This window comes from Oncorhynchus tshawytscha, linkage group LG18 (genome assembly GCF_018296145.1).
Source record: "Oncorhynchus tshawytscha isolate Ot180627B linkage group LG18, Otsh_v2.0, whole genome shotgun sequence".
In the NCBI taxonomy this organism is placed as follows: domain Eukaryota; kingdom Metazoa; phylum Chordata; class Actinopteri; order Salmoniformes; family Salmonidae; genus Oncorhynchus; species Oncorhynchus tshawytscha.
Genome location: NC_056446.1, coordinates 43,445,894 through 43,517,982, shown reverse-complemented (window position 1 = coordinate 43,517,982; position 72,089 = coordinate 43,445,894). Strand labels below are relative to the sequence as shown.

The 72,089-nt window shown below is 46.7% G+C and overlaps 1 protein-coding gene and 1 long non-coding RNA gene across 4 annotated transcripts; both read left to right on the top strand.

Annotated features, from left to right (window-relative positions):
• The first annotated feature begins 14,439 nt into the window (after nucleotides 1-14,439).
• On the top strand, nucleotides 14,440-36,489 carry tbpl1 (TBP-like 1). The gene is given in 9 exon segments (XM_042301118.1): nucleotides 14,440-14,873; nucleotides 15,214-15,393; nucleotides 18,602-18,845; nucleotides 19,372-19,454; nucleotides 22,775-22,838; nucleotides 27,385-27,488; nucleotides 34,547-34,572; nucleotides 34,575-34,640; nucleotides 35,182-36,489. Coding segments are annotated over 7 exon segments (561 nt in total). The 5' UTR covers nucleotides 14,440-14,873; nucleotides 15,214-15,393; nucleotides 18,602-18,710; the 3' UTR covers nucleotides 35,265-36,489.
• LOC121840006 lies at nucleotides 30,917-33,484 on the top strand. Of its 3 annotated transcripts, XR_006079310.1 has the most exons (4): nucleotides 31,177-31,240; nucleotides 31,288-32,626; nucleotides 32,756-32,802; nucleotides 32,959-33,478. It is a non-coding gene; the product is annotated as an uncharacterized LOC121840006 (long non-coding RNA). The 3 variants fall into 3 exon arrangements; XR_006079308.1 differs by having other exon boundaries at nucleotides 31,158-32,626; nucleotides 32,959-33,484; XR_006079309.1 differs by lacking the exon at nucleotides 32,959-33,478 and having other exon boundaries at nucleotides 30,917-32,626; nucleotides 32,712-32,795.
• Nucleotides 36,490-72,089: the final 35,600 nt, after the last annotated feature.

Sequence of the window (72,089 nt, the reverse complement as noted above, 5' to 3'; positions counted from 1 at the left end):
GGGGTCTGATCCCTACAGGCTCTGGGGTCTGATCCCTAAAGGCTCTGGGGCCTGATCCTAACACAGACTCTGGGGCCTTATCACTACAGGCTCTGGGGTCTGATCCCTACAGGCTCTGGGGTCTGATCCCTACAGGCTCTGGGGTCTGATCCCTACAGGCTCTGGGGTCTGATCCCTACAGGCTCTGGGGTCTGATCCCTACAGGCTCTGGGGCCTGATCCCCTACAGCTCTGGGGCCTGATCCCCACAAGCTCTGGGGCCTGATCCCCACAAGCTCTGGGGCCTGATCCCCACAAGCTCTGGGGCCTGATACAGACCCCTGACACAGACTCTGGGGCCTGATTCCTACAGACTCTGGGGCCTGATTCCTACAGACTCTGGGGCCTGATCCCTACAGACTCTGGGGCCTGATTCCTACAGACTCTGGGGCCTGATTCCTACAGACTCTGGGGCCTGATTCCTACAGACTCTGGGGCCTGATTCCTACAGACTCTGGGGGCCTACAGACTCTGGGGCCTGATCCCTACAGACTCTGGGGCCTGATTCCCTACAGACTCTGGGGCCTGATCCCTACAGACTCTGGGGCCTGATTCCTACAGACTCTGGGGCCTGATTCCTACAGACTCTGGGGCCTGATTCCTACAGACTCTGGGGCCTGATTCCTACAGACTCTGGGGCCTGATTCCGACAGACTCTGGGGCCTGATTCCTACAGACTCTGGGGCCTGATTCCTACAGACTCTGGGGCCTGATCCCGACAGACTCTGGGGCCTGATTCCCAGACTCTGGGGCCTGATCCCGACAGACTCTGGGGCCTGAGAGGGGGAAGCATCTTCAGACAATATTCCCAGCATTGTTTCAGCTGTGAAATCCTGGAGATCCAATAACCTTTTTTTTTTTTTTTTGCTTTCACAATGATTTCCAGTTTCTTCTATTGTTTTCTAGTTCATTCATGTGCACTAAATGCAACAAAACCAACCTTGTTCACAATTAGTGTTTCAGGAAGTCTCAACTGACTGACATCCACAGACTGCTGGGCATCCACTACCATAGCTTCATCATCTCTTCTCGCTGCTTTGATCGAGTTTCACCGCCTCTGTATAGGAGACCTTCTCAGCAGCCCTGATCCTCCCTGTTTTGACCTCCTTCAGCCTAACAGGGCACCAAGGAAACTCGGGAACGTGATTCCCATCACAATTGCAACACTGTCTCAGACTCTTCAACAATGATGTTCCGTTTGCAAACACTTGACACGTGGCCAAACGTTTTACATTGATGCCATTGAAGTGGCTTTTTGTGCATACGCTCCAACCAATCATACACTGTGTGACCCACAGGATATGGACACTTGCTCGTCGAACATCTCATTCCAAAATCATGGGCATTAATATAAAGTTGGTCCCTCCATTTGCTGTTATATAACAGCCTCCACTCTTTTGGGAAGGATTTCCACTAGATGTAGGAACATTGCTGCTATAACAGCCTCCTCTCTTCTGGGAAGGCTTTCCACTAGATGTAGGAACATTTCTGCTATAACAGCCTCCTCTCTTCTGGGAAGGCTTTCCACTAGATGTAGGAACATTGCTGCTATAACAGCCTCCACTCTTCTGGGAAGGCTTTCCACTAGATGTTGGAACATTGCTGCTATAACAGCCTCCACTCTTCTGGGAAGGCTTTCCACTAGATGTTAGGAACATTGCTGCTATAACAGCCTCTCTCTTCTGGGAAGGCTTTCCACTAGATGTAGGAACATTGCTGCTATAACAGCCTCCACTCTTCTGGGAAGGCTTTCCACTAGATGTAGGAACATTGCTGCTATAACAGCCTCCACTCTTCTGGGAAGGCTTTCCACTAGATGTTGGAACATTGCTGCTATAACAGCCTCACTCTTCTGGGAAGGCTTTCCACTAGATGTTGGAACATTGCTGCTATAACAGCCTCCACTCTTCTGGGAAGGCTTTCCACTAGATGTAGGAACATTGCTGCTATAACAGCCTCCACTCTTCTGGGAAGGCTTTCCACTAGATGTTGGAACATTGCTGCTATAACAGCCTCCACTCTTCTGGGAAGGCTTTCCACTAGATGTTGGAAACATTTCTGCGGGGACTAAGCAAAGTTTACTTCTGCTTTCTTTAAACTACTGACCATATCTCTAGTTACATTCCTGGAACTCTTGTTAACAATGTTTATTTGACAAGAATTCTTGCAGGAGCTTTTCTATGATGGCTTGGGCATAGACTGCCCTGCCATTCAGACTGTGCCGGAGATTATTCAGCTCCAAAATAGCAATATGTCTGTCGAACATAGTCCTTCAGATGCACATCTTGTTGTCTGAGTCTTTGGGGTCGAGGCTGTATTTGAATGGCCTCGTCAGGTACTAGCACTTGTCTAGGTGGTGTGTCAGGCTCTGTCCAGTCAGTGTCTCTGTCACTTGTCTAGGTGGTGTGTCAGGCTCTGTCCAGTCAGTGTCTCTGTCACTTGTCTAGGTGGTGTGTCAGGATCTGTCCAGTCAGTGTCTCTGTCACTTGTCTAGGTGGTGTGTCAGGATCTGCCTGGTCAGTGTCTCTGTCACTTGTCTAGGTGGTGTGTCAGGATCTGTCCAGTCAGTGTCTCTGTCACTTGTCTAGGTGGTGTGTCAGGCTCTGCCCGGTCAGTGTCTCTGTCACTTGTCTAGGTGGTGTGTCAGGATCTGCCCGGTCAGTGTCTCTGTCACTTGTAGTAAATTGTCCTGACTCTGTGGTTGTATCCACAGTTTCACAAAAGAAACATGTTGCATGTCCCTCTAGATATTCCATTCCAGGACAACAGAGTTCCCCCTTCCTGTCTACGACGGTGTATGGCTCTGGTTCGAAGTTACTTGACAACTTGTTCTGCTTTGGTTTCTATAGCAGGATCATGTGACCTTGTTGGATTGGTGCTTTCAGTTGCTTCGCTAGATCTGGCGGAGTCAGACAACACCCTACCGCTACCCCCTACTCTCACCTAGCCCCTGACTACACCCTACCGCTACCCCCTACTCTCACCTAGCCCCTGACAACACCCTACCGCTACCCCCTACTCTCACCTAGCCCCTGACAACATCCTACCGCTACCCCTACTCTCACCTAGCCCCTGACAACACCCTACCGCTACCCCCTACTCTCACCTAGTACCTGACAACACCCTACCGCTACCCCCTACTCTCACCTGACCACACCCCCCTGACAACACCCTACCGCTACCACCTACCGCTACCCCCTACTCTCACCTAGCCCCTGACAACACCCTACCGCTACCCCCCCTACTCTCACCTAGCCCCTGACCACACCCTACCGACTACCCCTATCACCCCCTACTCTCACCTCAGCCCCTGACCACACCCTACCGCTACCCCCTACTCTCACCTAGCCCCTGACCACACCCTACCGCTACCCCCTACTCTCACCTAGCCCCTGACCACACCCTACCGCTACCCCCCTACTCTCACCCTAGCCCCTGACCCCACACCCTACCGCTACCCCTACTCTCACCTAGCCCCTGACCACACCCTACCGCTACCCCCTACTCTCACCTAGCCCCTGACTACACCCTACCGCTACCCCCTACTCTCACCTAGCCCCTGACCACACCCTACCGCTACCCCCTACTCTCACCTAGCCCCTGACAACACCCTACCCCCTACTCTCCCCTGACAACACACTCTCACACCTAGCCCCTGACAACACCCTACCGTTACCCCCTAGCCCTGACTCACCCTACTACCCCCCCCTGCCCCTGACACACACCCTACCGCTACCCCCTGCCCCAACACCCTACCGCTACTCTCACCCCCTGACAACACCCTACCGCTACCCCCCTGACAACACCCTACCGCTACCCCTACTCTCACCTAGCCCCTGACCACACCCACCTAGCCCCTACCACACCCTAGCCCCTGACTACCCCCTACCCCCTCAACCTAGCCCCTGACAACACCCTACCACTACCCCTACTCTCACCTAGCCCCTGACAACACCCTACCGCTACCCCCCTACTCTCACCTAGCCCCTGACTACACCCTACCGCTACCCCCTACTCTCACCTAGCCCCTGACAACACCCTACCGCTACCCCCTACTCTCACCTAGCCCCTGACTACACCCTACCACTACCCCCTACTCTCACCTAGCCCCTGACTACACCCTACCGCGACCCCCTACTCTCACCTAGTACCTGACAGCCCTTCTCCTTCCTTTCAGCATCAGCAAAGCCAAACAGTGTTGTTGGTTCAGGCTCCTGGCTGCATGGCGGCTAACAGCTCTGGCAGTTTGGTCCTGATTTTGGCGGTTGAATAATAGTTCAGCTGGCCTGTGACTGAGTGTGGCGTACTGTAGGACATGACAAACGTTTGTAGTTCTCTGCGCCAATCCTTCCCTTCTGATTGAGCGGCGCGAATTGCTTTGACAAGCGTTCTGTTCTGAGGCCAGTATGGATGGTGTCGGATCCCATGTACCTCCATTTGCGGTGAGAGAAACATCGTTATCTGGCTCAAAAGACTCAGGACACCCACGGTGCGGACGTCACCTTTAGGCCTTTGATTATATTTGCGGTGGTGATGCGGTTTAGGATCAATCCCCTCTCTTGAGTAGTAGTCTGTTGTTACAAAGAGGTGTTCTCCTGTTGGAAACGGCACACGCATGTCGATGGCTAGGATCTGCCGGGGTTTAGCTGGTAGCTCTGTTCTGATTGTGGGGACCTGCTTTGATGGTGTGCCATTGATTTGACATGCTGAAAAGGACTGTATTTTGGTTACACAGTAGATGTAGCCTTTCATCTATATTAGTGTAGAGATGGCGTAGTAGATGTAGTTAGAGATCTGTTTCTCTAGCTAGTAGATGTAGTAGATGCTGTTACAAAGAGGTGTTCTCCTGTTAGTGTAAAGATGCTGATTGGCTAGCTCTGTCAGTGGGGATGCTTTGATGGTGTGCCATTGAGATGCTGTTTTTCTAGCTAGTAGATGTAGTCGTCTCCGTAGTGTAGAGATGCTGATTGGCTATGTAGTAGATGTAGTGTAGAGATGCTGTTTCTCTACCTAGTAGATGTAGTGTAGAGATGCTGTTTCTCTACCTAGTAGATGTAGTCGTCTCCGTAGTGTAAAGATGCTGATTGGCTATGTAGTAGATGTATTGTGTATTGTACATCATAGAACATCCACATACACCATAGAATTGACTACTGACGCCACTGTGGGATTCTGGGAAAAAAAATAAAAAAGCCTAAAAATATCAAACACAGGTCCATAACAGTAGATGGAGATTCCGTCTCTCTTCTGGTGCTGACGGTACTCCCACCAAGATATCAACTGTTCAATTCATTTGTATATCAATTGAACAAATTTAACAGCGGTTCATGCCCAAAAAATATACACAACTTCAGCCAATATTATCTCACTAATAATATATGTTAAATCTTTGAAGTGTATTTGTTATAGGTGAGTGTATGATCTGACACGTTCTTCGTTGGGAGAAAGAGAGGAGGACCAAGGTGCAGCGTGGTGAGTATTCATATTCTCCTTTTAATGAAAACGAAGACTCGAACAAAACACGAGAACGAAACGAAAACAGTCCTGAACGGTGAATTACAAACACAGAACAGAAAATAAACACCTACGAAACACAGGTGGGAAAAGGCTACCTAAATATGGTTCTCAATCAGAGACAACGAACGACACCTGCCGCTGATTAAGAACCATACCAGGCCAAACACATAAACACAACATAGAAAACGGAACATAGACAAACCCACCCCAACTCACACCCTGACCAACCTAAAACAAAGACATAACAACGGAACTAAGGTCAGAACGTGACAAATCAGCTGTTCTCATCAACAAAAATCTAAATCTCATATTCACTTTTGAAATACCCAATTATTTTTTCCAGTGTCCTACTCCACTAGCCAGCACCTCAACCTGAACAGGCGTTCCTTCCGCCTCCAGAAATACCAAATTCTAACATTTAATCCAATCCGATTGTTGAAATCCGAAAAACGTGGTCCTGTTGATTACTATCATTCACGCCTGTCTTACTCTTAGATAACTGATGCCTGACTCCAGACATACACTGAAGAAGGTGGACACACAAATGTTTCTGTTTGTTTTTCCTGTTGACCCCCACCCCCAAAATAAAAAAGAGGAAGTTGGGAAGTTTGGTATATATTTGTCCGGCCTTTAATTTTCTGGACTTATATATCGATTTAACACACCGACATTTAGAGTTTGAGGTTGAGCGCGGTGGAACTTGCTTTCTTAAAAACGTGCTTCTCTCATGCGCTGCTTATTCGTCTAGTGTAGCATCACTGGTTATGAACTAAGTAAAGAATATTTGCGTTAATCTGCCTCCATCCTTTGGCACTTTATTGGGTGTATTATTCCCTTATAGAGAGACATATGATGTTGTTTGTTAAAAGCTACGTTCTCATTGCGATATGACAGTACGTTGCACTGAGTGTACAAAAACATGAATCTTCCTAATATTGAGGATGCACTTGCAAACCCAACGCTGGCCCCGTGTTGAGTCCAATGCTTCTCACAGTGTCAAGTTGGCTGGATGTCCCAGGCACAAAGTCTTCCATTCAGAAATATGGGTCTGTGTCCACAAAGCATCTCACAGTAGGAGAGCTGATCTAGCATCAGTTTGGGACTTTTACTTTATAATAAATATTATTATTCTCTGTTTATCATATATGTATAGTCACTTTAACTATACATTCATGTACATACTACCTCAGTTGGGCCGACCAACCAGTGCTCTCGCACATTGGCTAACCGGGCTATCTGCATTGTGTCCCACCACCCCCTCTTTTTACGCTACTACTACTCTCTGTTCATCATATATGCATAGTCACTTTAACGATACCTACATGTACATACTACCTCAATAAGCCTGACTAAACGGTGTCTGTATATAGCCTCTCTACTGTATATAGCCTCGCTACTTTTATAGCCTCTCTACTGTATATAGCCTGTCATTTTACTGTTGTTTTATTTCTTTACATACTTACCTATTGTTCACCTAATACCATTTTTACTCTATTGGTTAGAGCCTGTAAGTAAGCATTTCACTGTGAGATCTACCTACACCTGTTGTATTCGGCGCACGTGACAAATAAACTTTGATTTGTATGGACAGATCCTAGGCCAGCACTCCTGCTCTGAGACACTGTGGATATGGACCCAGATCATACAGGCATATCATTCATTTAATAATATAACTTTATTCTTACAAATGTATGGGTCAATCCCATCAAAGCCAAAGCAGAGTAGCAGTTACTGAAATGATCCCACTGCAGGATAAAGTTATAATAACATAAATAAACGTACAAGATATTAAATACATTTTATTCACACCGACTGACAGAACTGTAACTCTTGTAATTGTCATATCAACAGAGTTAATTAGAATGTGTTTCATAAAAACAAAAACAGTAGACAGTAAAAAAAAAAAAAACAGAATCACAAAAACATCCATAAAATAATTCTAGATTGGATGATCTCAACTGCGAGTGTTGTCCTCAATAAAAAAGGACCTGAACCCCCCGAGGGGCGACGGGGAGGCTTTGATCGAGATGTAGGCCATCATGGCGGAGAGCTCCAGGGTGATGCTGCAGGTGTGAGACATGCTCCGTCTGCATATCATTAATCTAATACACACAGCAGGCATGACGGAAACTTAGGGCTCAGTGGTTTAACAGTGAAGGGCTGGGTGAGTAGGGGGTAGCGGTAGGGTGTAGTCAGGGGCTAGGTGAGTAGGGGGTAGCGGTAGGGTGTAGTCAGTGGCTAGGTGAGTAGGGGGCAGTGGTAGGGTGTAGTCAGGGGCTAGGTGAGTAGGGGGTAGTGGTAGGGTGTTGTCAGGGGCTAGGTGAGAGTAGGGGGTAACGGTAGGGTGTTGTCAGGGGCTAGGTGAGTGCAGGGGGTAGTGGTAGGGTGTGGTCAGGGGCTAGGTGAGTGCAGGGGGTAGTGTTAGGGTATAGTCAGGGGCTAGGTGAGTAGGGGGTAGTGGTAGGGTGTAGTCAGGGGCTAGGTGGGGTAGAGAGTAGGGGTAGTGGTAGGGTGTAGTCAGGGCGAGGTGGGAGTAGGGGGTAGTGGTAGGGTGTAGTCAGGGGCTAGGTGAGGGTAGGGGGTAGCGGTAGGGTGTAGTCAGGGGCTAGGTGAGGTAGGGGGTAGCGGTAGGGTGTTGTCAGGGGCTAGGTGAGAGTAGGGGGTAGCGGTAGGGTGTTGTCAGGGGCTAGGTGAGAGTAGGGGTAGCGGTAGGGTGTTGTCAGGGGCTAGGTGAGAGTAGGGGGTAGCGGTAGGGTGTGTCAGGGGCTAGGTGAGTAGGGGTAGCGGTAGGGTGTAGTCAGGGGCTAGGTGAGAGTAGGGGTAGCGGTAGGGTGTTGTCAGGGGCTAGGTGAGAGTAGGTGGTAGCGGTAGGGTGTTGTCAGGGGCTAGGTGAGAGTAGGGGTAGCGGTAGGGTGTTGTCAGGGGCTAGGTGAGAGTAGAGAGTAGGGGTAGTGGTTGGGTGTAGTCACGGGCTAGGTGAGAGTAGGGGGTAGTGGTAGGGTGTTGTCAGGGGCTAGGCGAGAGTAGAGAGTAGGGGGTAGTTGTTGGATATAGTCAGGGGCTAGGTGAGAGCAGGGGGTAGTGGTAGGGTGTAGTCAGGGGCTAGGTGAGAGCATGGGGTAGTGGTAGGGTGTTGTCAGGGGCTAGGTGAGATTAGGGGTAGTGGTAGGGAGTGGTCAGGGGCTAGGTGAGTAGGGGGCAGTGGTAGGGTGTAGTCAGGGGCTAGGTGAGAGTAGGGGGTAACGGTAGGGTGTTGTCAGGGGCTAGGTGAGAGTAGGGGTAACGGTAGGGTGTTGTCAGGGGCTAGGTGAGTGCAGGGGGTAGTGGTAGGGTGTGGTCAGGGGCTAGGTGAGAGCAGGGGGTAGTGTTAGGGTATAGTCAGGGGCTAGGTGAGTAGGGGGTAGTGGTAGGGTGTAGTCAGGGGCTAGGTGGGAGTAGAGAGTAGGGTGTAGTGGTTGGGTGTAGTCAGGGGCGAGGTGAGTAGGGGGTAGTGGTAGGGTGTAGTCAGGGGCTAGGTGAGGGCAGGGGGGTAGCGGTAGGGTGTAGTCAGGGGCTAGGTGAGTAGGGGGTAGCGGTAGGGTGTTGTCAGGGGCTAGGTGAGAGTAGGGGGTAGCGGTAGGGTGTTGTCAGGGGCTAGGTGAGAGTAGGGGGTAGCGGTAGGGTGTAGTCAGGGGCTAGGTGAGGGGAGCGGTAGTGTAGGTCAGGGGTAGCGGTAGGGTGTAGTCAGGGGCTAGGTGAGAGTAGGGGGTAGCGGTAGGGTGTAGTCAGGGGCTAGGTGAGAGTAGGTGGTAGTGGTAGGGTGTTTTCAGGGGCTAGGTGAGAGTAGGGGTAGCGGTAGGGTGTTGTCAGGGGCTAGGTGAGAGTAGAGAGTAGGGGTAGTGGTTGGGTGTAGTCAGGGGCTATGTGAGAGTAGGGGGGTAGCGGTAGGGTGTTGTCAGGGGCTAGGTGAGAGTAGAGAGTAGTGGTTGTTGTTGTCAGGGGCTAGGTGAGAGTAGAGAGTAGGGGGTAGTGGTAGGGTGTAGTCAGGGGCTAGGTGAGAGCAGGAGGTAGTGGTATGGTGTTGTCAGGGGCTAGGTGAGATTAGGGGGTAGTGGTAGGGGTGGTCAGGGGCTAGGTGAGTAGGGGGCAGTGGTAGGGTGTAGTCAGGGGCTAGGTGGGAGTAGAGAGTAGGGGGTAGTGGTTGGGTGTAGTCAGGGGCGAGGTGAGGGCAGGGGGTAGTGGTAGGGTATAGTCAGGGGCTAGGTGAGTAGGGGGTAGTGGCAGGGTGTAGTCAGGGGCTAGGTGATTAGAGGGTAACGGTAGGGTGTGGTCATGGGCTTGGTGACTAGGGGGTAACAGTAGGGTGTGGTCAGGGGCTAGGTGAGAGCAGGGGGTAGTGGTAGGGTGTAGTCAGGGGCTAGGTGAGAGCAGGGGGTAGTGGTAGGGTATAGTCAGGGGCTAGGTGAGGGCTAGGTGAGAGTAGGGGGTAGTGGTAGGGTGTAGTCAGAGGCTAGGTGAGTAGAGCGTAGTGGTAGGGTGTAGTCAGGGGCTAGGTGAGAGTAGGGGTAGTGGTAGGGTATAGTCAGGGGCTAGGTGAGAGCAGGGGGTAGTGGTAGGGTGTTGTCAGGGGCTAGGTAAGAGCAGGGGGTAGTGGTAGGGTGTAGTCAGGCGCTAGGTGAGAGTAGGGGTAGGGGGTAGTGGTAGGGTGTTGTCAGGGGCTAGGTGAGAGTAGGGGGTAGAGGTAGGGTGTGGTCAGGGGCTAGGTGAGATAAGGGGGTAGCGGTAGGGTGTAGTCAGGGGCTAGGTGAGATAAGGGGGTAGTGGTAGGGTGTAGTCAGGGGCTAGGTGAGAGTAGGGGTAGCGGTAGGGTGTTGTCAGGGGCTAGGTGAGAGTAGGGGGTAGCGGTAGGGTGTTGTCAGGGGCTAGGTGAGAGTAGGGGGTAGCGGTAGGGTGTAGTCAGGTACTAGGTGAGAGTAGAGAGTAGTGGTAGGGTGTTGTCAGGGGCTAGGTGAGAGTAGGGGTAGCGGTAGGGTGTTGTCAGGGGCTAGGTGAGAGTAGGGGGTAGCGGTAGAGTGTTGTCAGGGGCTAGGCGAGAGTAGAGAGTAGGGGTAGTGGTTGGATATAGTCAGGGGCTAGGTGAGAGTAGGGCGTAACGGTAGGGTGTAGTCAGGGGCTAGGTAATAGCAGGGGTAGCGGTAGGGTGTAGTCATGGGCTAGGTGAGTAGGGGTTGGTGGTAGGGTGTTGTCAGGGGCTAGGTGAGTAGGGGGTAACGGTAGGGCGTGGTCAGGGGCTAGGTGAGTAGGGGGTAGAAGTAGGGTGTGGTCAGGGGCTAGGTGAGAGCAGGGGGTAGTGGTAGGGTGTGGTCAGGGGCTAGGTGAGAGCAGGGGGTAGTGGTAGGGTGTAGTCAGGGGCTAGGTGAGAGCAGGGGTAGTGGTAGGGTGTGGTCAGGGGCTAGGTGAGAGCAGAGGGTAGTGGTAGGGTATAGTCAGGGGCTAGGTGAGTAGGGGGTCGTGGCAGGGTGTAATCAGGGGCTAGGTGAGTAGGGGGTAGTGGTAGGGTGTAGTCAGGGGCTAGGTGAGAGCAGGGGTCAGTGGTAGGGTGTGGTCAAGTGCTAGGTGAGAGCAGGGGGTAGTGGTAGGGTATAGTCAGGGGCTAGGTGAGTAGGGGTAGTGGTAGGGTGTGGTCTGGGGCTAGGTGAGAGTAGGGGTAGTGGTAGGGTGTGATCAGGGGCTAGGTGAGTAGGGTGTAGTCAGGGACTAGGTGAGAGTAGGGAGTATGGGGTAGTGGTAGGGTGTAGTCAGTAGCTAGGTGAGTAGGGGTAGTGGTAGGGTGTGGTCAGGGGCTAGGTGAGTAGGGGGTAGTGGTAGGGTGTAGTCAGGGCCTAGGTGAGAGTAGGGGGTAGCGGTAGGGTGTGTGTGTATTTGGGGCGGGAGCAACAGGAGCCTCATGTTGTCGGGAGAGCCCACCTGCACTCGGCTGACCAGCTGCCTAAACAAAAACAGGATATGACATCACACAGGGAACAAGAGACGGCAGGAGCAGTGGTGCCCTGTATGTCCAGGGGTTCTACTTCCTACCCGCCAGGTAGGAATTAGCTGTGATAGGACTGCCAAGCAGCTGGCCCTGCCAAGTAGCTGGCCCTGCCAAGTAGATGGCACTGCCAAGTAGATGGCCCTGCCAAGTAGATAGCACTGCCAAGCTGCTGGCACTGCCAAGTAGCTGACACTGCCTCGTGGCTGGGATGTCCTCCACCGAGTCCACCCGTCCTCTCCACCCCAAACACCTCCACTCCCTCCCTCTGACCTCTGATAGACCACGCATTAACCACCCAACATGGTCAACAAACGGTCAAATCAAACATAACCTCGTCGCCAGGCAATTGCACACAGCAAATATAAACCTTCTGATATCAACCACTCAAAGTTGACCTTAGTGGGAGCGACCATAGAATGATATGGGACCTACTGAGTAAAGTATCTGGTATCATTTAATTTTACCGTGACACACGACTGCGAGGCGATATGCTAGCGTACAAGAGAGGGTTAGGGTGAAGGTGTTGTGAGAGATGATTGGTTGGTAGTTTATAGATTAAGCCAATGCCCATGCGTTGTAACATTCTCCCAGTCTTTCTGTATTGGCTAACACAGGCCCAGTTTTGAGTCGTTGGCCACACCAGACTCTTAAGTGTTTTTTAGCCAAAGTGTCTTGGAACGAGACTGAATCAAACACCACTGAGAACACATCAACTTCATAGACCAGTGAACAGACTGTCATCTCTCACAAAACACACACTACTATGAGTAGGGCAGACTCCGATGACTGACGCACACGGACACCAGGGTTGAATTCAAATTCCATTTGAATTCCAGTCAATTCAGAAAATAAATCTAATTCCAATTCAACATTTTCCCTCATTGAAAAGCATTGAAGACAATTGTAATTTCAGTGTACTTCCTGAATTGACTGGAATTCAAATGGAATTGAACCCAACCCTGACGGACACACTCACATACAGTTGTGGCCAAAAATATTGGCAACCTTGCACTTTTTTGAGTAACTCACAAATCCCCCCCCCCAAACAAAATAAGTTGAAATTTAACAAAGTATTTGGTCTCCACAATTCTTTATTTCACTTAATATTACAGAACCTAGGATTTGAATCAGAACTGTGTAGTGACCTCTGTCATTGCCAACAAAGGGTATATAACTAAGTATTGAGATAAACTTTTGTTATTGAGCAAATACTTATTTTCCACCATAATTTGCAAATAAATTCATTAAAAATCCTACAATGTTATTTTCTGGATTTTTTTTCCTCATTTTGTCTGTCATAGTTGAAGTGTACCTATGATGAAAATTACAGTCCTTCACAATTTTATTTGAGACGACTGTACAACCATCCTGAAACACTGTCAGATTCAACAGCAGATCTCTTTGTTTCTTGGGACCGAGAACTAGAATCTCTGAGTCGATGATGGCTCTGAAAGCCATTTGGACTGGGTCTGGGGACTTTTCCATGTGAATATTAAAGTCACCAAAACTTTGAATATTATCTGCCATGACTACAAGGTCCGATAGGAATTCAGGGAACTCAATGAGGAAAGCTGTATATGGCCCAGGAGGACTGATTTCATGACTAGAAGCTCAAAAGATGAAAACACAGTCATTTATTTTTTTGTAAATTGAAATTTGCTAACAAAAATGTTAGCAACAACTCCTCCTTTGCGAGCTGCACGGGGGATATGGTCACTAGTGTAAACAGGAGAAGAGGCTTCATTTAACACAGTAAATTCATCAGTCTTAAGCCATGTTTCAGTCAGGCCAATCACATCAAGATTATGATCAGTGATTAGTTCATTGACTATAATTACCTTTGAAGTGAGGGATCTAACATTAAGTAGCCCTATTTTGAGATGTGAGGTATCACAATCTCTTTCAATAATGTCAGGAATGGAGGTCTTTATTCCAGTGAGATTGCAAAGGCGAACACCGCCATGTTTAGTTTTGCCCAACCTAGGTCGAGGCACAGACACGGTCTCAATGGGGAAAGCTGAGCTGACTACACTGACTGTGCTACTAATGGTAGACTGCACTAAGCTGGCAGGCTGGCTAACAGCCTGTTGCCTGGCCTGCACCCGATCTCATTGTGTATCATTCTCCACATTTAGCCTCATGTCAGTTTCAGTGAGGACTTTTCACCACAAGAGGGAGTTCCATAACTTCCATTTCACATTTCCACTTGGGCATCTTTTTTCAAAGTTGCCCAATTGCAAAAAAAACTGCGACATTGGCAACACTGTGAGCGGAAACTCACGGTCTTGGAACTAAACCGGATACTAATTCCCTCATTGGTTGCTCTGATAAAAGTCAATTTGATCAAATGTCGATTTTTTTTTTGCGAATTTACGGTGTAGAGGCAGAGTTTATGATTAACAGAGATCGCTCATCCTACCTGTGTGACCGTGCTCTCCTCAGTTGAAAAGCTCTGAAGAATTAAATAGGCGCACTATAACATGGAAACGCGTTCGCAGACTAGAAGACACATATCTCGAATGGGACATGAGCTTTCATATAACCATTGGTGTTGCTCAATTACAAGCATTGCGACGTTGACATTCGACGTGTGTTTTTATATATATGCCATTTGTAATTCAACACAATCCATTACTTGCACGACATTTTCATTATATACGATGTGTCAATTCTATAATTGAATTTTTTTAATTATTATTATTTTTGATTTTATTCATACTCTCTCCAACAATTGGATTTAATTAATTAACCATCATTGAAATATCAATTGGAGACATCTTTGTCCACAAGAGGGTGATATAACCACAGAGATTCCTATGTCGGAAAAACTGCAGCCCTGCCCCCTCCTCTCCCTTTTTTAAAACCAGACTCTAAACAGGAAGCAGTTAGCCAGAAGGTTATCGGCTGAACACAGAAGCGAGAGCAAATAACGTTACATTTCGCCCGTGATAATGGCGTTTGTTTTTTATTTTGGCAACAGTTCAGTGAGGTATATCTCCACTTAAGAAGAAAATACAGTCTTGGAGAATTCCATCAAACTAGCTAACTAATGTAAAATTAAAAATTAAAAAAAAAATAATAATAATAAAAAGCAAGTTACCCCTGAAGAGCTAACAACGTTAGCCATTTTCTTTGTTAATTGGCTGGCTAGCGAGCTGATAACGTGTACCGGGCTACATGTCAATGTCCTCTCTTTGTTTGCAAGCCTGTGTGTCTAACTAACTATTGATGTAACTAGGTAACAAGCGAACTAACGTTAACGACCAATGAGTTACGAGGTGATTGTGCAGGTCAGGCGTACACAGGTACGTTACTACGCAACGCCGGGTAGCAACTAAACTGACCTAGCTAAGCTAAACTCAACTCCTATTCAATATCTTTTTATTTTTGTTGTTGTTGTTGTTGTTGATTTTAATGATGCAGAAACCTGACAACCAACTTATTTTGTAATAATATAAAAGAGCGGTGTGTCTAGACGCCGTGGTAAGTTAGCTAGTGCTACTCTGGTGATGCTAGCTAGCTAGTTCACTTGACTTACTAATTAGCTTAACGTTATTCCCCCCTTTTATCTTACTTAGATAATGTCTCTCTGTACCATTCTGATGTTAATTGTGAAACTTGAATGTAATGTTTTAATATTTGCAGTATATCGTTTTTTCTGACCGGGGTCGTATGAACATCCCTGGTCTGTGTGCTGCAAGGAGCAGCTGTTGAGGAGTTCCCGGATAAATCCTCATTATCACGTCCATCTGTGGAGCTAATTGTCTCTATTTTCCACCTGAGACGAGTCTGATAGAAGAACAAGAACATCTACAGACAAACCCGGTATGTTATGGTACACGAAACAACAACAAAGCTGAAGTGGATAGTTAATATACATGGTCAGGTATACAGTACCAGTCAAATGTTTGGACACCTACTCGTTCCAGTTTTTTTTTTTTTTAAACTATTTTCTACATTGTAGACTAATAGTGAAGACATCAAAACTATGAAATAACACATATGGAATCATGTAGTAACCAAAAAAAAGTGTTAAACAAATTACAATATATTTTATATTTGAGATTATTCAAAGAAGCCACCCTTTGCCTTGATGACCGCTTTGCACACTCTTGGCATACTCTCAACCAGCTCCACGAGGTGGTCACCAGGAATGCATTTCAATTAACAGGTGTGCCTGTGGAATTTCTTTCCTTCTCAATGCGTTCCAGCCAATCAGTTGTGTTGTGACAAGGTAGGGGTGGTTTACAGAAGCTGGCCCAATTTGGTAAAAGACCAAGTCCATATTATGACAAGAACAGCTCAAATAAGCAAAGAGAAACGACAGTCCATCACTACTTTAAAACATGGCCAGTCAATCCTGAAAATGTATTTGAAAGTTTCTTCAAGTGCAGTGGCAAAAACCATCAAATGCTGTGATGAAACTGGCTCTCATGAGGATGAGTACCGCCATAGGAAAGGAAGACCCAGAGTTACATCTGCTGCAGAGGATACGTTCATTAGAGTTACCAGCCTCAGAAACTAGCCCAAATAAATGCTTCACAGAGTTCAAGTAACTGACACATCTCAACATCAACTGTTCAGAGGAGACTGTGTGAATCAGGCCTTCATGGTAGAATTGCTGCAAAGAAACCACTACTAAAGGACACCAATAAGAAGAGACTTACTTGGGCCAAGACACATGAGCAATGGACAATAGACCGGTGGAAATCTGTTCTTTGGTCCAAATTTGAGATTTTTGGTTACGCATGTGTGGTTCCCACCTTGAAGCTTGGAGGAGGTGTGATAGTGTGCTTTGCTGGTGACAATGTCAGTGATTTATTTATTAATGGGACACTTAACCAGCATGGCTACCACAGCATTCTGCAGTGATATGCCATCCCATCTGGTTTGCCACTATCATTTGTTTTTCAACAGGACAATGACCCAAAACACCTCCAGGCTGTGTACAGCTATTTAACCAAGAAGGATAGTGATGGAGTGCTGCATCAGATGACCTGGCCTCCACAATCACCCGACCTCAACCCAGTTGAGATGGTTTGGGATGAGTTGACCCGCAGAGTGAAGGAAAAGCAGTCAACAAGTGCTCAGCATATGTGGGAACTCTTTCAAGATGGTTGGAAAAGCATTCCAGGTGAAGCTGGTTGAGAGAATGCCAAGTGTGCAAAGCTGTCAAGGCAAAGGATGGCTACTTTGAAGAATATAGAATATATTTAGATGTAACTATTTTTGGTTACTACATTATTCCATATCTGTTATTTCATTGTTTTGATGTCTTCACTATTATTCTACAATTTTAGAGAATTGTAAAAAATAAAAACCTGTAATGAGAGGTATGTCCCAACTTTTGACCGAATCTGTACATTTTCTGTATCAATCGAGACTTTGGTCCATATACAGTTGAAGTCGGAAGTTTACATACACTTAGGTTGGAGTCATTAAAACTAGTTTCTCAACCACTCCACAAATTTCTTGTTAACAAACTATAGTTTTGGCAAGTTGGTTAGGGCATCTACTTTGTGCATGACACAAGTAATTTTTCCAACAATTGTTTACAGACAGATTATTTCACTTATAATTCACTGCATCACAATTCCAGTGGGTCAGAAGTTTACATACACTAAGTGTGCCTTTAAACAGCTTGGAAAATTCCAGAAAATGATGTCATGTCTTTAGAAGCTTCTGATAGGCTAATTGACATAATTTGAGTCAATAGGAAGTGTACTTGTGGATGTATTTCAAGGCCTGCCGTCAAACTCAGTGCCTCTTTGCTTGACATGGGAAAATCAAAAGAAATCAGCCAAGACCTCAGGGGGAAAAAATGGTAGACTTTCACAAGTCTGGTTCATCCTTGGGAGGAATTTCTAAACGCTTGAACGTACCACGATCATCTGTACAAACAATAGTACGCAAGTATAAACACCATGGGACCATGCAGCCGTCATACCGCTCAGGAAGGAGACGTGTTCTGTCTCCTAGAGGTGAACTTACTTTGGTGAGAAACAATCCCAGAAGAACAGCAAAGGACCTTTTTTAAAAAATCTATATATATTTCACCTTTATTTAACCAGGTAAGCTAGTTGAGAACAAGTTCTCATTTACAACTGCGACCTGGCCAAAAGTATCTATATCCACAGTAAAAACGAGTCCTATATCGATATAACCTGAAAGGCCGCTCAGCAATGAAGAAGCCACTGCTCCAAAACCGCCATAAAGCCAGACTACGATTTGCAACTGCACATGGGGACAAATATTGTACTTTTTGGAGAAATATCCTCTGGTCTGATGAAACAAAAATAGAACTGTTTGGCCAAAATGGCTTAAGGACAACACAGTCAAGGTATTGGAGTGGCCATCACAAAGCCCTGGCCTCAATCCTATAGAAAATGTGTGGGCAGAACTGAAAATGTTCTGCCCACAAGGAGGCCTAAAAACCTGACTCGGTTACACCAGCTCTGTCAGGAGGAATGGGCCAAAATTCACTCAACGTATTGTGGGAAGCTTGTGGAAAGCTGCCCGAAACGCTTGACCCAAGTGAAACAATTTAAAGGCAATGCTACACTCAATTAGTATTTGGTATGTAAACTTCTGACCCACTGGGAATGTGATGAAAGAAATAAAACCTGAAATAAATCATTCTCTACTATTATTCTGACTTTTCACATTTCTTAAAATAAAGTGGTGATCCTAACTGACCTAAGACAGGGGATTTTTACTAGGATTAAATGTCAGGAATTGTGAAACTGAGTTTTAATGTGTTTTTCAAAGGTGTATTTAAACTTCCAACTTCAACTGTACATGTATCAAGCCTTTCAGTGTAGAAGTGCTGATCTAGGATCAGTTCCCCTCTCCATGTAATCTGATACATTGTGATCTAAAATGTAAAACTGATCTTAGACCAGCACTCCTACTCTGAGATGCTGCGATATCGAATGGCTATTGGTGAAATTGGTGAAGGTGGTGAAGGCTTCATTCATATAGCTAGCGGAATGAGATATCTAATACTAGGGATGTCTGTCTCTGTGATTTCTAGTGTTCGTATCCAGGCGGTTGTCATGCACCTGTAATCCGCTTCCTGTCAGCCAGACAGCCGGGCCCAGCCACCCAGACCCAGCCACAGCGCTCCGGTCCAGTGGGTCCCCATGGAGCCCAGTAATGACGTAGCGTTGGATATCATTATCACCAATGTGGTGGCTGTATTCAGGACACGCTGCCACCTCAACCTGCGCACCATCGCTCTGGAGGGGGTCAACGTAATCTATAAACCTGAATATGGGGTAAGGACAGACGCACAATGGGTGGACTGGCGGCCATTTTGAGTGTACACATAACCTGTATTATTTTACTTAGCTGTTAAGACTACAGGATTCTAATATCCCATAACTCTTTGCAGCAATGGAACCAGCTTTGCTTGTTAGCAACGGCGCTAGCACTTGTCATGAATTTGTTTATTTTCAAACACTCCCGCATGGAATTATTAGTGTCTTAACCTGTATTTTTTTAAAACATAGTTTAGGAAGAAAGCAAGAAGTAAAATCAGAAAATGTACCCCTCCAATATTTTTCTGTAATTTGTCGAATCAACTCAACTGACTTTACAATACATCCAATCGATTGCATGAGCCGCATCAGTTAGCATCATTTGAATGAAAAATTCTACGTTACCATGGAAATTATTACATCACAATAGCAGCCAGCCATTGTGAGTTTACCAGTGTTATAGGTTCCAAGCCTGTTCTATGTCTATGGTGAGGACACCACCTGTCACCTGTAACGTTGTATCCTGTGTGTGTGTAACTTCTAGAAAGTCCTGATGAAACTCCGCAAACCCAGGATCACCGCTTCCATCTGGTCTTCAGGGAAAATCATCTGTACCGGCGCTACCAGGTACACACACCTCAACACACACACCTCAACACACACACCTCAACACGTACACACACACACCTCAACACACACACACACACACACACCTCAATACACACACACACACCTCAAACACACACACCTCAATACACACACACACACCTCAACACGCACACACACACACACACACACACACCTCAACACACACACACACACACACCTAAACACACACACACCTCAATACACACACACACACACACCTCAATACACACACACACACCTCAATACACACACACACACACACACACACCTCAACACACACACACACACTCACACCTCACACACACACCTCAGTACACACACACACACACACCTCAGTACACACACACACCTCAATACACACACACACACCTCAACAACACACACACACACACCTCAACACACACACACACCTCAATACACACACACACACACACACACGCACACCTCAATACACACACACACACCTCAATACACACACACACACCTCAGTACACACACATACACCTCACACACACACACACACCTCAAGTACACACACACACACCTCAATACACACACACACACACCTCAATACACACACACACACACCTCAATACACACACACACACACACACCTCAATACACACACACACACACCTCAATACACACACACACACACACACACACCTCAATACACACACACACACACACACACAACACACACCTCAACACACACACACCTCAATACACACACACACACTCTCAATACACACACACACACCTCAATACACACACACACACACACCTCAGTACACACACACACACACACACACCTCAGTACACACACACACACCTCAATACACACACACACACACCTCAATACACACACACACACACACACACACACACACCTCAATACACACACACACACACACCTCAATACACACACACACACACACCTCAATATACACACACACACACACACCTCAATATATACACACACACACACCTCAATACACACACACACACACACACACCTCAATACACACACACACACACACCTCAATACACACACACACACACACACACACACCTCAATACACACACACACACACACACCTCAACACACACACACACACACACACACACACACACACACACACACACACACACACCTCAATACACACACACACACACACACACACACCTCACACACACACACACACACACCTCAACACACACACACACACACACACACCTCAATACACACACACACACACACACACACCTCAATACACACACACACACCTCAATACACACACACCTCAATACACACACACACACACCTCAATACACACACACACACACCTCAGTACACACACACACACCTCAGTACACACACACACACCTCAACACACACACACACACACACACACACACACACCTCAATACACACACACACACACTCAATACACACACACACACCTCAATACACACACACACACACACACACACACCTCAATACACACACACACACACACACACACACACACCTCAATACACACACACACACACCTCAATACACACACACACCTCAATACACACACACACACACCTCAACACACACACACACACACACACACCTCAATACACACACACACACACACACCTCAACACACACACACACACACCAATCAACACACACACACACCTCAACACACACACCTCAATACACACACACCTCAATACACACACACACACACACCTCAATACACACACACACACCTCACACACACACACACACCTCAGTACACACACACACACCTCAATACACACACACACACACCTCAATATACACACACACACACACACACCCTCAATATACACACACACACACACACACACCTCAATACACACACACACACACACCAATCAATATACACACACACACACACACCTCAATACACACACACACACACACACCTCAATACACACACACACACACACCTCAATACACACACCACACACACACACACACACCTCAATACACACACACACACACACCTCAATACACACACACACACACCTCAATACACACACACACACACACACACACCTCAATACACACACACACACACACCTCAACACACACACACACACACACACCAATCAACACACACACACACACACACACACCTCAATACACACACACACACACAACACACACCTCAATACACACACACACACACACACACACACACACCTCAATACACACACACACACACACCTCAATACACACACACACACACCTCAATACACACACCTCACACACACACACACACACACACACACCTCAATACACACACACACACACACACACCTCAATACACACACACACACACCTCAATCAACACACACACACACACCTCAATACACACACACACACACACACACACACACACACACACACACCTCAATACACACACACCTCAATACACACACACACACACCTCAATACACACACACACACACACCTCAATACACACACACACACACACACACCTCAATACACACACACACACCTCAACACACACACACACACCTCAATACACACACACACACCTCAATACACACTCAATCACACACACACACACCTCAATACAAACACACACACACCTCAATACAAACACACACACACTCAATCAATACACAACACACACACACACACACACCTCAATACAAACACACACACACACACACACCTCAATACACAAACACACACACACACACACACACACCTCAATACAAACACACACACACACACACACACCTCAATACAAACACACACACCTCAACACACACACCTCAATACACACACACACACACACCAATCAATACACACACACACACCTCAATACACACACACACCTCAATACACACACACACACACACACACACACCTCAATACACACACACACACCTCAATACACACACACACACACACACCTCAATACACACACACACACGCACACCTCAATACACACACACACACACCTCAATACACACTTCAATACACACACACCTCAATACACACTTCAATACACACACACCTCAATACACACACCACAATACACCACAATACACACACACACACCACAATACACACACACACCACAATACACACACCACACACCCACCACAATACATACAGCAGACTACACACCACAATATACACACACGCAACACACCAATGCTATCATGTACACACGCGCTTACACACACACACACTGATCTGTGTCACTGTGTCTCTGTCTCCCCAGCGAGGATGAGGCTAAGCAGGGAGCCCGGAGGTTAGCCCGCACCCTGCAGAAACTGGGCTTCAAGGTACGAGAACTAACCTGTACATGACCCTTGGGGTTGTTGGTAGAGCGTGGTACTAACCTGTTCATGACCCGTGTGGTTGTTGGTAACCATAACCCTAACACTGAGCCTAAACCAAACAGCAAGCAATGCAGGTGTAGAAGCACGGTGGCTAGGAAAAACTCCCTAGAAAGGCCAAAACCTAGGAAGAAACCTAGAGAGGAACCAGGCTATGTGGGGTGGCCAGTCCTCTTCTGACTGTGCCGGGTGGAGATTATAACAGAACATGGCCAAGATGTTCAAATGTTCATAAATGACCAGCATGGTCAAATAATAAGGCAGAACAGTTGAAACTGGAGCAGCAGCACGGCCAGGTGGACTGGGGACAGCAAGGAGTCATCATGTCAGGTAGTCCTGGGGCATGGTCCTAGGGCTCAGGTCCTCCGAGAGAGAGAGAAAGAGAGAATTAGAGAACGCACACTTAAATTCACACAGGACACCGAATAGGACAGGAGAAGTACTCCAGATATAACAAACTGACCCCAGCCTCCCGACACATAAACTACTGCAGCATAAATACTGGAGGCTGAGACGGGAGGGGTCAGGAGACACTGTGGGCCCCATCCGAGGACACCCCCAGACAGGGCCAAACAGGAAGGAACAGGTTAGTACCACAGTACAGTACATGACCCGTGTGGCTGTTGGTAGAGCTCGGTACTAACCTCTTCATGACCCGTGGGGTTGTTGGTAGAGCGTGGTACTAACCTGTTCATGACCCGTGTGGCTGTTGGTAGAGCGTGGCACTAACCTGTTCATGACCCGTGGGGTTCAGTTGGTAGAGCGTGGTACTAACCTGTACATGACCCGTGTGGTTCAGTTGGTAAGTACATGAGTGGTACTAACCTGTTCATGACCTGTGTGGTTCAGTTGGTAGAGAGTGGTACTAACCTGTTCATGACCCGTGTGGTTCAGTTGGTAGAGACTGGTACTAACCTGTTCATGACCCGTGGGGTTCAGTTGGTAGAGCATGGTACTAACCTGTTCATGACCTGTGGGGTTCAGTTGGTAGAGAGTGGTACTAACCTGTTCATGACCCGTGTGGCTGTTGGTAGAGCGTGGTACTAACCTGTTCATGACCCGTGGGGTTCAGTTGGTAGAGCGTGGTACTAACCTGTACATGACCCGTGTGGTTGTTGGTAGAGCGTGGTACTAACCTGTTCATGACCCGTGGGGTTCAGTTGGTAGAGCGTGGTACTAACCTGTACATGACCCGTGTGGTTGTTGGTAGAGCATGGTACTAACCTGTTCATGACCTGTGGGGTTCAGTTGGTAGAGCGTGGTACTAACCTGTTCATGACCCGTGGGGTGTTGGTAGAGCGTGGTACTAACCTGTTCATGACCTGTGGGGTTGTTGGTAGAGCGTGGTACTAACCTGTACATTACCCGTGGGGTTCAGTTGGTAGAGCGTGGTACTAACCTCTTCATGACCCTTGTGGTTGTTGGTAGAGCGTGGTACCAACCTGTTCATGACCCGTGGGGTTCAGTTGGTAGAGCGTGGTACTAACCTGTACATGACCCGTGTGGTTGTTGGTAGAGCGTGGTACTAACCTGTACATGACCCGTGTGGCTGTTGGTAGAGCGTGGTACTAACCTCTTCATGACCCGTGGGGTTGTTGGTAGAGCGTGGTACTAACCTGTTCATGACCGTGTGGCTGTTGGTAGAGCGTGGCACTAACCTGTTCATGACCCGTGGGGTTCAGTTGGTAGAGCGTGGTACTAACCTGTACATGACCCGTGTGGTTCAGTTGGTAGAGTGGTACTAACCTGTTCATGACCCGTGTGGTTCAGTTGGTAGAGAGTGGTACTAACCTGTTCATGACCCGTGTGGTTCAGTTGGTAGAGACTGGTACTAACCTGTTCATGACCCGTGGGGTTCAGTTGGTAGAGTGGTACTAACCTGTTCATGACCTGTGGGGTTCAGTTGGTAGAGAGTGGTACTAACCTGTTCATGACCTGTGGGGTTCAGTTGGTAGTTGGTAGAGCGTGGTACTAACCTGTTCATGACCCGTGTGGCTGTTGGTAGAGCGTGGTACTAACCTGTTCATGACCCGTGGGGTTCAGTTGGTAGAGCGTGGTACTAACCTGTACATGACCCGTGTGGTTGTTGGTAGAGCGTGGTACTAACCTGTTCATGACCCGTGGGGTTCAGTTGGTAGAGCGTGGTACTAACCTGTACATGACCCGTGTGGTTGTTGGTAGAGCATGGTACTAACCTGTTCATGACCTGTGGGGTTCAGTTGGTAGAGCGTGGTACTAACCTGTTCATGACCCGTGGGGTGTTGGTAGAGCGTGGTACTAACCTGTTCATGACCTGTGGGGTTGTTGGTAGAGCGTGGTACTAACCTGTACATTACCCGTGGGGTTCAGTTGGTAGAGCGTGGTACTAACCTCTTCATGACCCGTGTGGTTGTTGGTAGAGCGTGGTACTAACCTGTTCATGACCCGTGGGGTCAGTTGGGGTTCAGTTGGTAGAGCGTGGTACTAACCTGTACATGACCCGTGTGGTTGTTGGTAGAGCATGGTACTAACCTGTTCATGACCTGTGGGGTTCAGTTGGTAGAGCGTGGTACTAACCTGTTCATGACCCGTGGGGTGTTGGTAGAGCGTGGTACTAACCTGTTCATGACCTGTGGGGTTGTTGGTAGAGCGTGGTACTAACCTGTACATTACCCGTGGGGTTCAGTTGGTAGAGCGTGGTACTAACCTCTTCATGACCCTTGTGGTTGTTGGTAGAGCGTGGTACCAACCTGTTCATGACCCGTGGGGTTCAGTTGGTAGAGCGTGGTACTAACCTGTACATGACCCGTGTGGTTGTTGGTAGAGCGTGGTACTAACCTGTACATGACCCGTGTGGCTGTTGGTAGAGCGTGGTACTAACCTCTTCATGACCCGTGGGGTTGTTGGTAGAGCGTGGTACTAACCTGTTCATGACCCGTGTGGCTGTTGGTAGAGCGTGGCACTAACCTGTTCATGACCCGTGGGGTTCAGTTGGTAGAGCGTGGTACTAACCTGTACATGACCCGTGTGGTTCAGTTGGTAGAGAGTGGTACTAACCTGTTCATGACCCGTGTGGTTCAGTTGGTAGAGAGTGGTACTAACCTGTTCATGACCCGTGTGGTTCAGTTGGTAGAGACTGGTACTAACCTGTTCATGACCCGTGGGGTTCAGTTGGTAGAGCGTGGTACTAACCTGTTCATGACCTGTGGGGTTCAGTTGGTAGAGAGTGGTACTAACCTGTTCATGACCCGTGTGGCTGTTGGTAGAGCGTGGTACTAACCTGTTCATGACCCGTGGGGTTCAGTTGGTAGAGCGTGGTACTAACCTGTACATGACCCGTGTGGTTGTTGGTAGAGCGTGGTACTAACCTGTTCATGACCCGTGGGGTTCAGTTGGTAGAGCGTGGTACTAACCTGTACATGACCCGTGTGGTTGTTGGTAGAGCATGGTACTAACCTGTTCATGACCTGTGGGGTTCAGTTGGTAGAGCGTGGTACTAACCTGTTCATGACCCGTGGGGTGTTGGTAGAGCGTGGTACTAACCTGTTCATGACCTGTGGGGTTGTTGGTAGAGCGTGGTACTAACCTGTACATTACCCGTGGGGTTCAGTTGGTAGAGCGTGGTACTAACCTCTTCATGACCCTTGTGGTTGTTGGTAGAGCGTGGTACCAACCTGTTCATGACCCGTGGGGTTCAGTTGGTAGAGCGTGGTACTAACCTGTACATGACCCGTGTGGTTGTTGGTAGAGCGTGGTACTAACCTGTACATGACCCGTGTGGCTGTTGGTAGAGCGTGGTACTAACCTCTTCATGACCCGTGGGGTTGTTGGTAGAGCGTGGTACTAACCTGTTCATGACCCGTGGGGTGTTGGTAGAGCGTGGTACTAACCTGTTCATGACCCGTGGGGTGTTGGTAGAGCGTGGTACTAACCTGTACATTACCCGTGGGGTTCAGTTGGTAGAGCGTGGTACTAACCTCTTCATGACCCTTGTGGTTGTTGGTAGAGCGTGGTACCAACCTGTTCATGACCCGTGTGGTTCAGTTGGTAGAGAGTGGTACTAACCTGTTCATGACCCGTGGGGTTCAGTTGGTAGAGCGTGGTACTAACCTCTTCATGACCCGTGGGGTTGTTGGTAGAGCGTGGTACTAACCTGTTCATGACCCGTGGGGTTCAGTTGGTAGAGCGTGGTACTAACCTCTTCAGTGGGGTTGTTGGTAGAGCGTGGTACTAACCTGTTCATAACCCGTGTGGTTCAGTTGGTAGAGCGTGGTACTTGCAATGCCAGAGTTGTGGGTTTAATTCCCAAGGGGGACCGTTACTGGGGCAGAAAATACCATGTGCCAAATGACTCAAATGTAAACCATCTAGATCACAAAACATTATTAAAATGACAGGAATCGATTCCTTACGAAAGTGTTGATTCCTTAAGAAATTGTAAATCGAGCCCTAACTACAGCCCTCCACAAACTATCGTGTGTGTGTGTGTGTGTGTGTGTGTGTGTGTGTGTAGGTGAGGTTCTCAGAGTTCAAGGTGGTGAATGTCCTGGCAGTGTGCTCCATGCCCTTCGCCATCCGACTCATCGACTTCACCAAGAACAACCGGCCCATCGCCAGGTAAAACAGACTACGTCGTCACCCCAGCAATGGATCTCACACACACACTGTCACTGCAACAACCATTGCCAAATGTTTCCACAGATCTCCACTCTCAACACAGCAGTGTGTGACCGTGTAGATGAGGCCTTTCTATAGTAAAGGGTGTCCCAGCCAGAACAACCCATAGGGCAGGAGTCCAGCTCCTGTTACTGTAGGGAGACAGCTTGAAGTACCAGGACACCCCCTGGACAGGACACTAGTCTGTCTCCTGTTTCTGTAGGGAGACAGCTTGATGTACCAGGACACCCCCTGGACAGGACACTAGTCCTTCTCCTGTTTCTGTAGGGAGACAGCTTGATGTACCAGGACACCCCCTGGACAGGACACTAGTCCTTCTCCTGTTTCTGTAGGGAGACAGCTTGAAGTACCAGGACACCCCTGGACAGGACACTAGTCCTTCTCCTGTTTCTGTAGGGAGACAGCTTGATGTACCAGGACACCCCCTGGACAGGACACTAGTCTGTCTCCTGTTTCTGTAGGGAGACAGCTTGATGTACCAGGACACCCCCTGGACAGGACCCTCGTTAAGAATCAATGCTCTATCTTTAATTGAAATGCTTTTGGTACAATCTGACATTCACTGCTGTTCAAAGTTTTAGGGAAACTGGCCCATAGATTTTAAATTCTCAATGGGAATAGATGACGTGTCCATGTCCTTACCGTGCCCTTACCGTGTCCATACCATGTCCTTACCATGTCCTTACCAAACATTTTCACAGACAAAAAGTACAGATGAGTTGAACTTTTGACGGGCCGACGGATGCCCCCTGTGGATCAATTTCCAAAATATAAAATAAATAAATTAAACATTGGGCAGGGGTGGTGTTGTTAACTCATTCAGGGCCCAACTTAAGAGAGAAACTGCTGATGCACAAAACACATTTAGCTATTGCACCTTTTGAATTATACTAATTGTCATGTCAAATCACTGACAGTCACTCAATTAGCCCCTGTGCCCACATAAACGTGGGTACTGACTCACTCAATTAGCCCCTGTGCCCACATAAATGTGGGTACTGACTCACTCAATTAGCCCCTGTGCCCACATAAATGTGGGTACTGACTCACTCAATTAGCCCCTGTGCCCACATAAATGTGGGTACTGACTCACTCAATTAGCCCCTGTGCCCACATAAACGTGGGTACTGACTCACTCAATTAGCCCCTGTGCCCACATAAACGTGGGTACTGACTCACTCAATTAGCCCCTGTGCCCACATAAACGTGGGTACTGACTCACTCAATTAGCCCCTGTGCCCACATAAACTGGATGGAAATGTGGGTACTGACAGTCACTCAGCTAATGTTGTTTCAGATTGGTAAGTTGGTCTAGCCAGCTATCTAAACTTGTAGTAATCATGGTGGATTTACTGACCTAGGGGCCCCCATTCATTTTGTTAGTCACGCTCACTCAGATATCCTATTCAAAACTGCAAACATTTCTCTCCACCCAATGACAAAATCAATAGAATTGCAGGAAATGACTTGTAAAATGTCAAATTGATCTCGGCGCCATGGCAAAATAAGAATTGCACGAAATGCCTTCTATAAATTTCCTACATCTCCTCTCAGACCCATGGTACCTGCCTGCAGAGCAGCAAGAGGAACTACCCCTTCCCTACCTTCAGGCTCTGCTCAAATCCCTCCATCCCGAGCACTCTCTCTGCCACCGCTGGTCTCTTGACCCTCCCACCCCTACAGGAGGGGAGTACCTGCTGGTCTCTTGACCCTCCTTCCCCTACAGGAGGGGAGTACCTGCTGGTCTCTTGACCCTCCCACCCCTACAGGAGGGATGTTCCCTCTGGTCTCTTGACCCTCCTTCCCCTACAGGAGCGGAGTTCCTGCTGGTCTCTTGACCCTCCCACCCCTACAGGAGGGAGGTTCCCGCTGGTCTCTTGACCCTCCCACCCCTACAGGAGGGATGTTCCCGCTGGTCTCTTGACCCTCCCACCCCTACAGGAGGGATGTTCCTGCTGGTCTCTTGACCCTCCCACCCCTACAGGAGGGAAGTTCCTGCTGGTCTCTTGACCCTCCCACCCCTACAGGAGGGATGTTCCCTCTGGTCTCTTGACCCTCCCACCCCTACAGGAGGGATGTTCCTGCTGGTCTCTTGACCCTCCCACCCCTACAGGAGGGAGGTTCCTGCTGGTCTCTTGACCCTCCCACCCCTACAGGAGGGATGTTCCTGCTGGTCTCTTGACCCTCCCACCCCTACAGGAGGGATGTTCCTGCTGGTCTCTTGACCCTCCCACCCCTACAGGAGGGATGTTCCTGCTGGTCTCTTGACCCTCCCACCCCTACAGGAGGGATGTTCCTGCTGGTCTCTTGACCCTCCCACCCCTACAGGAGGGATGTTCCTGCTGGTCTCTTGACCCTCCCACCCCTACAGGAGGGATGTTCCTGCTGGTCTCTTGACCCTCCCATCCCTACAGGAGGGATGTTCCTGCTGCTCTCTTGACCCTCCCATCCCTACAGGAGGGATGTTCCTGCTGCTCTCTTGACCCTCCCACCCCTACAGGAGGGAGGTTCCCGCTGGTCTCTTGACCCTCCCACCCCTACAGGAGGGAGGTTCCCGCTGGTCTCTTGACCCTCCCACCCCTACAGGAGGGAGGTTCCCGCTGGTCTCTTCACCCTCCCACCCCTACAGGAGGGAGGTTCCCGCTGGTCTCTTCACCCTCCCACCCCTACAGGAGGGAGGTTCCCGCTGGTCTCTTCACCCTCCCACCCCTACAGGAGGGATGTTCCCTCTGGTCTCTTGACCCTCCCACCCCTACAGGAGGGAGGTTCCCGCTGGTCTCTTGACCCTCCCACCCCTACAGGAGGGAGGTTCCCGCTGGTCTCTTGACCCTCCCACCCCTACAGGAGGGATGTTCCCTCTGGTCTCTTGACCCTCCCACCCCTACAGGAGGGAGGTTCCCGCTCGTCTCCGTCCTGGCAACCCGATGATGGAAGCAGCTTCCCCCTGAAGCTAGGACAGCAGAGTCCCTTCCCGTCTTCTAAAAACCTGCCCTCTTCAAATAGTATCTTAAATGGTCCTACAGCAACCACGCCAAATCCCCCCCTTACTAGCTCTGATCTTGCTAAAAAAAAAATGATTTACTACGAATGTGTGATGTAGTTGTCACACCTGGCTTATCTTAAGATAAGAGCTTCTGCTAAATGACTAAAATGTCAAATGTCATGGCAAAATGTGTAGACTTGCAGGACATTAATTAAAAAATTTAAATAAAATAAAAAATTGTTCCAGGGTCCTTAGCTCAGTGATGAGCTTTATTGTTGAACCGCTGAGCTGTAGTCAACGAACAGCATTCTCACATAGGTGTTCGTTTTGTCCAGGTGGGAAAGGGCAGTGTGGAGTGAAATAGAGATTGCATCATCTGTGGATTTGTTATGGCGGTATGCAAATTGGAGTGGGTCAAGGGTCTCTGGGATAATGGTGTTGATGTGAGCCATTTACTAGCTTTTCAAAGCACTTCATGGCTACGGACGTGAGTGCTACGGGTCTGTAGTCATGTAGGCAGGTTCCCCTAGGGTTCTTGGGTACAGGAACTATGGTGGTCTGCTTGAAACATGTTGGTATTACAGACTCAATCAGGGACAGGTTGAAAATGTTGTTGAAGACACCTGCCAGTTGGTCAGCACATGCCCGGAGCACACGTCCTGGTAATCCGTCTGGCCCTGCGGCCTTGTGAATGTTGACCTGTTTAAAGGTCTAACTCACATCGGCTCACCCACACACTACTCTATAATGACAAAGGTCTAACTCACATCGGCTCACCCACACACTACTCTATAATGACAAAGGTCTAACTCACATCGGCTCACCCACACACTACTCTATAATGACAAAGGTCTAACTCACCGGCTCACCCACACACTACTCTATAATGACAAAGGTCTAACTCACCGGCTCACCCACACACTACTCTATAATGACAAAGGTCTAACTCATCGGCTCACCCACACACTACTCTATAATGACAAAGGTCTAACTCATCGGCTCACCCACACACTACTCTATAATGACAAAGGTCTAACTCATCGGCTCACCCACACACTACTCTATAATGACAAAGGTCTAACTCACCGGCTCACCCACACACTACTCTATATTGACAAAGGTCTAACTCACCGGCTCACCCACACACTACTCTATAATGACAAAGGTCTAACTCACATCGGCTCACCCACACACTACTCTATAATGACAAAGGTCTAACTCACATCGGCTCACCCACACACTACTCTATAATGACAAAGGTCTAACTCACACCGGCTCACCCACACACTACTCTATAATGACAAAGGTCTAACTCACATCGGCTCACCCACACACTACTCTATAATGACAAAGGTCTAACTCACCGGCTCACCCACACACTACTCTATAATGACAAAGGTCTAACTCACATCGGCTCACCCACACACTACTCTATAATGACAAAGGTCTAACTCACATCGGCTCACCCACACACTACTCTATAATGACAAAGGTCTAACTCACCGGCTCACCCACACACTACTCTATAATGACAAAGGTCTAACTCACATCGGCTCACCCACACACTACTCTATAATGACAAAGGTCTAACTCACATCGGCTCACCCACACACTACTCTATAATGACAAAGGTCTAACTCACATCGGCTCACCCACACACTACTCTATAATGACAAAGGTCTAACTCACCGGCTCACCCACACACTACTCTATAATGACAAAGGTCTAACTCACATCGGCTCACCCACACACTACTCTATAATGACAAAGGTCTAACTCACACCGGCTCACCCACACACTACTCTATAATGACAAAGGTCTAACTCACATCGGCTCACCCACACACTACTCTATAATGACAAAGGTCTAACTCACCGGCTCACCCACACACTACTCTATAATGACAAAGGTCTAACTCACATCGGCTCACCCACACACTACTCTATAATGACAAAGGTCTAACTCACCGGCTCACCCACACACTACTCTATAATGACAAAGGTCTAACTCACATCGGCTCACCCACACACTACTCTATAATGACAAAGGTCTAACTCACATCGGCTCACCCACACACTACTCTATAATGACAAAGGTCTAACTCACCTGCTCAGACACTACTCTATAATGACAAAGGTCTAACTTTCGGCTCACCCACACACTACTCTATAATGACAAAGGTCTAACTCACATCGGCTTCACACACTACTCTATAATGACAAAGGTCTAACTCACATCGGCTCACCCACACACTACTCTATAATGACAAAGGTCTAACACATCGGCTCAACACACTACTCTATAATGACAAAGGTCTAACTCATCGGCTCACACACACTCTATAATGTCTAACTCTATAATGACAAAGGCTCTATAATGACAAAGGTTAACTCAAGCTCACCCACACACTACTCTATAATGACAAAGGTCTAACTCACCGGCTCACCCACACACTACTCTATAATGACAAAGGTCTAACTCACATCGGCTCACCCACACACTACTCTATAATGACAAAGGTCTAACTCACATCGGCTCACCCACACACTACTCTATAATGACAAAGGTCTAACTCACATCGGCTCACCCACACACTACTCTATAATGACAAAGGTCTAACTCACATCGGCTCACCCACACACTACTCTATAATGACAAAGGTCTAACTCACATCGGCTCACCCACACACTACTCTATAATGACAAAGGTCTAACTCACACCGGCTCACCCACACACTACTCTATAATGACAAAGGTCTAACTCACCGGCTCACCCACACACTACTCTATAATGACAAAGGTCTAACTCACCGGCTCACCCACACACTACTCTATTATGACAAAGTGAAAACATGTTTGTTGAATTTTTTGCTAATTTAGTGAAAATTAATTTACATAAGTATTCACACCCCTGAGTCGATACATGTTAGAATCACCTTTTGATTCTTTCTGGTTAGAATCACCTTTTGATTCTTTCTGGTTAGAATCACCTTTTGATTCTTTCTGGTTAGAATCACCTTTTGATTCTTTCTGGTTAGAATCACCTTTTGATTCTTTCTGGTTAGAATCGCCTTTTTGAGTCTTTCTGGTTAGAATCACCTTTTGATTCTTTCTGGTTAGAATCACCTTTTGATTCTTTCTGGTTAGAATCACCTTTTGATTCTTTCTGGTTAGAATCACCTTTTGATTCTTTCTGGTTAGAATCACCTTTTGATTCTTTCTGGTTAGAATCACCTTTTGATTCTTTCTGGTTAGAATCACCTTTTGATTCTTTCTGGTTAGAATCACCTTTTGATTCTTTCTGGTTAGAATCACCTTTTTGAGTCTTTCTGGTTAGAATCACCTTTTTGAGTCTTTCTGGTTAGAATCACCTTTTGAGTCGTTCTGGTTAGAATCACCTTTTGAGTCGTTCTGGTTAGAATCACCTTTTGAGTCTTTCTGGTTAGAATCACCTTTTGAGTCGTTCTGGTTAGAATCACCTTTTGATTCTTTCTGGTTAGAATCACCTTTTGATTCTTTCTGGTTAGAATCACCTTTTTGAGTCTTTCTGGTTAGAATCACCTTTTTGAGTCTTTCTGGTTAGAATCACCTTTTGAGTCGTTCTGGTTAGAATCACCTTTTGAGTCGTTCTGGTTAGAATCACCTTTTGAGTCTTTCTGGTTAGAATCACCTTTTGAGTCGTTCTGGTTAGAATCACCTTTTGAGTCTTTCTGGGTAAGTCTCTAAGAACTTTGCACACCTGGATTGTGCAATATTTCCACATTACTTTTAATAAAATTCTTCAAGCTCTGTCAAGTTGATTGTTGACAGTCATGTTTAAGTCTTGCCATAAGATTTTCAAGCCTCCGAAGCATTCAACTCCAGTGTATATTTGGCCTTGTGTTTTAGGTTATTGTCCTGTTGAAAAGTGAATTTGTCTCCAAGTGATTCTTGTTATCCTAAAAGGCTGTGTGTGTGTGTGTGTGTGTGTGTGTGTGTGTGTGTGTGTGTGTGTGTGTGTGTGTGTGTGTGCAGTCCTATGAGCCAGAGCTCCACCCAGCTGCCACCACAGGATCAAAACCCTCAAGGCCACCGTCCAGGTCTTCTCTACCGGCAGCCTTACCATCACAGGTACACACACACACACACACACCGTCCAGGTCTTCTCTACCGGCAGCCTTACCATCACAGGTACACACACACACACACACACACCGTCCAGGTCTTCTCTACCGGCAGCCTTACCATCACAGGTACACACACACACACACACACCGTCCAGGTCTTCTCTACCGGCAGCCTTACCATCACAGGTACACACACACACACACACACACCGCCCAGGTCTTCTCTACCGGCAGCCTTACCATCACAGGTACACACACACACACACCGTCCAGGTCTTCTCTACCGGCAGCCTTACCATCACAGGTACACACACACACACACACACACACACCGTCCAGGTCTTCTCTACCGGCAGCCTTACCATCACAGGTACACACACACACACACCGTCCAGCGACAGCCTTACCTTCACAGGTACACACACACACCGTACACAATCAAACTTTTACGTCTTTTCACTTTTGTGGAAACTTGAAAACCACACCCAACGCATTTCATATGACTAACTTTGTCTGTCTGTGTCTCGTCTGTCTGTCTCTCTCAGGACCAAATGTGCAGGCTGTAGCCACGGCTGTAGAGCACATCTACCCCATGCTGTTAGAGTGTCAGAAACCCCTCCGCAAATAACACACACGGAAAAACAAGAACGAAATGGAGAGAGAAAGACAGAGGCTAAAAAGCACCTCATCCATTGGATGCATTGTATTATCCTCAACTTGTCTGCCCCGGCAACAGTCTGGGCCTTTGTCCTGATTGGCTGGATTTGTCCAGGAAGTCAGAAAGGCAGCTTCCGTCCTCCTACTGTCCAATGACCTGTTGTCTTGGTGACAGCTACGCCCTCTGAACTTTGACCCTGGATGACCTCTACAGTATGACCTCTAACCTTTCACCTTTAGCAGCCAGCCAGCCAATGATGGCTGCTCCAGTGACTGATTCACACTAGAATGGGCAGGACTCTCCAAGCCAACCATTATTCCTTATTATTTTAGATTTGATGATGTCACGGGCTGTGTTCCAAATGGCAGCCTATTCCCTATATAGTGTACTACTTTCATGGGTCCTGGTCTAAAGTAGTGCACTATGTAGGGAATAGGGCTCTGGTCTAAAGTAGTGTACTTTATAGGGAATAGGGCCCTGGTCTAAAGTAGTGCACTATATAGGGAATAGGGCTCTGGTCATAGGCTGTCATTTGGAACACACACAAGGGTTTTAATGCATGGGCAGACAGACCATTCTTCAACATGACCTGTCCCACAGAACATGACAGACCAGTCTTCAACATGACCTGTCCCACAGAATGAGGGTTTTAACAGAACATGACATAACAGACATTTCCATAAGAAGCTTTGAAAGTCCCATTTGACCGTGATGTTGAACAGAGCCTTGTTTTTAGACCCTGTAGTCATCTGCTCTATTCAAATCACTGGGATTACAAAATTCCTGTAACTTTCCACCAATTCCCAGGTTCTCCGAAAATCTCGGTCGGACGATTCCAGATGACCTGTTTCTTCCATCCTTTCCTGGGAAAACTTCCTACTGTGATTTCTTGAAAACCTGGAGAATTCTGGGAGAGTTTCCGGTGTTACGCAACCCGACATGTCCCCCTTTAACCACAGATCAGATGTTTCCATCCACCTTGGTAGTCTTTTACTTGAGATGCGTCTTCTGGAAGATTCCGTCCGTGAGTTGTTCAGGCTGGGGCATTGAATACTTGACAGACAGGTGGTGGTTGTTGATCTGTGGAGAGAAACACCTGCTGGAATGGGAAATGCTTGTCCTATTCCTGTCCTGATTGTTGTATGGTTGGACTTTTTTTGTATTTTATAAATAAAATAACATTTTAAAAAAAGGGGAAAAAAGGAACGTAACAATAAAATAGGGTAATCATAGGAATTGATTGTCTATCTCTCTCTCTGTCTCTCTCTCTCTCTGTCTCTCTCGCTGTCTCTCTCTCGCTGTCTCTCTCTCGCTGTCTCTCTCGCTGTCTCTCTCTCTGTCTCTCTCTCGCTGTCTCTCTCGCTGTCTCTCTCGCTGTCTCTCTCTCGCTGTCTCTCTCTCGCTGTCTCTCTCTCGCTGTCTCTCTCACTGTCTCTCTCGCTGTCTCTCTCTCGCTGTCTGTCTCTCTCACTGTCTCTCTCTCGCTGTCTCTCTCTCTCACTGTCTCTCTCGCTGTCTCTCTCTCGCTGTCTCTCTCTCTCTCGCTGTCTCTCTCTCTCTGTCTCTCTCACTGTCTCTCTCTCGCTGTCTCTCTCGCTGTCTCTCTCGCTGTCTCTCTCTCTCACTGTCTCTCTCTCTCTCTCTCTCTCTCGCTGTCTCTCTCTCGCTGTCTCTCTCTCTCTCGCTGTCTCTCTCTCTCTCTCGCTGTCTCTCTCTCGCTGTCTCTCTCTCACTGTCTCTCGCTGTCTCTCTCTCGCTGTCTCTCTCTCTCTCGCTCTCTCTCTCGCTGTCTCTTTCTCTCTCTCACTGTCTCTCTCTTACTGTGCCTCTCTCTCGCTGTCTCTCTCTCTCACTGTCTCTCTCTCGCTGTCTCTCTCTCTCTCTCACTGTCTCTCTCTTACTGTGCCTCTCTCTCGCTGTCTCTCTCTCTCACTGTCTCTCTCTCGCTGTCTCTCTCTCTCGCTGTCTCTCACTGTCTCTCTCTCGCTGTCTCTCTCTCGCTGTCTCTCTCTCTCTGTCTCTCTCACTGTCTCTCTCTCGCTGTCTCTCTCGCTGTCTCTCTCTCTCGCTGTCTCTCTCTCTCACTGTCTCTCTCTCGCTGTCTCTCTCTCTCACTGTCTCTCTCGCTGTCTCTCTCTCTCTCGCTGTCTCTCTCTCGCTGTCTCTCTCTCTCTCTCGCTGTCTCTCTCTCTCTCTCGCTGTCTCTCTCTCGCTGTCTCTCTCTCACTGTCTCTCTCGCTGTCTCTCTCTCGCTGTCTCTCTCTCTCTCGCTGTCTCTCTCTCGCTGTCTCTTTCTCTCTCTCACTGTCTCTCTCTTACTGTGCCTCTCTCTCGCTGTCTCTCTCTCACTGTCTCTCTCTCACTGTCTCTCTCTTACTGTGCCTCTCTCTCGCTGTCTCTCTCTCACTGTCTCTCTCTCGCTGTCTCTCTCTCTCGCTGTCTCTCTCTGTCTCTCTCTCGCTGTCTCTCTCTCTCACTGTCTCTCTCGCTGTCTCTCTCTCGCTGTCTCTCTCGCTGTCTCTCTCTCACTGTCTCTCTCTTACTGTGCCTCTCTCTCGCTGTCTCTCTCTCGCTGTCTCTCTCGCTGTCTCTCTCTCACTGTCTCTCTCTTACTGTGCCTCTCTCTCGCTGTCTCTCTCTCGCTGTCTCTCTCGCTGTCTCTCTCTTACTGTGCCTCTCTCTCGCTGTCTCTCTCTCGCTGTCTCTCTCGCTGTCTCTCTCGCTGTCTCTCTCGCTGTCTCTCTCACTGTCTCTCTCGCTGTCTCTCTCTCACTGTCTCTCTCTTACTGTGCTCTCTCTCGCTGTCTCTCTCTCGCTGTCTCTCTCGCTGTCTCTCTCGCTGTCTCTCTCGCTGTCTCTCTCTCACTGTCTCTCTCTTACTGTGTCTCTCTCTCGCTGTCTCTCTCGCTGTCTCTCTCACTGTCTCTCTCTTACTGTGTCTCTCTCTCGCTGTCTCTCTCTCGCTGTCTCTCTCTCGCTGTCTCTCTCTCACTGTCTCTCTCTTACTGTGCCTCTCTCTCGCTGTCTCTCGCTGTCTCTCTCTCACTGGCTCTCTCTTACTGTGCCTGTCTCTTACTATGCCTCTCTCTTTCTCTCTCTCACTGTGTCTCTGTGTGTGTGAGGAGGGGGTTACAGTAACTTGGTCAGTGTTTCTTGGCTTTCTTATGTAAGAAGCAGACTAAAGTGCACTTTGGCCCCTATCTTGCCTAGTCTCATTCCCCAGGCAGTGGGCCTCCAGCACAGACCTCCTCCTTACCCAGCCTGCCCTGTGACACACTCCCTGGCCTTTTTTCAATTCCATTTGCTCACCGTCCATCCTCTCTCGTCTCTTTTTGAAAAAGCTCCAAGTTAATTGTTGAGAGTGAACGTGGAAGGAAATGTGTTTGTTTGAAATGAGAGGGTCCTCCTTCACTCACGCATCATGAGATGAATTATGTTTACAAGGGTGGATCCCCAAATAAATTACGTTTCCAGGAGGGTGGATCCCCAAATAAATTACGTTTCCAGGGGGGTGGATCCCCAAATAAATTACGTTTCCAGGAGGGTGGATCCCCAAATAAATTACGTTTCCAGGAGGGTGGATCCCCAAATAAATGTGTAAAGGGATCAAAACTTAATGAAGTTAGTTGTGAAATACCTTTTTACACGTTTTTTTTATTTTTACTATGAGCAGCGCATAGTTTTTAAATGTGTGCATGTTTTCTCTTCTGGTGGAACTGAGTCGGTATCTCAATGTTGAGTTAAAATATTAGAATACACACACGGTGCAGGTTTGAAATGTGGTTGTGCATCGGCAGTTCTTCCCCTATGTCAGTTCGTAGCTAGGTTTCCATCCAATTGGTGACATTTTCATGTAAATATTCTAAAATATGAGAATTTTCTCACCAGTGGTTGTGTTTCCATCAAACCAACATATTGCGGTTTTAAAAGTCCGTGTGTGATAACAGTGCGCGCACACAATTTCATTTTTCGCCTAAATTTTCAGGTACAGAATTTTTTTTGTAAACATCTAAAGTTCAATGTGTTTCCATCCATTTTCAACTTTACCGATTTTAGTTTTGTCACAAACTGTTGCGTTTTAAATAGCGAATGTGCCCACTGGTCCTGCCACGTGCTCTGGTCAACAGCTGGCGGACACAGTACGGGTGGGTTTATCTACATGAGATTATGGATAAGAGCAAGAATATTTGTATTCTGTCAAACGGCAGTCAAGCATCGATCATCATGTCACCAGAATCAGACCCTCGATATTTATTGGAAAGGAGCATCAAGCTCATCACAGTGCACTTTCACCAGCCTGTGAAGTTCATCATCATTTATTTCATCTGTAGTCTACTAAACTGCATGCTTTCCCGAGTCGTAGTGGGAGGACCACACACCATATCATCGCCTGACTCCAAATTGACTTCGATACGATGGTTATTATATCAATATTTGCGCATGAAGGTGTTTCCACCGCCATTTTGCGCATAATTAGGTTTCCCGACGCAACAAGATCCCACCACGTCAAACGAACAAATTCTGTCGCCACTTTCTGTTTCCATCACAACTGTCGTGATTTCATTTTTGGTTCCTGACAGTCACTCAATTAGCTCATGTCAGCCAACCTGTTTTATATTGGTAAGTTGGTCTAGCCAGCTATCGAAACTTGTAGTAATCATGGTCAAATTACCGACCAGTGGCCCCTATTTTATGTTGTTATTCACTAGAACTCAGATATATTATTCAGAATTGCAAATGTTTCTCTCTACCCTATGGCAAAATTAGTAGAATTGCAGACAATTAGCTACGAAATGTGATTTTCTCTCTCCGCTGTCAAGGGATACTAAAATGTTTTGCTCACAAGGTGGTGGTGGGACCCCCCCAATAAAATGTCACGTAGGGCCCATAAATGCAAGGGCCTGCGCTGACTGTATGTGTGGGTATTGATGTGGGTAAGCAGACTCACGGCCCCCTTATTATGTTCAGATTGCCCTACACCAAGTTGTTACCCGGTGGTGTGGTGGCGTTACCTGGAGCTATGAACAATCTGCATATTACAATGCTTATACGGTGAAGTATGAATCATGTCAAGGACGAAAAGTAGACAAAAGCAACACCTTAAACACACACAAACTCTGCTTCGACAAGGAACAAACCAACTAAGCGCAAACACACAATATTGTCCATGGCTATATTATTAGCGCAGAATTTGTCAGAGGCGCAGCATCGCATGACTTCCGGGAATGCTTGCAAACAGATCAAGCACGCTGGGTTTTGGGGTTAGTGAAGTCTATAGAGTACCACAGTATGAGTCATAATACCCATAAAACCTAGCGGTCAAACATAAATAGTTCCAATCATTTTTTTCACCACACATTTTTCCCCCCAGTAAATAGATATGGAATAAATGGAAGTCACCGTGTATGAGAGAGATTTTTTTTTTGACGGCCTGCTCATGCGCATAATCGCCTGAGACGACAGCTAGACCCGATGACCAGTTTAGCTACCCAACCGCGCCATGACGCACCTGTGAAGCTAGCCACAATAAGGATGAGTCATAATCGTGGAATTTGCGGTTTGCCTTCAAAATAAACGTTTTTTAAACGGTTACAAATAGTGGAATCATGCCATATTTGGATTATATAATGCTAAACAAGGTCGGAATGTTGTTATATATATATATATATATATATATATATATATATATATATATACATTTTAAACAAAAGACAATAATTTGTTAATTTGACACAAAAATAAATCTGAAATCGCACTGTGGCTGTGTTAGACTAAATAATTGCATTGGGGGCATATTTATATGCACTGTATGGCCTATGGCTGTTGCACCAATGAAATCCGCCTACTCAGTGACACTCCAAAGAACACACCCACTCAGGACGTGACCGCGAATTATGGGCTACGAGGTTGGCTGAATGTACCTACTGTTGGTGCAGAAAACCGGCAAGAATACGATTACTGCACCATTTGTATCAGTTCGCTCTGTGTCACTCTCACTGACAAATTCAGTCCCACACTGAGAGAGACCTGTGTATTCTCCTTACCAGAGTTGTTCGGCTGTGATACACCTCGTTTTATTACTGAGTGACAACTGTAACAGCAGGCTAGTGGTGTTATCGCCACACCAGTGCCAGAATGGTAACTCATGGTAGAATAACACCAACAGGTTTCCCAGAATGTTAACTCATGGTAGAATAACACCAACAGGTTTCCCAGAATGGTAACTCATGGTAGAATAACACCAACAGGTTTCCCAGAATGTTAACTCATGGTAGAATAACACCAACAGGTTTCCCAGAATGTTAACTCATGGTAGAATAACACCAACAGGTTTCCCAGAATGTTAACTCATGGTAGAATAACACCAACAGGTTTCCCAGAATGTTAACTCATGGTAGAATAACACCAACAGGTTTCCCAGAATGGTAACTCATGGTAGAATAACACCAACAGGTTTCCCAGAATGTTAACTCATGGTAGAATAACACCAACAGGTTTCCCAGAATGTTAACTCATGGTAGAATAACACCAACAGGTTTCCCAGAATGTTAACTCATGGTAGAATAACACCAACACACATCACAACAACTTTTTGAGGCATCTGTACTTTTATTATTTATATTTTTGGCAACCTCACTACAATTCTTAAAGAAAAGAACATCCCTGGTCATCCCTACTGCCTCTGATCTGGTGGACTCACTAAACAGAGAACATCCCTGGTCATCCCTACTGCCTCTGATCTGGTGGACTCACTAAACAGAGAACATCCCTGGTCATCCCTACTGCCTCTGATCTGGAGGACTCACTACTGCCTCTGATCTGGAGGACTCACGAAACAGAGAACATCCCTGGTCATCCCTACTGCCTCTGATCTGGCACACTCACTAAACAGAGAACATTCCTGGTCATCCCTACTGCCTCTGATCTGGGGGACTCACTAAACAGAGAACATCCCTGGTCATCCCTACTGCCTCTGATCTGGCACACTCACTAAACAGAGAACATCCCTGGTAATCTCTACTGCCTCTGATTTGGAGGACTCACTAAACAGAGAACATCCCTGGTCATCCCTACTGCCTCTGATTTGGAGGACTCACTAAACAGAGAACATCCCTGGTCATCCCTACTGCCTCTGATCTGGGGGACTCACTAAACAGAGAACATCCCTGGTCATCCCTACTGCCTCTGATCTGGAGGACTCACTAAACAGAGAACATCCCTGGTCATCCCTACTGCCTCTGATCTGGGGGACTCACTAAACAGAGAACATCCCTGGTCATCCCTACTGCCTCTGATCTGGAGGACTCACTAAACAGAGAACATCCCTGGTCATCCCTACTGCCTCTGATCTGGGGGACTCACTAAACAGAGAACATCCCTGGTCATCCCTACTGCCTCTGATCTGGAGGACTCACTAAACAGAGAACATCCCTGGTCATCCCTACTGCCTCTGATCTGGCACACTCACTAAACAGAGAACATCCCTGGTAATCTCTACTGCCTCTGATTTGGAGGACTCACTAAACAGAGAACATCCCTGGTCATCCCTACTGCCTCTGATTTGGAGGACTCACTAAACAGAGAACATCCCTGGTCATCCCTACTGCCTCTGATCTGGGGGACTGCCTCTGATTTGGAGGACTCACTAAACAGAGAACATCCCTGGTCATCCCTACTGCCTCTGATCTGGTGGACTCACTAAACAGAGAACATCCCTGGTCATCCCTACTGCCTCTGATCTGGAGGACTCTCTGACTAGGACTCACTAAACAGAGAACATCCCTGGTCATCCCTACTGCCTCTGATCTGGGGACTCACTAAACAGAGAACATCCCTGGTCATCCCTACTGCCTCTGATCTGGTGGACTCACTAAACAGAGAACATCCCTGGTCATCCCTACTGCCTCTGATCTGGAGGACTCACAAAACAGAGAACATCCCTGGTCATCCCTACTGCCTCTGATCTGGAGGACTCACTAAACAGAGAACATCCCTGGTCATCCCTACTGCCTCTGATCTGGAGGACTCACTAAACAGAGAACATCCCTGGTCATCCCTACTGCCTCTGATCTGGAGGACTCACTAAACAGAGAACATCCCTGGTCATCCCTACTGCCTCTGATTTGGAGGACTCACTAAACAGAGAACATCCCTGGTCATCCCTACTGCCTCTGATCTGGGGGACTCACTAAACAGAGAACATCCCTGGTCATCCCTACTGCCTCTGATCTGGTGGACTCACTAAACAGAGAACATCCCTGGTCATCCCTACTGCCTCTGATCTGGGGGACTCACTAAACAGAGAACATCCCTGGTCATCCCTACTGCCTCTGATCTGGGGACTCACTAAACAGAGAACATCCCTGGTCATCCCTACTGCCTCTGATCTGGCAGGACTCACTAAACAGAGAACATCCCTGGTCATCTCTACTGCCTCTGATCTGGAGGACTCACTAAACAGAGAACATCCCTGGTCATCCCTACTGCCTCTGATTTGGAGGACTCACTAAACAGAGAACATCCCTGGTCATCCCTACTGCCTCTGATCTGGGGGACTCACTAAACAGAGAACATCCCTGGTCATCCCTACTGCCTCTGATCTGGCAGGACTCACTAAACAGAGAACAGCCCTGGTCATCCCTACTGCCTCTGATTTGGGGGACTCACTAAACAGAGAACATCCCTGGTCATCCCTACTGCCTCTGATCTGGGGACTCACTAAACAGAGAACATCCCTGGTCATCCCTACTGCCTCTGATCTGGTGGACTCACTAAACAGAGAACATCCCTGGTCATCCTCTGATCTGGAGGACTCACTCTGCCTCTGATCTGGAGGACTCACTAAACAGAGAACATCCCTGGTCATCCCTACTGCCTCTGATCTGGTGGACTCACTAAACAGAGAACATCCCTGGTCCTCCCTACTGCCTCTGATCTGGAGGACTCACTAAACAGAGAACATCCCTGGTCATCCCTACTGCCTCTGATCTGGTGGACTCACTAAACAGAGAACATCCCTGGCCATCCCTACTGCCTCTGATTTGGAGGACTCACTAAACAGAGAACATCCCTGGTCATCCCTACTGCCTCTGATCTGGGGGACTCACTAAACAGAGAACATCCCTGGTCATCCCTACTGCCTCTGATCTGGAGGACTCACTAAACAGAGAACATCCCTGGTCATCCCTACTGCCTCTGATTTGGAGGACTCACTAAACAGAGAACATCCCTGGTCATCTCTACTGCCTCTGATTTGGAGGACTCACTAAACAGAGAACATCCCTGGTCATCCCTACTGCCTCTGATTTGGGGCACTCACTAAACAGAGAACATCCCTGGTCATCCCTACTGCCTCTGATCTGGGGGACTCACTAAACAGAGAACATCCCTGGTCATCCCTACTGCCTCTGATTTGGGGGACTCACTAAACAGAGAACATCCCTGGTCATCCCTACTGCCTCTGATCTGGAGGACTCACTAAACAGAGAACATCCCTGGTCATCCCTACTGCCTCTGATCTGGGGACTCACTAAACAGAGAACATCCCTGGTCATCCCTACTGCCTCTGATCTGGGGGACTCACTAAACAGAGAACATCCCTGGTCATCCCTACTGCCTCTGATCTGGTGGACTCACTAAACAGAGAACATCCCTGGTCATCCCTACTGCCTCTGATCTGGAGGACTGATCTGGAGGACTAAACAGAGAACATCCCTGGTCATCCCTACTGCCTCTGATCTGGAGGACTCACTAAACAGAGAACATCCCTGGTCATCCCTACTGCCTCTGATCTGGAGGACTCACTAAACAGAGAACATCCCTGGTCATCTCTACTGCCTCTGATCTGGAGGACTCACTAAACAGAGAACATCCCTGGCCATCCCTACTGCCTCTGATTTGGAGGACTCACTAAACAGAGAACATCCCTGGTCATCCCTACTGCCTCTGATCTGGGGGACTCACTAAACAGAGAACATCCCTGGTCATCCCTACACTCTCTGATCTGGAGGACTCACTAAACAGAGAACATCCCTGGTCATCCCTACTGCCTCTGATTTGGAGGACTCACTAAACAGAGAACATCCCTGGTCATCCCTACTGCCTCTGATCTGGGGGACTCACTAAACAGAGAACATCCCTGGTCATCCCTACTGCCTCTGATCTGGTCATCCCTACTGCCTCTGATCTGGACTCACTAAACAGAGAACATCCCTGGTCATCCCTACTGCCTCTGATCTGGGGGACTCACTAAACAGAGAACATCCCTGGTCATCCCTACTGCCTCTGATCTGGAGGACTCACTAAACAGAGAACATCCCTGGTCATCCCTACTGCCTCTGATCTGGAGGACTCACTAAACAGAGAACATCCCTGGTCATCCCTACTGCCTCTGATCTGGAGGACTCACTAAACAGAGAACATCCCTGGTCATCCCTACTGCCTCTGATTTGGGGACTCACTAAACAGAGAACATCCCTGGTCATCCCTACTGCCTCTGATCTGGGGGACTCACTAAACAGAGAACATCCCTGGTCATCCCTACTGCCTCTCATCTGGGGGACTCACTAAACAGAGAACATCCCTGGTCATCCCTACTGCCTCTGATCTGGTGGACTCACTACTGCCTCTGATCTGGGGGACTCACTAAACAGAGAACATCCCTGGCCATCCCTACACTCTCTGATCTGGAGGACTCACTAAACAGAGAACATCCCTGGTCATCCCTACACTCTCTGATCTGGAGGACTCACTAAACAGAGAACATCCCTGGTCATCCCTACTGCCTCTGATCTGGTGGATCACTAAACAGAGAACATCCCTGGTCATCCCTACTGCCTCTGATTTGGAGGACTCACTAAACAGAGAACATCCCTGGTCATCCCTACTGCCTCTGATCTGGGGGACTCACTAAACAGAGAACATCCCTGGTCATCCCTACTGCCTCTGATCTGGTGGACTCACTAAACAGAGAACATCCCTGGTCATCCCTACTGCCTCTGATCTGGGGGACTCACTAAACAGAGAACATCCCTGGTCATCCCTACTGCCTCTGATCTGGCACACTCACTAAACAGAGAACATCCCTGGTCATCCCTACTGCCTCTGATCTGGAGGACTCACTAAACAGAGAACATCCCTGGTCATCCCTACTGCCTCTGATTTGGAGGACTCACTAAACAGAGAACATCCCTGGTCATCCCTACTGCCTCTGATCTGGGGGACTCACTAAACAGAGAACATCCCTGGTCATCCCTACTGCCTCTGATTTGGAGGACTCACTAAACAGAGAACATCCCTGGTCATCCCTACTGCCTCTGATTTGGAGGACTCACTAAACAGAGAACATCCCTGGTCATCCCTACTGCCTCTGATTTGGAGGACTCACTAAACAGAGAACATCCCTGGTCATCCCTACTGCCTCTGATCTGGGGGACTCACTAAACAGAGAACATCCCTGGTCATCACTACTGTCTCTGATCTGGGGGACTCACTAAACAGAGAACATCCCTGGTCATCACTACTGCCTCTGATCTGGAGGACTCACTAAACAGAGAACATCCCTGGTCATCACTACTGCCTCTGATCTGGTGGACTCACTAAACAGAGAACATCCCTGGTCATCCCTACTGCCTCTGATTTGGAGGACTCACTAAACAGAGAACATCCCTGGTCATCCCTACTGCCTCTGATCTGGAGGACTCACTAAACAGAGAACATCCCTGGTCATCCCTACTGCCTCTGATTTGGAGGACTCACTAAACAGAGAACATCCCTGGTCATCCCTACTGCCTCTGATCTGGGGGACTCACTAAACAGAGAACATCCCTGGTCATCCCTACTGCCTCTGATCTGGAGGACTCACTAAACAGAGAACATCCCTGGTCATCCCTACTGCCTCTGATCTGGCACACTCACTAAACAGAGAACATCCCTGGTAATCTCTACTGCCTCTGATTTGGAGGACTCACTAAACAGAGAACATCCCTGGTCATCCCTACTGCCTCTGATTTGGAGGACTCACTAAACAGAGAACATCCCTGGTCATCCCTACACTGTCTGATCTGGAGGACTCACTAAACAGAGAACATCCCTGGTCATCCCTACTGCCTCTGATTTGGGGCACTCACTAAACAGAGAACATCCCTGGTCATCCCTACTGCCTCTGATCTGGGGGACTCACTAAACAGAGAACATCCCTGGTCATCCCTACTGCCTCTGATCTGGTGGACTCACTAAACAGAGAACATCCCTGGTCATCCCTACTGCCTCTGATCTGGAGGACTCACTACTGCCTCTGATCTGGCAGACTCACTAAACAGAGAACATCCCTGGTCATCCCTACTGCCTCTGATCTGGGGGACTCACTAAACAAAGAACATCCCTGGTCATCCCTACTGGCTCTGATCTGGCACACTCACGAAACAGAGAACATCCCTGGTCATCCCTACTGCCTCTGATCTGGCAGGACTCACTAAACAGAGAACATCCCTGGTCATCCCTACTGCCTCTGATTTGGAGGACTCACTAAACAGAGAACATCCCTGGTCATCCCTACTGCCTCTGATCTGGTCATCCCTACTGCCTCTGGGGACTCACTAAACAGAGAACATCCCTGGTCATCCCTACTGGCTCTGATCTGGGGACTCACTAAACAGAGAACAGCCCTGGTCATCCCTACTGCCTCTGATCTGGCACACTCACTAAACAGAGAACATCCCTGGTAATCTCTACTGCCTCTGATTTGGAGGACTCACTAAACAGAGAACATCCCTGGTCATCCCTACTGCCTCTGATTTGGGGCACTCACTAAACAGAGAACATCCCTGGTCATCCCTACTGCCTCTGATCTTTGGGGACTCACTAAACAGAGAACATCCCTGGTCATCCCTACTGCCTCTGATTTGGGGCACTCACTAAACAGAGAACATCCCTGGTCATCCCTACACTGCCTCTGATCTGGAGGACTCACTAAACAGAGAACATCCCTGGTCATCCCTACTGCCTCTGAACTGGTGGACTCACTAAACAGAGAACATCCCTGGTCATCCCTACTGCCTCTGATCTGGAGGACTCACTAAACAGAGAACATCCCTGGTCATCCCTACTGCCTCTGATTTGGGGCACTCACTAAACAGAGAACATCCCTGGTCATCCCTACTGCCTCTGATCTGGGGGACTCACTAAACAGAGAACATCCCTGGTCATCCCTACTGCCTCTGATCTGGGGGACTCACTAAACAGAGAACATCCCTGGTCATCCCTACTGCCTCTGATCTGGCACACTCACTAAACAGAGAACATCCCTGGTAATCCCTACTGCCTCTGATTTGGAGGACTCACTAAACAGAGAACATCCCTGGTCATCCCTACTGCCTCTGATCTGGGGGACTCACTAAACAGAGAACATCCCTGGTCATCCCTACTGGCTCTGATCTGGCACACTCACTAAACAGAGAACATCCCTGGTCATCCCTACTGCCTCTGATCTGGCACACTCACTAAACAGAGAACATCCCTGGTAATCTCTACTGCCTCTGATTTGGAGGACTCACTAAACAGAGAACATCCCTGGTCATCCCTACTGCCTCTGATTTGGAGGACTCACTAAACAGAGAACATCCCTGGTCATCCCTACACTGTCTGATCTGGAGGACTCACTAAACAGAGAACATCCCTGGTCATCCCTACTGCCTCTGATTTGGGGCACTCACTAAACAGAGAACATCCCTGGTCATCCCTACTGCCTCTGATCTGGGGGACTCACTAAACAGAGAACATCCCTGGTCATCCCTACTGCCTCTGATCTGGTGGACTCACTAAACAGAGAACATCCCTGGTCATCCCTACTGCCTCTGATCTGGAGGACTCACTACTGCCTCTGATCTGGAGGACTCACTAAACAGAGAACATCCCTGGTCATCCCTACTGCCTCTAATCTGGTGGACTCACTAAACAGAGAACATCCCTGGTCTCCCTACTGCCTCTGATCTGGAGGACTCACTAAACAGAGAACATCCCTGGTCATCCCTACTGCCTCTGATCTGGCAGGACTCACTAAACAGAGAACATCCCTGGTCATCCCTACTGCCTCTGATTTGGAGGACTCACTAAACAGAGAACATCCCTGGTCATCCCTACTGCCTCTGATCTGGAGGACTCACTAAACAGAGAACATCCCTGGTCATCCCTACTGCCTCTGATCTGGCACACTCACTAAACAGAGAACATCCCTGGTAATCTCTACTGCCTCTGATTTGGAGGACTCACTAAACAGAGAACATCCCTGGTCATCCCTACTGCCTCTGATTTGGAGGACTCACTAAACAGAGAACATCCCTGGTCATCCCTACTGCCTCTGATCTGGGGGACTCACTAAACAGAGAACATCCCTGGTCATCCCTACTGTCTGATCTGGAGGACTCACTAAACAGAGAACATCCCTGGTCATCCCTACTGCCTCTGATTTGGAGGACTCACTAAACAGAGAACATCCCTGGTCATCCCTACTGCCTCTGATCTGGAGGACTCACTAAACAGAGAACATCCCTGGTCATCACTACTGTCTCTGATCTGGGGGACTCACTAAACAGAGAACATCCCTGGTCATCACTACTGCCTCTGATCTGGAGGACTCACTAAACAGAGAACATCCCTGGTCATCCCTACTGCCTCTGATCTGGGGGACTCACTAAACAGAGAACATCCCTGGTCATCCCTACTGCCTCTGATTTGGAGGACTCACTAAACAGAGAACATCCCTGGTCATCCCTGCTGCCTCTGATCTGGGGGACTCACTAAACAGAGAACATCCCTGGTCATCCCTACTGCCTCTGATCTGGTGGACTCACTAAACAGAGAACATCCCTGGTCATCCCTACTGCCTCTGATCTGGGGGACTCACTAAACAGAGAACATCCCTGGTCATCCCTACTGGCTCTGATCTGGCACACTCACGAAACAGAGAACATCCCTGGTCATCCCTACTGCCTCTGATCTGGCACACTCACTAAACAGAGAACATCCCTGGTCATCTCTACTGCCTCTGATTTGGAGGACTCACTAAACAGAGAACATCCCTGGTCATCCCTACACTGTCTGATCTGGAGGACTCACTAAACAGAGAACATCCCTGGTCATCCCTACTGCCTCTGATTTGGGGCACTCACTAAACAGAGAACATCCCTGGTCATCCCTACTGCCTCTCATCTGGAGGACTCACTACTGCCTCTGATCTGGAGGACTCACGAAACAGAGAACATCCTGGTCATCCCTACTGCCTCTGATCTGGTGGACTCACTAAACAGAGAACATCCCTGGTCATCCCTACTGCCTCTGATCTGGGGGACTCACTAAACAGAGAACATCCCTGGTCATCCCTACTGTCTGATCTGGAGGACTCACTAAACAGAGAACATCCCTGGTCATCCCTACTGCCTCTGATTTGGAGGACTCACTAAACAGAGAACATCCCTGGTCATCCCTACTGCCTCTGATCTGGGGGACTCACTAAACAGAGAACATCCCTGGTCATCCCTACTGCCTCTGATCTGGAGGACTCACTAAACAGAGAACATCCCTGGTCATCACTACTGTCTCTGATCTGGGGGACTCACTAAACAGAGAACATCCCTGGTCATCCCTACTGCCTCTGATCTGGAGGACTCACTAAACAGAGAACATCCCTGGTCATCACTACTGCCTCTGATCTAGTGGACTCACTAAACAGAGAACATCCCTGGTCATCCCTACTGGCTCTGATCTGGCACACTCACGAAACAGAGAACATCCCTGGTCATCCCTACTGCCTCTGATCTGGCACACTCACTAAACAGAGAACATCCCTGGTAATCTCTACTGCCTCTGATCTGGTGGACTGACTAAACAGAGAACATCCCTGGTCATCCCTACTGCCTCTGATCTGGAGGACTCACTACTGCCTCTGATCTGGAGGACTCACTAAACAGAGAACATCCCTGGTCATCCCTACTGCCTCTAATCTGGTGGACTCACTAAACAGAGAACATCCCTGGTCATCCCTACTGCCTCTGATCTGGAGGACTCACTAAACAGAGAACATCCCTGGTCATCCCTACTGCCTCTAATCTGGTGGACTCACTAAACAGAGAACATCCCTGGTCATCCCTACTGCCTCTGATCTGGGGGACTCACTAAACAGAGAACATCCCTGGTCATCCCTACTGCCTCTGATCTGGAGGACTCACTAAACAGAGAACATCCCTGGTCATCACTACTGTCTCTGATCTGGGGGACTCACTAAACAGAGAACATCCCTGGTCATCACTACTGCCTCTGATCTGGAGGACTCACTAAACAGAGAACATCCCTGGTCATCACTACTGCCTCTGATCTAGTGGACTCACTTAACAGAGAACATCCCTGGTCATCCCTACTGTCTCTGATTTGGAGGACTCACTAAACAGAGAACATCCCTGGTCATCCCTACTGCCTCTGATCTGGGGGACTCACTAAACAGAGAACATCCCTGGTCATCCCTACTGCCTCTGATCTGGAGGACTCACTAAACAGAGAACATCCCTGGTCATCCCTACTGCCTCTGATTTGGAGGACTCACTAAACAGAGAACATCCCTGGTCATCCCTACTGCCTCTGATCTGGGGGACTCACTAAACAGAGAACATCCCTGGTCATCCCTACTGCCTCTGATCTGGGGGACTCACTAAACAGAGAACATCCCTGGTCATCCCTACTGCCTCTGATCTGGAGGACTCACTAAACAGAGAACATCCCTGGTCATCACTACTGTCTCTGATCTGGGGGACTCACTAAACAGAGAACATCCCTGGTCATCACTACTGTCTCTGATCTGGAGGACTCACTAAACAGAGAACATCCCTGGTCATCACTACTGCCTCTGATCTGGAGGAACATCCCTGGTCATCCCTACTGCCTCTGATCTGGAGGACTCACTAAACAGAGAACATCCCTGGTCATCCCTACTGCCTCTGATCTGGAGGACTCACTAAACAGAGAACATCCCTGGCCATCCCTACTGCCTCTGATTTGGAGGACTCACTAAACAGAGAACATCCCTGGTCATCCCTACTGTCTCTGATCTGGGGGACTCACTAAACAGAGAACATCCCTGGTCATCCCTACTGCCTCTGATCTGGAGGACTCACTAAACAGAGAACATCCCTGGTCATCACTACTGTCTCTGATCTGGGGGACTCACTAAACAGAGAACATCCCTGGTCATCACTACTGCCTCTGATCTGGAGGACTCACTAAACAGAGAACATCCCTGGTCATCACTACTGTCTCTGATCTGGAGGACTCACTAAACAGAGAACATCCCTGGTCATCCCTACTGCCTCTGATCTGGGGGACTCACTAAACAGAGAACATCCCTGGTCATCACTACTGCCTCTGATCTAGTGGACTCACTTAACACAAATGCTTCATTCGTAAAGGATGCTGGACAGAACCTGTCGGGCTCAGAGGTTTATATGTCCATGCAGAATATAGTAAATATTTAATGCAGTACATTCTGATTAAGGGCCGATTTATGTCTGTTTTTCAACTTTAACCCTCTTCCTCAAACATGTATGTTACTGTGTGTTGTTACCAGATTTGTCAAGTGAATACAGGCCGCAGGCGGACGGGTCAGAAGGTTGTGTGAACTGGGGAGGTCTGTGTTCTGGGAAACAAGGCTACATAAAAAAGATTACTAGTAGTAGCCCAGTTCAACATCAGTTCACCGTCTCACCTCATGGGATGTTCTCCGGCCAGCTCTCTGGGATGTTCTCCGGCCAGCACTCTGGGATGTTCTCCAGCAGCTTCCAGAACACTCTCTGCCCCACCATGTCTGAGCTCGTGCAGGAGGAGAAGCTAGGGGCCAGCACCTCAAACAGTCCCGAGTGGTGCAGCAGTCTAAGGCACTGCATCTCAGTGCTAGAGGCGTCACTACAGATCCTGGTTCGATTCCAGGCTGTATCACAACCGGCCGTGATTGGGAGTCCCATAGGGCAGCACATAATTGGCCCAGCGTCATCCAGTTTAGGGTTTGGACGGGGTAGGCCATCATTATTGGGGCGGCAGGGTAGCCTAGTGGTTAGAGCGTTAGACTAGTAACCGGAAGGTTGCAAGTTCAAATCCCCGAGCTGACAAGGTCAAAAATCTGAACAGGCAGTTAACCCACTGTTCCTAGGCCGTCATTGAAAATAAGAATTTGTTCTTAACTGACTTGCCTAGTTAAATAAATACAAATTAAATTAAAAACCCTGCAGAAAGAGACATACAATTATGTAACTCTTCAGATGACTGGAAAAGTATTGCAGGAGGACAGGAGAGGACACTACTAGTACTCAGGACAGGGAGAGGACACTACTAGTAATCAGGACAGGGAGAGGACACTACTAGTACTCAGGACAGGGAGAGGACACTATTAGTACTCCGGACAGGGAGAGGACACTATTTGTACTCAGCACAGGGAGAGGACACTATTTGTACTCAGCACAGGGAGAGGACACTATTAGTACTCAGCACAGGGAGAGGACACTATTAGTACTCAGGACAGGGAGAGGACACTATTAGTACTCCGGACAGGGAGAGGACACTATTTGTACTCAGGACAGGGAGAGGACACTATTAGTACTCCAGACAGGAGAGGACACTACTAGTACTCAGGACAGGGAGAGGACACTATTAGTACTCCGGACAGGGAGAGGACACTATTTGTACTCAGCACAGGGAGAGGACACTATTAGTACTCCGGACAGGGAGAGGACACTATTTGTACTCAGGTGAGTTTACAACCAAGTCATTGATGTTGTGATGATATATGTGGATTTATGCCAATGTTTTTGACTGTGTCCAGCTGCTGTATGTGATGCAGAGATACAGAGCTCTACTGTAGATATAACATCTCCAACACTCCAACACAGTATTCATATCATCAGAGATACAGAGCTCTACTCTAGATATAACACCTCCAACACTCCAACACAGTATTCATATCATCAGAGATACAGAGCTCTACTCTAGATATAACACCTCCAACACTCCAACACAGTATTCATATCATCAGAGATACAGAGCTCTACTCTACGGTCTCCTAATAAATCACATCAGCCAGTGGTCCGGGTCACGGTCTCCTAATATATCACATCAGCCAGTGGTCTGGGTCACGGTCTCCTAATATGTCACATCAGCCAGTGGTCTGGGTCACGGTCTCCTAATATATCACATCAGCCAGTGGTCCGGGTCACGGTCTCCTAATATATCACATCAGCCAGTGGTCCGGGTCACGGTCTCCTAATATATCACATCAGCCAGTGGTCCGGGTCACGGTCTCCTAATATATCACATCAGCCAGTGGTCTGGGTCACGGTCTCCTAATGAATCACATCAGCCAGTGGTCCGGGTCACGGTCTCCTAATATATCACATCAGCCAGTGGTCTGGGTCACGGTCTCCTAATATATCACATCAGCCAGTGGTCTGGGTCACGGTCTCCTAATATATCACATCAGCCAGTGGTCTGGGTCACAGTCTCCTAATAAATCACATCAGCCAGTGGTCCGGGTCACGGTCTCCTAATATATCACATCAGCCAGTGGTCTGGGTCACGGTCTCCTAATATATCACATCAGCCAGTGGTCTGGGTCACGGTCTCCTAATATATCACATCAGCCAGTGGTCTGGGTCACAGTCTCCTAATAAATCACATCAGCCAGTGGTCCGGGTCACGGTCTCCTAATATATCACATCAGCCAGTGGTCTGGGTCACGGTCTCCCTAATGAATCACATCAGCCAGTGGTCTGGGTCACGGTCTCCTAATGAATCACATCAGCCAGTGGTCTGGGTCACGGTCTCCTAATATATCACAACAGCCAGTGGTCTGGGTCACGGTCTCCCTAATATATCACATCAGCCAGTAGTCCGGGTCACGGTCTCCTAATAAATCACATCAGCCAGTGGTCTGGGTCACAGTCTCCTAATATATCACATCAGCCAGTGGTCCGGGTCACGGTCTCCTAATAAATCACATCAGCCAGTGGTCCGGGTCACGGTCTCCTAATATATCACATCAGCCAGTGGTCTGGGTCACGGTCTCCTAATATATCACATCAGCCAGTGGTCTGGGTCACGGTCTCCTAATATATCACATCAGCCAGTGGTCTGGGTCACGGTCTCCAAATATATCACATCAGCCAGTGGTCTGGGTCACGGTCTCCTAATATATCACATCAGCCAGTGGTCTGGGTCACGGTCTCCTAATATATCACATCAGCCAGTGGTCCGGGTCACGGTCTCCTAATATATCACATCAGCCAGTGGTCTGGGTCACGGTCTCCTAATATATCACATCAGCCAGTGGTCCGGGTCACGGTCTCCTAATATATCACATCAGCCAGTGGTCTGGGTCACGGTCTCCTAATATATCACATCAGCCAGTGGTCCGGGTCACGGTCTCCTAATATATCACATCAGCCAGTGGTCCGGGTCACGGTCTCCTAATATATCACATCAGCCAGTGGTCGGGTCACGGTCTCCTAATATATCACATCAGCCAGTGGTCCGGGTCACGGTCTCCTAATATATCACATCAGCCAGTGGTCTGGGTCACGGTCTCCTAATATATCACATCAGCCAGTGGTCCGGGTCACGGTCTCCCTAATATATCACATCAGCCAGTGGTCTGGGTCACGGTCTCCTAATATATCACATCAGCCAGTGGTCTGGGTCACGGTCTCCTAATATATCACATCAGCCAGTGGTCTGGGTCACGGTCTCCTAATATATCACATCAGCCAGTGGTCTGGGTCACAGTCTCCTAATATATCACATCAGCCAGTGGTCCGGGTCACGGTCTCCTAATATATCACATCAGCCAGTGGTCTGGGTCACGGTCTCCTAATATATCACATCAGCCAGTGGTCCGGGTCACGGTCTCCCTAATATATCACATCAGCCAGTGGTCTGGGTCACGGTCTCCTAATATATCACATCAGCCAGTGGTCCGGGTCACGGTCTCCTAATATATCACATCAGCCAGTGGTCCGGGTCACGGTCTCCTAATATATCACATCAGCCAGTGGTCGGGTCACGGTCTCCCTAATATATCACATCAGCCAGTGGTCCGGGTCACGGTCTCCTAATATATCACATCAGCCAGTGGTCTGGGTCACGGTCTCCTAATATATCACATCAGCCAGTGGTCGGGTCACGGTCTCCTAATATATCACATCAGCCAGTGGTCTGGGTCACGGTCTCCTAATATATCACATCAGCCAGTGGTCTGGGTCACGGTCTCCTAATATATCACATCAGCCAGTGGTCCGGGTCACGGTCTCCTAATATATCACATCAGCCAGTGGTCCGGGTCACGGTCTCCTAATATATCACATCAGCCAGTGGTCCGGGTCACGGTCTCTAATATATCACATCAGCCAGTGGTCTGGGTCACGGTCTCCTAATATATCACATCAGCCAGTGGTCCGGGTCACGGTCCCCTAATATATCACATCAGCCAGTGGTCCGGGTCACGGTGTCCTAATATATCACATCAGCCAGTGGTCCGGGTCACGGTGTCCTAATATATCACATCAGCCAGTGGTCTGGGTCACGGTCTCCTAATATATCACATCAGCCAGTGGTCCGGGTCACGGTCTCCTAATATATCACATCAGCCAGTGGTCTGGGTCACGGTCTCCCTAATATATCACATCAGCCAGTGGTCTGGGTCACGGTCTCCTAATATATCACATCAGCCAGTGGTCCGGGTCACGGTCTCCTAATATATCACATCAGCCAGTGGTCCGGGTCACGGTCTCCTAATATATCACATCAGCCAGTGGTCCGGGTCACGGTCTCCTAATATATCACATCAGCCAGTGGTCTGGGTCACGGTCTCCTAATATATCACATCAGCCAGTGGTCCGGGTCACGGTCTCCTAATATATCACATCAGCCAGTGGTCTGGGTCACGGTCTCCTAATATATCACATCAGCCAGTGGTCTGGGTCACGGTCTCCTAATATATCACATCAGCCAGTGGTCCGGGTCACGGTCTCCTAATATATCACATCAGCCAGTGGTCCGGGTCACGGTCTCCTAATATATCACATCAGCCAGTGGTCCGGGTCACGGTCTCCTAATATATCACATCAGCCAGTGGTCTGGGTCACGGTCTCCTAATATATCACATCAGCCAGTGGTCCGGGTCACGGTCTCCTAATATATCACATCAGCCAGTGGTCTGGGTCACGGTCTCCTAATATATCACATCAGCCAGTGGTCCGGGTCACGGTGTCCTAATATATCACATCAGCCAGTGGTCTGGGTCACGGTCTCCTAATATATCACATCAGCCAGTGGTCTGGGTCACGGTCTCCTAATATATCACATCAGCCAGTGGTCTGGGTCACAGTCTCCTAATATATCACATCAGCCAGTGGTCTGGGTCACGGTCTCCTAATATATCACATCAGCCAGTGGTTTGGGTCACGGTCTCCTAATAAATCACATCAGCCAGTGGTCTGGGTCATGGTCTCCTAATATATCACATCAGCCAGTGGTCTGGGTCATGGTCTCCTAATATATCACATCAGCCAGTGGTCTGGGTCATGGTCTCCTAATATATCACATCAGCCAGTGGTCTGGGTCACGGTCTCCTAATATATCACATCAGCCAGTGGTTTGGGTCACGGTCTCCTAATATATCACATCAGCCAGTGGTCTCAGTTGAGCATCATTTATTCCTGTTGCTGTTGTTAAATGGGAAACAGCACGTTAGTTGTGCAGGGCTTAATGATATGGGTGGCTGTCGATGGCATTCATCTGTAGCATGAAGACAACTGTGTTAGCAGTGGGCTTTTGTGACCATTACATCGGTGTATGCTAGCTAACACACTTATTTATAGTAATTATATGCCAAAGCACATTCCAGAGAGCCCCTCAATCCCTAACAGGTACCATATACCCACACATGTATAAATCAGTAACGTACAGCAAACTTGTACACATTGTAAAATAGAAAACACTATTCAGAACTATTCAGAACGTGGCCCACCCCTTGCATCACATTTTCATACTGGGTAGACCTGACGCTCGCGATCTCCCCTATCTGCAAGCGGGGCCAATCACAACACACCTTATTGTCATCAGAGTTGAACCAACCAATAAGAATGCTTGAACATTAAATACCCATTTCTTTAGAGGAAAGTGGCCCTGTTACATTAGGACACAGGGGTGTGGTGTGGTCAGTGTTTCTTTCCCACAGGATGACCAAGGAGCTGCTCTCACTGATGACTCTACTGTCTGTTGAAGAAACGGCAGCCGCTTGATGACTGATTGGATCAAACTGAAATGGTCCACCCACACAGACGGGCGTGGTGAAGAAGGCGCAGCAGCGCCTCTTTAACCTCAGGAGGCTGAAGAAATTTGGCTTGTCACCAAAAACACTCACATGCCCCTTTATATAATGTTTACATACCCTACATTACTCATCTCATATGTATATACTGTACTCTATACCATCTACTGCATCTTGCCTATGCTGTTCGGCCATCGCTCATCCATATATTTATATGTACATATTCTTATTCATTCCTTTACACTTGTGTGTATAAGTTAGTTCAAATCAAATCAAATGTATTTATAAATACTGGAGGCTGAGACAGGAGGGGAGACACTGTGGCCCCATCCGAGGACACCCCTGTCCCCCACCCCTAGTTGTTGTGACTTTACTGTCTGTTGAAGAAATGGCAGCCGCTTGATGACCCAAAATATAAGCTTGTTTTTACTCCATTGTTTTGTTATTTAAAAACATACAATTGTACAAATACATTCTCAGTTAGTTGCATAAATAATTATGATTTCTGAATGTTATATGAAATATTAAAAACCAACTGGAAATTCACTTCAGGGTGAGGCATGGAATAATAATAAAATATATATATATATATTGTCATGCTGGATGTTTGAGGTGAAGCTTCTTCAGTAGTTGGGGAAACAAATACCATTTGCACTTGAATGTTGTAAATAAATACTGTGTATGAATACTGGAGTGATGTATGATTTCAAATCAAATTGTTCATAGTTGATACTGTGTCCATGTGTTTGCAAGTGCGCTGAAATTACATTGTTTTCAAGTAAACAAATCAACGACCTGAAAAATATATATTTTTTAATTAATTTAATTTAAACCGAACGTAGACTGGACGTCGTCTTTTCAATTACATTTTGCTATGCGGTCAACTGCCCCCCCGCCCCCCACAACCCCTCTTTTTACGCTACTGCTACTCTCTGTTCATCATATATGCATAGTCACATATCTACCATATCTACATGTACATACTACCTCAATAAGCCTGACTAACAGCTGTCTGTATGTAGCCTCTCTACTGTATATATCCTCTCTACTGTATATAGCCTCTACTGTATATAGCCTCTCTACTGTATATAGCCTCTACTGTATATATCCTCTCTACTGTATATAGCCTCTACTGTATATAGCCTCTCTACTGTATATAGCCTCTCTACTGTATATATCCTCTACTGTATATATCCTCTACTGTATATAGCTCTCTACTGTATATATCCTCTCTACTGTATATAGCCTCTACTGTATATAGCCTCTCTACTGTATATAGCCTCTCTACTGTATATATCCTCTACTGTATATATCCTCTACTGTATATAGCCTCTCTACTGTATATATCCTCTCTACTGTATATAGCCTCTACTGTATATAGCTCTCTACTGTATATAGCCTCTACTGTATATATCCTCTCTACTGTATATAGCCTCTACTGTATATAGCCTCTCTACTGTATATAGCTCTCTACTGTATATAGCCTCTACTGTATATATCCTCTCTACTGTATATAGCCTCTACTGTATATAGCCTCTCTGCTGTATATAACCTCTCTACTGTATTTAGCCTCTCTACTGTTATAGCCTCTCTACTGTTATAGCCTCTCTACTGTATATAGCCTCTCTACTGTATATATCCTCTCTACTGTATATAGCCTCTCTACTGTATATAGCCTCTCTACTGTATATAGCCTCTCTACTGTATATAGCCTATTCTACTGTATATAGCCTCTCTACTGTATATAACCTCTCTACTGTATATAGCCTCTCTACTGTTATTTTCAAATGTCTTTTTACTGTTGTTTTATTTCTTTACTTACCTACACACACACACACACACACACACACACACACACACACACACACACACACACACACACACACACACACACACACATATATAATCCATAATCAATAATATACACACCTTTTTTTCCCGCACTATTGGTTAGAGCCTGTTAGTCAGCATTTCACTGTAAGGTCACTGTGAGGTCTAGGCATTTCACACTACTACACCTGTTGTATTCAGCATTTCACTGTGAGGTCTACTACACCTGTTGTATTCAGCATTTCACTGTGAGGTCTACTACACCTGTTGTATTCAGCATTTCACTGTAAGGTCTACTACACCTGTTGTATTCAGCATTTCACTGTGAGGTCTACTACACCTGTTGTATTCAGCATTTCACTGTGAGGTCTACTACACCTGTTGTATTCAGCATTTCACTGTGAGGTCTACTACACCTGTTGTATTCAGCATTTCACTGTAAGGTCTACTACACCTGTTGTATTCAGCATTTCACTGTGAGGTCTACTACACCTGTTGTATTCAGCATTTCACTGTGAGGTCTACTACACCTGTTGTATTCAGCATTTCACTGTGAGGTCTACTACACCTGTTGTATTCAGCATTTCACTGTGAGGTCTACTACACCTGTTGTATTCAGCATTTCACTGTGAGGTCTACTACACCTGTTGTATTCAGCATTTCACTGTGAGGTCACTACACCTGTTGTATTCAGCATTTCACTGTGAGGTCTACTACACCTGTTGTATTCAGCATTTCACTGTAAGGTCTAGGTACACCTGTTGTATTCAGCATTTCACTGTAAGGTCTACTACACCTGTTGTATTCAGCATTTCACTGTTGTATTCAGCATTTCAGGTCTACTACACCTGTTGTACTCAGCATTTACTGTAAGGTCTACTACACCTGTTGTATTCATCATTTCACTGTAAGGTCTACTACACCTGTTGTATTCAGCATTTCACTGTGAGGTCTACTACACCTGTTGTATTCAGCATTTCACTGTGAGGTCTACTACACCTGTTGTATTCAGCATTTCACTGTAAGGTCTACTACACCTGTTGTATTCAGCATTTCACTGTAAGGTCTACTACACATGTTGTATTCAGCATTTCACTGTAAGGTCTACTACACCTGTTGTATTCAGCATTTCACTGTAAGGTCTACTACACCTGCTGTATTCAGCATTTCACTGTAAGGTCTACTACACCTGTTGTATTCAGCATTTCACTGTAAGGTCTACTACACCTGTTGTATTCAGCATTTCACTGTAAGGTCTACTACACCTGTTGTACTCAGCATTTCACTGTGAGGTCTACTACACCTGTTGTATTCAGCATTTCACTGTGAGGTCTACTACACCTGTTGTATTCAGCATTTCACTGTGAGGTCTACTACACCTGTTGTATTCAGCATTTCACTGTGAGGTCTACTACACCTGTTGTATTCAGCATTTCACTGTGAGGTCTACTACACCTGTTGTATTCAGCATTTCACTGTGAGGTCTACTACACCTGTTGTATTCAGCATTTCACTGTGAGGTCTACTACACCTGTTGTATTCAGCATTTCACTGTGAGGTCTACTACACCTGTTGTATTCAGCATTTCACTGTGAGGTCTACTACACCTGTTGTATTCAGCATTTCACTGTGAGGTCTACTACACCTGTTGTATTCAGCATTTCACTGTGAGGTCACTACACCTGTTGTATTCAGCATTTCACTGTGAGGTCTACTACACCTGTTGTATTCAGCATTTCACTGTGAGGTCTACTACACCTGTTGTATTCAGCATTTCACTGTAAGGTCACTACACCTGTTGTATTCAGCATTTCACTGTGAGGTCACTACACCTGTTGAATTCAGCATTTCACTGTGAGGTCACTACACCTGTTGTATTCAGCATTTCACTGTGAGGTCTACTACACCTGTTGTATTCAGCATTTCACTGTGAGGTCTACTACACCTGTTGTATTCAGCATTTCACTGTAAGGTCTACTACACCTGTTGTATTCAGCATTTCACTGTAAGGTCTACTACACCTGTTGTATTCAGCATTTCACTGTAAGGTCTACTACACCTGTTGTACTCAGCATTTCACTGTAAGGTCTACTACACCTGTTGTATTCATCATTTCACTGTAAGGTCTACTACACCTGTTGTATTCAGCATTTCACTGTGAGGTCTACTACACCTGTTGTATTCAGCATTTCACTGTAAGGTCTACTACACCTGTTGTATTCAGCATTTCACTGTAAGGTCTACTACACATGTTGTATTCAGCATTTCACTGTGAGGTCTACTACACCTGTTGTATTCAGCATTTCACTGTGAGGTCTACTACACCTGTTGTATTCAGCATTTCACTGTGAGGTCTACTACACCTGTTGTATTCAGCATTTCACTGTAAGGTCTACTACACCTGTTGTATTCAGCATTTCACTGTAAGGTCTACTACACATGTTGTATTCAGCATTTCACTGTGAGGTCTACTACACCTGTTGTATTCAGCATTTCACTGTGAGGTCTACTACACCTGTTGTATTCAGCATTTCACTGTAAGGTCTACTACACCTGTTGTATTCAGCATTTCACTGTAAGGTCTACTACACCTGTTGTATTCAGCATTTCACTGTGAGGTCTACTACACCTGTTGTACTCAGCATTTCACTGTCAGGTCTACTACACCTGTTGTATTCAGCATTTCACTGTGAGGTCACTACACCTGTTGTATTCAGCATTTCACTGTCAGGTCTACTACACCTGTTGTATTCAGCATTTCACTGTAAGGTCTACTACACCTGTTGTATTCAGCATTTCACTGTGAGGTCTACTACACCTGTTGTATTCAGCATTTCACTGTGAGGTCACTACACCTGTTGTATTCAGCATTTCACTGTGAGGTCTACTACACCTGTTGTATTCAGCATTTCACTGTAAGGTCTACTACACCTGTTGTATTCAGCATTTCACTGTGAGGTCTACTACACCTGTTGTATTCAGCATTTCACTGTGAGGTCGACTACACCTGTTGTATTCAGCATTTCACTGTGAGGTCTACTACACCTGTTGTATTCAGCATTTCACTGTAAGGTCTACTACACCTGTTGTATTCAGCATTTCACTGTGAGGTCTACTACACCTGTTGTATTCAGCATTTCACTGTGAGGTCTACTACACCTGTTGTATTCAGCATTTCACTGTGAGGTCTACTACACCTGTTGTATTCAGCATTTCACTGTCAGGTCTACTACACCTGTTGTATTCAGCATTTCACTGTGAGGTCTACTACACCTGTTGTATTCAGCATTTCACTGTGAGGTCTACTACACCTGTTGTATTCAGCATTTCACTGTGAGGTCTACTACACCTGTTGTATTCAGCATTTCACTGTGAGGTCTACTACACCTGTTGTATTCAGCATTTCACTGTGAGGTCTACTACACCTGTTGTATTCAGCATTTCACTGTGAGGTCTACTACACCTGTTGTATTCAGCATTTCACTGTGAGGTCACTACACCTGTTGTATTCAGCATTTCACTGTGAGGTCTACTACACCTGTTGTATTCAGCATTTCACTGTAAGGTCTACTACACCTGTTGTATTCAGCATTTCACTGTAAGGTCACTACACCTGTTGTATTCAGCATTTCACTGTGAGGTCTACTACACCTGTTGTATTCAGCATTTCACTGTAAGGTCTACTACACCTGTTGTATTCAGCATTTCACTGTAAGGTCTAGTACACCTGTTGTATTCATCATTTCACTGTAAGGTCTACTACACCTGTTGTATTCAGCATTTCACTGTAAGGTCTACTACAACTGTTGTACTCAGCATTTACTGTAAGGTCTACTACACCTGTTGTATTCATCATTTCACTGTAAGGTCTACTACACCTGTTGTATTCAGCATTTCACTGTGAGGTCTACTACACCTGTTGTATTCAGCATTTCACTGTGAGGTCTACTACACCTGTTGTATTCAGCATTTCACTGTAAGGTCTACTACACCTGTTGTATTCAGCATTTCACTGTGAGGTCTACTATACCTGTTGTATTCAGCACTTCACTGTAAGGTCTACTACACCTGTTGAATTCAGCATTTCACTGTGAGGTCACTACACCTGTTGTATTCAGCATTTCACTGTGAGGTCTACTACACCTGTTGTATTCAGCATTTCACTGTGAGGTCTACTAAGCCTGTTGTATTCAGCATTTCACTGTGAGGTCTACTATACCTGTTGTATTCAGCATTTCACTGTGAGGTCTACTACACCTGTTGTATTCAGCATTTCACTGTGAGGTCTACTACACCTGTTGTATTCATCATTTCACTGTAAGGTCTACTACACCTGTTGTATTCAGCATTTCACTGTGAGGTCTACTACACCTGTTGTATTCAGCATTTCACTGTGAGGTCTACTACACCTGTTGTATTCAGCATTTCACTGTGAGGTCTACTACACCTGTTGTATTCAGCATTTCACTGTAAGGTCTACTACACCTGTTGTATTCAGCATTTCACTGTGAGGTCTACTACACCTGTTGTATTCAGCATTTCACTGTGAGGTCGACTACACCTGTTGTATTCAGCATTTCACTGTGAGGTCTACTACACCTGTTGTATTCAGCATTTCACTGTAAGGTCTACTACACCTGTTGTATTCAGCATTTCACTGTGAGGTCTACTACACCTGTTGTATTCAGCATTTCACTGTAAGGTCTACTACACCTGTTGTATTCAGCATTTCACTGTAAGGTCACTACACCTGTTGTATTCAGCATTTCACTGTGAGGTCTACTACACCTGTTGTATTCAGCATTTCACTGTAAGGTCTACTACACCTGTTGTATTCAGCATTTCACTGTGAGGTCACTACACCTGTTGTATTCAGCATTTCACTGTGAGGTCTACTACACCTGTTGTATTCAGCATTTCACTGTGAGGTCTACTACACCTGTTGTATTCAGCATTTCACTGTAAGGTCTACTACACCTGTTGTATTCAGCATTTCACTGTGAGGTCACTACACCTGTTGTATTCAGCATTTCACTGTGAGGTCTACTACACCTGTTGTATTCAGCATTTCACTGTGAGGTCTACTACAGCTGTTGTATTCAGCATTTCACTGTGAGGTCTACTACACCTGTTGTATTCAGCATTTCACTGTGAGGTCTACTACACCTGTTGTATTCAGCATTTCACTGTGAGGTCTACTACACCTGTTGTATTCAGCATTTCACTGTGAGGTCTACTACACCTGTTGTATTCAGCATTTCACTGTAAGGTCTACTACACCTGTTGTATTCAGGATTTCACTGTGAGGTCTACTACACCTGTTGTATTCAGCATTTCACTGTGAGGTCTATTACACCTGTTGTATTCAGCACTTCACTGTAAGGTCTACTACACCTGTTGTATTCAGCATTTCACTGTGAGGTCTACTACACCTGTTGTATTCAGCATTTCACTGTGAGGTCTACTACACCTGTTGTATTCAGCATTTCACTGTGAGGTCTACTACACCTGTTGTATTCAGCATTTCACTGTGAGGTCTACTACACCTGTTGTATTCAGCATTTCACTGTGAGGTCTACTACACCTGTTGTATTCAGCATTTCACTGTAAGGTCTACTACACCTGTTGTATTCAGCATTTCACTGTGAGGTCTACTACACCTGTTGTATTCAGCATTTCACTGTGAGGTCTACTACACCTGTTGTATTCAGCATTTCACTGTGAGGTCTACTACACCTGTTGTATTCAGCATTTCACTGTGAGGTCTACTACACCTGTTGTATTCAGCATTTCACTGTGAGGTCTACTACACCTGTTGTATTCAGCATTTCACTGTAAGGTCTACTACACCTGTTGTATTCAGCATTTCACTGTGAGGTCACTACACCTGTTGTATTCAGCATTTCACTGTGAGGTCTACTACACCTGTTGTATTCAGCATTTCACTGTGAGGTCTACTACACCTGTTGTATTCAGCATTTCACTGTGAGGTCTACTACACCTGTTGTATTCAGCATTTCACTGTGAGGTCTACTACACCATTTCACTGTATTCAGCATTTCACTGTCAGGTCTACTACACCTGTTGTATTCAGCATTTCACTGTAAGGTCTACTACACCTGTTGTATTCAGGCTTTCACTGTGAGGTCTACTACACCTGTTGTATTCAGCATTTCACTGTAAGGTCTACTACACCTGTTGTATTCAGCATTTCACTGTAAGGTCTACTACACCTGTTGTATTCAGGATTTCACTGTGAGGTCTACTACACCTGTTGTATTCAGCATTTCACTGTGAGGTCTACTACACCTGTTGTATTCAGCATTTCACTGTGAGGTCACTACACCTGTTGTATTCAGCATTTCACTGTGAGGTCTACTACACCTGTTGTATTCAGCATTTCACTGTAAGGTCACTACACCCGTTGTATTCAGCATTTCACTGTAAGGTCACTACACCTGTTGTATTCAGCATTTCACTGTGAGGTCTACTACACCTGTTGTATTCATCATTTCACTGTAAGGTCTACTACACCTGTTGTATTCAGCATTTCACTGTAAGGTCTAGTACACCTGTTGTATTCATCATTTCACTGTAAGGTCTACTACACCTGTTGTATTCAGCATTTCACTGTAAGGTCTACTACACCTGTTGTACTCAGCATTTACTGTAAGGTCTACTACACCTGTTGTACTCAGCATTTACTGTAAGGTCTACTACACCTGTTGTATTCATCATTTCACTGTAAGGTCTACTACACCTGTTGTATTCAGCATTTCACTGTGAGGTCTACTACACCTGTTGTATTCAGCATTTCACTGTGAGGTCTACTACACCTGTTGTATTCAGCATTTCACTGTGAGGTCTACTACACCTGTTGTATTCAGCATTTCACTGTAAGGTCTACTACACCCGTTGTATTCAGCATTTCACTGTGAGGTCACTACACCTGTTGAATTCAGCATTTCACTGTGAGGTCACTACACCTGTTGTATTCAGCATTTCACTGTGAGGTCTACTACACCTGTTGTATTCAGCATTTCACTGTGAGGTCTACTAAGCCTGTTGTATTCAGCATTTCACTGTGAGGTCTACTATACCTGTTGTATTCAGCATTTCACTGTGAGGTCTACTACACCTGTTGTATTCAGCATTTCACTGTGAGGTCTACTACACCTGTTGTATTCATCATTTCACTGTAAGGTCTACTACACCTGTTGTATTCAGCATTTCACTGTAAGGTCTACTACACCTGTTGTATTCAGCATTTCACGGTGAGGTCTACTACACCTGTTGTATTCAGCATTTCACGGTGAGGTCTACTACACCTGTTGTATTCAGCATTTCACTGTAAGGTCTACTACACCTGTTGTATTCAGCAGTACACTGTGAGGTCTACTACACCTGTTGTATTCAGCATTTCACGATGAGGTCAACTACACCTGTTGTATTCAGCATTTCATGATGAGGTCAACTACACCTGTTGTATTCAGCATTTCACTGTGAGGTCTACTACACCTGTTGTATTCAGCATTTCACAATAAGGTCTACTATACCTGTTGTATTCAGCATTTCACTGTGAGGTCTACTACACCTGTTGTATTCAGCATTTCACTGTGAGGTCTACTACACCTGTTGTACTCAGCATTTCACTGTGAGGTCTACTACACCTGTTGTATTCAGCATTTCACTGTGAGGTCTACTACACCTGTTGTATTCAGCATTTCACTGTGAGGTCTACTACACCTGTTGTATTCAGCATTTCACTGTGAGGTCTACTACACCTGTTGTATTCAGCATTTCACTGTGAGGTCTACTACACCTGTTGTATTCAGCATTTCACTGTGAGGTCTACTACACCTGTTGTATTCAGCATTTCACTGTGAGGTCTACTACACCTGTTGTATTCAGCATTTCACTGTGAGGTCTACTACACCTGTTGTATTCAGCATTTCACTGTGAGGTCTACTACACCTGTTGTATTCAGCATTTCACTGTGAGGTCTACTACACCTGTTGTATTCAGCATTTCACTGTGAGGTCACTACACCTGTTGTATTCAGCATTTCACTGTGAGGTCTACTACACCTGTTGTATTCAGCATTTCACTGTAAGGTCTACTACACCTGTTGTATTCAGCATTTCACTGTAAGGTCACTACACCTGTTGTATTCAGCATTTCACTGTGAGGTCACTACACCTGTTGTATTCAGCATTTCACTGTAAGGTCTACTACACCTGTTGTATTCAGCATTTCACTGTAAGGTCTAGTACACCTGTTGTATTCATCATTTCACTGTAAGGTCTACTACACCTGTTGTATTCAGCATTTCACTGTAAGGTCTACTACACCTGTTGTATTCAGCATTTCACTGTGAGGTCTACTACACCTGTTGTATTCAGCATTTCACTGTGAGGTCTACTACACCTGTTGTATTCAGCATTTCACTGTGAGGTCTACTACACCTGTTGTATTCAGCATTTCACTGTGAGGTCTACTACACCTGTTGTATTCAGCATTTCACTGTGAGGTCTACTACACCTGTTGTACTCAACATTTCACTGTGAGGTCTACTACACCTGTTGTATTCAGCATTTCACTGTGAGGTCTACTACACCTGTTGTATTCAGCATTTCACTGTGAGGTCTACTACACCTGTTGTATTCAGCATTTCACTGTAAGGTCTACTACACCTGTTGTATTCAGGATTTCACTGTGAGGTCTACTACACCTGTTGTATTCAGCATTTCACTGTGAGGTCTACTACACCTGTTGTATTCAGCACTTCACTGTAAGGTCTACTACACCTGTTGTATTCAGCATTTCACTGTGAGGTCTACTACACCTGTTGTATTCAGCATTTCACTGTGAGGTCTACTACACCTGTTGTATTCAGCATTTCACTGTGAGGTCTACTACACCTGTTGTATTCAGCATTTCACTGTGAGGTCTACTACACCTGTTGTATTCAGCATCTCACTGTAAGGTCTACTACACCTGTTGTATTCAGCATTTCACTGTAAGGTCTACTACACCTGTTGTATTCAGCATTTCACTGTGAGGTCTACTACACCTGTTGTATTCAGCATTTCACTGTGAGGTCTACTACACCTGTTGTATTCAGCATTTCACTGTGAGGTCTACTACACCTGTTGTATTCAGCATTTCACTGTGAGGTCTACTACACCTGTTGTATTCAGCATTTCACTGTAAGGTCTACTACACCTGTTGTATTCAGCATTTCACTGTAAGGTCTACTACACCTGTTGTATTCAGCATTTCACTGTGAGGTCTACTACACCTGTTGTATTCAGCATTTCACTGTAAGGTCTACTACACCTGTTGTATTCAGCATTTCACTGTAAGGTCTACTACACCTGTTGTATTCAGGATTTCACTGTGAGGTCTACTACACCTGTTGTATTCAGCATTTCACTGTGAGGTCTACTACACCTGTTGTATTCAGCACTTCACTGTAAGGTCTACTACACCTGTTGTATTCAGCATTTCACTGTAAGGTCTACTACACCTGTTGTATTCAGGATTTCACTGTGAGGTCTACTACACCTGTTGTATTCAGCATTTCACTGTGAGGTCTACTACACCTGTTGTATTCAGCACTTCACTGTAAGGTCTACTACACCTGTTGTATTCAGCATTTCACTGTAAGGTCTACTACACCTGTTGTATTCAGCATTTCACTGTGAGGTCTACTACACCTGTTGTATTCAGCATTTCACTGTGAGGTCTACTACACCTGTTGTATTCAGCATTTCACTGTGAGGTCTACTACACCTGTTGTATTCAGCATTTCACTGTAAGGTCTACTACACCTGTTGTATTCAGCATTTCACTGTAAGGTCTACTACACCTGTTGTATTCAGCATTTCACTGTGAGGTCTACTACACCTGTTGTATTCAGCATTTCACTGTGAGGTCTACTACACCTGTTGTATTCAGCATTTCACTGTGAGGTCTACTACACCTGTTGTATTCAGCATTTCACTGTGAGGTCTACTACACCTGTTGTATTCAGCATTTCACTGTAAGGTCTACTACACCTGTTGTATTCAGCATTTCACTGTAAGGTCTACTACACCTGTTGTATTCAGCATTTCACTGTGAGGTCACTACACCTGTTGTATTCAGCATTTCACTGTCAGGTCTACTACACCTGTTGTATTCAGCATTTCACTGTGAGGTCTACTACACCTGTTGTATTCAGCATTTCACTGTAAGGTCTACTACACCTGTTGTATTCAGCATTTCACTGTAAGGTCTACTACACCTGTTGTATTCAGGATTTCACTGTGAGGTCTACTACACCTGTTGTATTCAGCATTTCACTGTGAGGTCTACTACACCTGTTGTATTCAGCACTTCACTGTAAGGTCTACTACACCTGTTGTATTCAACATTTCACTGTAAGGTCTACTACACCTGTTGTATTCAGCATTTCACTGTGAGGTCTACTGACACCTGTTGTATTCAGCATTTCACTGTGAGGTCTACTACACCTGTTGTATTCAGCACTTCACTGTAAGGTCTACTACACCTGTTGTATTCAGCATTTCACTGTGAGGTCTACTACACCTGTTGTATTCAGCATTTCACTGTGAGGTCTACTACACCTGTTGTATTCAGCATTTCACTGTGAGGTCTACTACACCTGTTGTATTCAGCATTTCACTGTGAGGTCTACTACACCTGTTGTATTCAGCATTTCACTGTAAGGTCTACTACACCTGTTGTATTCAGCATTTCACTGTAAGGTCTACTACACCTGTTGTATTCAGCATTTCACTGTGAGGTCTACTACACCTGTTGTATTCAGCATTTCACTGTGAGGTCTACTACACCTGTTGTATTCAGCATTTCACTGTGAGGTCTACTACACCTGTTGTATTCAGCATTTCACTGTGAGGTCTACTACACCTGTTGTATTCAGCATTTCACTGTAAGGTCTACTACACCTGTTGTATTCAGCATTTCACTGTAAGGTCTACTACACCTGTTGTATTCAGGATTTCACTGTGAGGTCTACTACACCTGTTGTATTCAGCATTTCACTGTAAGGTCTACTACACCTGTTGTATTCAGCATTTCACTGTAAGGTCTACTACACCTGTTGTATTCAGGATTTCACTGTGAGGTCTACTACACCTGTTGTATTCAGCATTTCACTGTGAGGTCTACTACACCTGTTGTATTCAGCACTTCACTGTAAGGTCTACTACACCTGTTGTATTCAGCATTTCACTGTAAGGTCTACTACACCTGTTGTATTCAGCATTTCACTGTGAGGTCTACTACACCTGTTGTATTCAGCATTTCACTGTGAGGTCTACTACACCTGTTGTATTCAGCATTTCACTGTGAGGTCTACTACACCTGTTGTATTCAGCATTTCACTGTGAGGTCTACGACACCTGTTGTATTCAGCATTTCACTGGGAGGTCTACTACCTGCTGTATTCAGCATTTCACTGTGAGGTCTACTACACCTGTTGTATTCAGCATTTCACGTGTGAGGTCTACTACACCTGTTGTATTCCAGCATTTTCACTGTGAGGTCTACTACACCTGTTGTACTCAACATTTCACTGT